Source organism: Cetorhinus maximus, unplaced genomic scaffold (assembly GCF_964194155.1).
Source record: "Cetorhinus maximus unplaced genomic scaffold, sCetMax3.hap1.1 HAP1_SCAFFOLD_908, whole genome shotgun sequence".
NCBI classification, from domain to species: Eukaryota; Metazoa; Chordata; class Chondrichthyes; order Lamniformes; family Cetorhinidae; genus Cetorhinus; species Cetorhinus maximus.
The window spans coordinates 5,187-77,275 of record NW_027596850.1 but is presented as its reverse complement, the minus strand read 5'-3'; the positions used below and the strand labels follow the sequence as shown (position 1 = coordinate 77,275).

General features: G+C 41.5%; 2 protein-coding genes across 3 annotated transcripts in view; one reads left to right on the top strand and one right to left on the bottom strand.

Annotated features, from left to right (window-relative positions):
• appbp2 (amyloid beta precursor protein (cytoplasmic tail) binding protein 2) overlaps positions 1-24,802 on the top strand; it is a 73,786-nt gene extending 48,984 nt beyond the window's left edge. Inside the window, exons 4-13 of the mRNA XM_078536112.1 lie at positions 527-650; positions 4,915-5,083; positions 7,684-7,773; positions 8,695-8,762; positions 9,285-9,390; positions 10,927-11,051; positions 11,700-11,785; positions 15,441-15,631; positions 17,072-17,237; positions 23,228-24,802. Of these exons, the coding sequence (XP_078392238.1) occupies positions 527-650; positions 4,915-5,083; positions 7,684-7,773; positions 8,695-8,762; positions 9,285-9,390; positions 10,927-11,051; positions 11,700-11,785; positions 15,441-15,631; positions 17,072-17,237; positions 23,228-23,481 (1,379 nt within the window). The 3' untranslated portion in view covers positions 23,482-24,802. The remainder of the gene's footprint in view (positions 1-526; positions 651-4,914; positions 5,084-7,683; positions 7,774-8,694; positions 8,763-9,284; positions 9,391-10,926; positions 11,052-11,699; positions 11,786-15,440; positions 15,632-17,071; positions 17,238-23,227) is intronic.
• Positions 24,803-32,469: 7,667 nt separating this feature from the next.
• Positions 32,470-66,010, bottom strand: LOC144675066 (uncharacterized). 2 transcript variants are annotated; one of them, XM_078536110.1, is made up of 6 exons: positions 65,805-66,010; positions 56,327-56,422; positions 52,547-52,659; positions 51,789-51,912; positions 34,943-35,115; positions 32,470-34,859 (listed from the first exon to the last, which is right to left on the bottom strand). In XM_078536110.1, the coding sequence occupies exons 1-6, from the start codon at positions 65,842-65,844 to the stop codon at positions 34,794-34,796; spliced, it is 612 nt and encodes a 203-aa protein (XP_078392236.1). In that variant the 5' UTR covers positions 65,845-66,010; the 3' UTR covers positions 32,470-34,793. The 2 variants fall into 2 exon arrangements, with proteins under 2 accessions (XP_078392236.1, XP_078392237.1); XM_078536111.1 differs by having other exon boundaries at positions 32,470-33,531.
• Positions 66,011-72,089: the final 6,079 nt, after the last annotated feature.

Sequence of the window (72,089 nt, the reverse complement as noted above, 5' to 3'; positions counted from 1 at the left end):
GCTGCTTTATTTGAGTCTCTTCAGCTGAGACTAATGGTTCATAGGCTTGTGTACCTGTATGATTTTTGTGCGTTTGTTCACCAGAAATTGGTTTCGCTGTACTTAAGTTCAATTTGGGCTTCTAATATCATGACCAACTCAAAGGAGTATTCCAGCACACTGAACCAACCAGTTCTTACTTTAAATCTGGTCCTGCTTCTTTTAAACCACCCATTTCCTAAGGTTGGTTTGTAGAATTAAAATGCAAAATAATTGGGTGGAATTTATACGCAAGTCATTTCAATTCTTTTTGAACAGGTTTCATGGCAGTGTTTCAGAAGTAACTCCTGTTAATCACAAGATATAAGGATGACTGGAAGTCAGCTGTGTATAAATTATTTGAATACTGCATGAAGATATGCCTGTTATTATGTATAAGATACAGTTGAAAGCTGTACAAAATATTCATTCATGAGCCAAAGAGGGATAGTGTATTGGAAAATAAAATCATTGTTAACAATTTCCTGTTCTCTGTCCTCTTGTGCAGGAGGGTTTCTTTCTGATGCGGGCTGGTATAGTGATGCTGAGAAGGTATTCCTTTCTTGTCTGCAGCTATGTTCGTTACATGATGAGGTGCTTCACTGGTTTCGTGCAGTTGAATGCTGTGTCAGGTGTGTAGTAACTAAAATTAAGGAAAGAACTTGCATTTATATATCACCTTTCACAACTTCAGACCATTTCAAACATTGCACTGCTAAATCGGTGCTTTTGAAGTGTAGTCATTATTGTAATGTAGCAAAACATAGCATTTTGCACAGAGCAGCCTCGCAAATAACGGCAAGTGATCAGATAAGTGCTTCAATGTTGTTGGTTGACTGATAAATATTGGCCAGGATACCCAGGATGCTTTTCTTTTCTTATATAAATAGCCTTGAGGTCCTCAGTTTAATGTACCATGGCACTTCCAGCAGTGCAGCACTTCTTCAGTACTGCACTGAAATGTCAGCCTCAATATTTCTGTTGGCGTGCGGGGGCGGGTCCGACACACCAGTGCGTAAAAGTGACGCGGGGTGTGCTTCCCGACATCATCATGCTGTCTCTTGATGTTTCGTTCAGCGGGTGCGCGCCCGCCAATAACTGGTAGGCCTATTAAGGCCATTAACAAATTAATTAATGTAATTGTTTACGTTGCCCGTCCAACCTTAAGGTTATCGGGCAGGCGAAAAGGCCAAGCGGCCTTCACGTTTTTTAGGAAACCTCATCCACATGCGGGAGGAAGTTTCCTAAAGCTTTTACTGCTTAAATAAAAAAACATTTCTGAAATATAAAAACATGTCCCATCTCATGTGACACAGTAACGCGAGGGGACATGTTTAATTAAACTTTCAAACCATTTATTTATTTATTTCAAAAGCGTTTCAATCTCCCTGAGGCAGCTCTGTGCCTCCAGGAGATTGAAGCACTCTTTCGTGCAAGAACACTGGCCCCGGCTCTCCTTCCACCCGCCCACATAAAATGGCGACACAGAGCCGATCGCAAGCGGCAGTCAGCTCCGCGATCACCCGCTCCTGCTGGGCCTGCCCGCCGACTGAAAAATTCAGGCCTATGTGCCCAGGCCTGTGGAGTGGGGTTTGAATATATAACCTTCTGACTCAAGAAAGTGCTATCTCAGATAAGGTTAACACTGTGAAATCTAAAACTCTAGTTTGCATGCATAAGGTGAAGGTCATCCAGTGGGCTACTTATTTTGTGTTCTTGTGAAGGATCCGCTGTTTGATTCTCTTCCTGGTCCTTTAAGCCTGGGTACAAGGCTTCCTTGCAGACTTCTTTCAGTACATGCCCCTCACTAGCATGGTTAACCTGACCAGATTTGACCCACCTAGTTTTCTGACACTTCTCCCTACTCCTTACAAAGTGAACCTTGGGTCAGAAAGTGACTATTGTGAGTTGAAAGTGTAATCTCCCAACCTGTGTCTGAATGTTAGTTCCTGTGTCACTCTGCACCCCAGTATTCTGGGCAATGAAATTTAAACCATTTTGTTTTGAAGTGTTGGACTAATTTGAGAGGAGAAAAACAGTATTTCTGCTTGAAAATTTAGACCTTTGCCTCTAATTAAGATTGTTCTAACTTTTAATAGTATGGTAGGATTACAGAAGCATCACACTATAACTAACTTGACATTTGTAAATAACCTGACCTGCTACATCTTCCTATCCATGAAGCAATTAGTCAAATGCCCAGAACTTGCAGACGATGGCTCAGATTTTATGGTAAAAATAATAGTGATGCCATCAACACTCACTGATAGTGAGGAGTAAATCAGACAGCAACTCCTAGTGAAAGCACGTTATATATTTAAACATGGAAATCGGGAAGTCGCTGTCCAGGTTTCCCTGTCCCTCTATAGACTTTGATAACAGTATCTCGCTGAAAGACCAGGCTTTTAAATATATGGGTGTGAAGTTGGGATACTGACATGATAGATACCCAGTAAAGACACCAGAAAATAGTCATTTGGTAGTACACTAGAGTATTGCTGAAAAAAGAGACATGTCGAAGCTTTTCGTCTTGAACACATCAGGACACTTTGCAAGAATAAGGGGAAAACAACCATTTATACTGTATGCGCAGAGACTGCTGATTGGTAGAGGCGTTGCAATGGAGAATGCAACAGTGATGCTGGCTGACAGTTAACTATCAAACATTGTTTGTTTGAAATTTAAACCAGGCAGCTTGACCTTGATTGGTCAAGACATTGCCCTGAGGAATGAGTCAGCAAATGGCTGCCACTTGTTTAGCTGAAACAGGCACAATGTGTGTACATGTTCTGTCTGTAAAGAACAGCTGTGTATTAAAATATGTGGTCTCCAGTACATGCAAATGCGCCACACCGCAAGCCCAACTGACAATCTTAAATTGGTTGCCAGTGCAATTTTTAACACAGGATTATTTAGTAAATGTTGCCCATTCGCAGAATCACATCTAATGTTGGACACTGTGCCTTCAGTTTTGCAAGCACGGGCTGGTTGGGTACAGTCTGTACCTTGCCCATTGAGAACAGCAGCTGGGACATGCTGTTTGATACGATCCACCAATCTTTGGGATGTACGGTCTAGCATCACACTGACATTGAAATGAGATTCATATACCACATTACTCATTTGTCTGATAGGCAGAGCAAATATCAATTTTAACAATTAAAAATTATTTTTTAATCTCATGTGCACAATGATTTTTAAATATTTTAAGTACTATTAAATATTTAAGTACTATTATCTTGATCCTTAGTTTTAATTGTAGTAGATATAATAGTAGCCCTTTGCAGTGGAAGAGATCTCTTGGTCTCTGGTGCATACTCTAGTTGAGGAGTAATTGTTCCCATGGCACAAGAAAAGTGTAGATTTCAATTCATTAGAGATTGAGTCTGCTTGTAGAAATTGCTTATTGCTGTGATTTATAAGTGTTGGAGGAAAACCAAAACCACAGTCACTACATTATTGCAGGTAACTGTCGAGGTTGAAATCTCTTGCCAATATATATTTCAGTATTTGTGTGGGCTGTTCAATATACTATTTTTGAAAGGACATTTGCAATATAGTATCTAATTATAGTATAAAAGGTAATGCAACCTTGAATGTGAACTCTCTTTTGCAGCCTCACTTCTTATTTTATAAATTTGCATTGACTTGTTTTTACTAAATATGATTAGTAATCTATATATTGTTGACATGGTTTATCTTTTAAACGCTCTAACCTTAATTTTAAAGTTTGTTTCTGGGAAAGCTGGTCCAGGTCAGAAACTTCTTAGGCTTCTGGTTGCAAAAGCTTGTGAACTAGAAGTAGCGAAATATGGAACATTCTAGGCTTACAGCAAAGAGTTTCATGTCTTTTCAAAGTGGATAGATGTGTCCCCACCCGCCTTACCACACCACCTCCCTTGCTTAATTGGAAAATGAAAAGCATGTGGAATCCCCATGGTTCTACGGGTGCTGCAATTTGGAACCATCTGTGACAGATGCCTAGCACATGACCACATAGACTTAGGAGACCAGAGGTATATTTGTTCTCTTTTTAATCATTCTTTTATTTTTTTTTTCTCTTCTCCCTCCTTCCACCACTATGGTAGAGTGAGGGTGAGCAGCCTGTTATGGGGCACAAAAAAGCCAGCTAACTTTAAAATGAGCTTTCACACTGAGAGTCAGTAGTTTTAACAACTTCTTCCCTGGATGAGAAACAGTAGAATGAAATTTATGTACTGTTTATTCATGAAAAATGAACCGGTTTGTAATGTGGCTCAGTTGGCTAAAGTGCTTTTCAGTCTGTTTTCTGAAAAGGCTGGAGAACACCCTGCAAAGTTACAGTAGATGATAAATGCAGCATGGGTTCTGTATTCATGCAACTAGGAACAGATCTCTAGGGATGCAGGTAACAAAGGGCGCTGAACCCAAGCTCATACCTTGTCCAAAATCCCAAATTTTACAACAGTAATACTAAACCAGAGTTTCATTAATTCTTCTTGGGTTGGTTTTTATACTGAGCATGCTAATGGCAGCCGACACTGAGAATTTCTTCAGAATCTCATTAGATTTTACTGGAATGTAAAAAAAAAACTGGCCTGGAATCAGCATAAACAACTGGGGACCAAGGGGAGTGTGAATCATGCCATCTGCTTTCTTTAAGTTGTGATTAAAGAATCCTGAGCTTACCAAAGTTCTATTGTAAGTTACATACATCCAAATTTCCTTGTAATTTTCACAACACAGCTCTTGCATCATTGTTGCATGAAAATTACAAGGAAATTCCAGGCCATAATCTTCAAAAAGTAACCTTGGTTGAAAAGTGTTAAAAATGGATGGTGTGGGAAATACATCTTGGTTTTGGATTATGTCATTCAGGCAGTCACACTTTCTGATATCAATTTATTTGTTTTCAAGGTTACTCCATGTGCGCAATGGCAATTGTAAGTACCACTTGGGGGAAGAGACCTACAAACTGGCTCAAACCTACATTGATAAACTGGCAAAACATGGTCACCAGGCAAATAGAGCAGCACTCTTTGGAGAGCTCTGTGCATTACTCTTTGCCAAAAGTCATTATGATGAGGTAAGCGTTAGTGGCAAATATGTGACTGTTCCTAACCCATGCTATATGATACTACATTAATTTAAGTCTGCAGTAGCTGATCTCGACCTATACAGTAAAATTCACCCCATTATCTTGGAATAGTAAGAGAAAAATTAACAGAAATTTCATGATATTTCTTTCAGGTGACCCCTAAAACGTTTGCTTCTGTTACACTGTATTAGGACAGCGTCAGGTTTAGTTGCGCTGTTTCTCTTTGAAAATCTCACTGTTCAGGTCACACATGAAAAAGCCTCTTGGGCACGTCATCTGAGAATTCCAGGTTCCGGTGACACAACAATATGGGTCACTATCTTCAGCAGAGAAGAGAAAATGAATGCAAGTAAGATGTCCATTGTATTACGATCCTGGACCAGACCCCCAAGTTTTTGGTATGATCTGGTTGGGGATCAGTAACTTAGTTGACAACTTTTAAAATTCAAGGCACCTGCTCAGTGAATAAAGCCACAAGATTCCACAGCTTTTGAACAAACAAAATAAACTTTACTATACAAGGTCAAAAAGATAAAACAACTTACAATATCTATCTTGTACTCTTAACATTCGGGATTAACGTGAGGTACATGTTAATTAACAGGCAAATGCACCACATCACACTTCACTGTAACTGGCAGATGTGACCAAGACAGACTCCACAGATTTCTCAGCAACCCACCCAGACGTCAGTAGACACTCTGGCTGAATCAATTTCGTTGAAACTCTGCCCCTCTCATGAGGGATTCCAGTCTTCACCTTCGAACATCTAGCTTTGGAGTTGACTTCAAAAATCACTTCAACTCAGACTGCCTCAATGACTGTGCACCTTGCAGGGTTTCAGTTTCATCTTGCAAGACTCCGTTCCCCTGGACTCCCGAGTCTGCACTCCAGCACCAACTCACAAGCTCAACTTCAGCTCTTCAGCCACGCTGAGTTGAACACTAATGTTCCAAAGGGTTACCTTTACCCCAACAGCCCACAGCACAGAATCACCAACCTTCTGCCCCCTCAAATCTCCATGGCTTCTCCCCAGCTTTCATTACTTAAAGCCCCGTCAACTGCATCATTTCTACTACTTGGAGCCTCCTTCCATGCTCCACTTCCCAGTGGTTCCTCCTGGTGATGGTCTCCCAGTGGCTCCTTTTACAGTTCTTTCTCTTTAACTGGGACCTCTCCCTGTCCCCTGTCTAGGACTCTTTGATTATGGTGCTCTGCTCCTGGGTCACATGATCAGTGTTTTCGAGCCTTTGTTTCTCAGTCATTGAGCAGACGCACTGGGCGCTTGTCCTTGGCCTGAAGAATGACAAAAGCTGAACTATGCAAACTCCCAAGGTATGCTGGGACTTGTAGTTGTCCTACCTCCCTTCCTGAATCGGGTAAGTCTGAATTCATAATGATTGGTGCTTACTTTCAGCTTTCTGGTCAAACCTATATAGTCACTATAGCACAATTGAAGTATCTTTCACTATAGTGCCATGGGTAACAGCACCAAGATGCAGATTTTCACATTTTGTTTGAAGGTTGTAGAAAGCTCTAAGGACAACGTGAATTTTCAAAGTTCTTGAAAGAACAAGCTTGCTATCATGTCCCTCAGTGCTTCACAGCCAACACGTTTTGAAATGTAGTCACTGTTGTAATGTGGGGAAGCATAACCACAAGCAGCAATGACAGAAATAATCAAATAATCACTGTGATATTGGCTGAGGAATAGATGTTATCTGGGCACCTATTATTTGAATATTGCCATGGTATTTTTTAAGTCTACTTGAATGGAGTGAGATTTTAACGCCTCATTAGAAGGACAGAAACTCCAAAAATGCAGCACTCCCTCTGTACGGCACTGAAATGGTAGTATAGATTATTTGCTGAAGTCCTATTCCAGGGGTTTAAACCTAAAACCTTCTAAGAGTGCAAGTTATCAAGGTACAAGTATGCATATACAAGAAAGAAAGAGAATGACTTAAATTTATGTAGTATGTTTCATGTCTTCTGGACATCCCATAATTAGTGTGTTTGAAACGTGGGTTACAAGTTCATGCATTTCCTGAAGTTGAGATTTTTGTCTCCCTCTCACCACAGTGTTCATTGCCTTTGATCCAAGTTTATTTTTGCAGAAAATTTCTTTTTGGACTGGTTTTAAATTATGCATGAGCAGGCAACTGAGGACAGTATCTTCTAGCTGATGTAGATTTTTTGTTTTTGGTGAGTACTGTGCCAACTTTCTGGACGATCAAAGAATTGATTCCATATGCTTAAAGGTTAAGGTAAAGACCAACATCACCTCTTTGTCAAGACTTGGTATACTTTTTGACCAGTATTGTAACCACTTGGATTTGGCTAGAGTGCTGGAAATGATAATCGGGCTGAGAGATTTAAATACTTTGGGGTAGCCATTCAGTGGCTTAATTTTGGGAAATGTTCTACAGGGCAAAAAATCCACCAAATATAATTGGAATGATTATTTCACCATAACCTTAATTATGTGTAACTTCCTACATTATTGCAGTCAGTATTTATTATACTGCAGTATAATAGAAACTAATAAGTTGCATACCCTATTTAAATGTATGTAATTGTTTTTATAGGCTTATAAGTGGTGTGTAGAAGCCATGAAGGAAATCACAGTTGGCTTGCCAGTGAAAGTAGCAGTTGATGTTTTGAGACAAGCTTCAAAAGTGAGTAATTTGCTCTGTTATGAGGTAGTTATGGTTAATGCATTTTGAAGTTATGTAGAAAAAAATTAATGAAAAATATTGTGGTTGTTGAAAATTAATTGTAAATTGTTTGCTGAGCCATCATATTTTTAAAAATATATTGTACGTACATCCCTCATCGGTCTCACATGTTAACAGTGTGGTATACCATTAATTGGTTTAATATTACCCAGATCAATTAGAGTTGGATGTGGTTAGTTTACTGTACCTGTCCATTTGCCATATATTTCATGAGGTGCAGTAGATTCCCAGCAGAAGCAATTGCTGTTGATGTGTTTTATTTTTAATCTTTCATGAACAAATTCCACGTGTAACTGACAGTAATGGGAATAAGCATGGATAGAAACAATCAGCCATGGAACATGCAGATCCATGAGCTGCTTGGGACCAAATGAATGTCAACAATGTCATGAAAATTGCCATGAAAGGTTGAGTAGTGAAATATAATACATAAAGTTTCTGTATCAATGGACAGTCTATAGTTATTAGTTATCTTCGGTTTGGGAAGAAATTTCATTGACAAATTATGTAGATGTTATAGTATCTACAGTGAAGTAGGATATATCGACCATATCCAGATATCGTGTTTTTATGACTTTTCTCCCACTCATTTTACCTGAGTTACAAATAGTTTTCCCGACAAAATTTAGTATTTAATCCTGACCTTGTATGTGCCATATGTAACATTTCCACCACAAAATTGACTCAAAAAGCTCTCCTGCAGGGAAAGAATTTTAAAAATACAATGAAAATTAATTCCCGATGATAATCTAGCAGGGGAATTTTTTTTATTTTGAATTGCATTAACAAATCATTCGTAACATTTACATTTGGGCTATTAGGATTAAGTTATTTGGAACTGAATTTTTTTTTGTTTTATAGGCTTGTGTAGTGAAGCGAGAATTCAAGAAGGCAGAGCAGTTAATAAAACATGCAGTGTATTTAGCACGGTAAGTTCCCATGTAAAGGTAATTCTCACAGAATTTAATGTCTTAAATTATAGGGCTTCCATTAAGTTCACTATTTGTTGAAGTACAGATTTATCTTGTATATTATGGGCAGGCTGTATATGTTTTCACTTAGTTGCGTTTGCTTCTGTCAGTTCCTGAGTTACAGTTCTTTTCTGTCACACTCATTTTGATAGTACACAGTAACAACTAGGCCAATATTCAGACACTACATTACTATTCCATTCTTTACTTTGGCACAGATGTTTTGCTGTGATAATGAGGAACAAAATAAGCCCAACAGAAAGGAAGAGACATGAGTGAAAGATTAACTTTTTCTGCACAGTATGTCATTTTTTTCTATGGGGTGGGGGAAAAGACAGTTTTAACAAGGTATTGTTGACAACATTCACCCTTTATTTAAGGAGAGGACTTAAAATTTTACAGTGTAATGGAAAAAGTGTCTTAAATACTATAGTGCATGATTTGAATATTTACTACAGAAATTTCATGTTATTTTTTCAGGGAACATTTTGGGCCTAAACATCCCAAATACTCTGATACCCTCTTAGATTATGGATTTTACTTGTTGAACGTAGATAATATTTGTCAATCAGTGGCTATTTATCAGGTATGTTGGAAAATTGTTTTGGTTTAGCATTTAAGGTGTACTTTAAATTATTCTCTCAAGCATGTTCTTAAGTTTGAAAATGGGAAGCATATTATTAGACTGTCCTGTGTGCAATCTTGAATGAACTGTACTTTTCTCTAAACTGTAGGAAAGCCAAAGCTAACATCTTTGTCCCTACCTTAAACATCATACCTTGGCTATTGATGCAATGTCCCTAATTCAGACTAAACTACTGTTTGTAACTTTGGCATCCTCTTCAACCATGAGCTAAGTTTGCAACCCCATATTGTTTTCATTCATAAATTTCAAACTCAGTAATCATCTATGTCAGATCAACAGCCCTGAAACCTTTTATATATGCTTTTATCACCCCCACACTCAATTGTTCCTATGCACTTGTGGCTAACCTGCTATCCTTCAGTCTCGATAATAAGTCGGGGCATTCAACACTCTGTTGCCCATTTTTAACTCCAGACTAAGTTCTCTTTGCTCATCACCCCTGTCTTTGCAGACAGACTTGACTCTAGCCATTCATGCCTCAAATGGTTACTATTTGGTCTAATTTTAAATGGGCATTCTTATGCTTAATTCCCTTCACAGCCTCACTCTGGCCATATAGCTGCCCCACTTCTCCCCCTCCTCAACCCATTGTGTCTGACTTCTGACGTCCATTTTCTATAGGTAGTTACACCTTCACCTGCCTAGGTTCCATGCTCTGGAATTCCCTTCCAAAAATTCCTTCTGTCTTGGCACATACTTTTTTCATTCAAAACACACCTCTTGGGTGGGGTTTTTGGTCACCCCTCTAAATCTTTCCTCGTCCGATTCAGCACCTTTTATTTTCTCAAGCCAATGTGAAGTGTCTTCTGTGTCTTCTAGGTCGTATAAACGCAAACTAATTGCTGCTATCATCATGGTGCTCCTACTGATAGTATTACTACCTTCCTGGAAAGTGAGGCCACAGCCTAAGGAAGAATGCCAATGAATACTTTGTCCCTTTTCCTGTCAACAATCCTTCTCCACCCCCACCACCCCCAAACATGCCTCCTGTAATAGGACTAGAATATTCCAATTGCACACATTTTTTGGTGATCAGAGAGGAAAAGGTAGTTGGCCACTTTAGCGGCATTTTTTTTCCTTTCAGAAAGGCTTTGAATTTTTTTCTTTATTGCATATGATTCATTTTGTCTTGTTGCAGCAGGTGACCTGATCTGGCTGCAGGTGAATACTGGTGCTGTTTTTTAAAATTCTGCAGTCAAGGCACTTGTGAGCCACTGAAAAGTTAATATATTAGAGTGCTGGAATAATGCTGTTCTGACAAAGGAAAAAAAATGACGTCTTGATGATTCAGATTTGCTCAATAATGGTAGCTGTGAGACAGCTCCTACACAGGGTCAAATTATTCCACTTGTAGGCAGACGCAGACGGCAGATATTTGTTTACTTACATTTTTCATATTTATAACTAATCTTGTCTAAAGATTTTACAAGTAGGTGGTATTTGCAACTTAATTTTGAACAATGTTTTGTTTCTTAGACAGCACTCGATATCCGGCAGTCAGTATTTGGAGGCAAGAACATCCATGTAGCAACAGCTCATGAGGACCTGGCTTATTCTTCTTATGTGCACCAGTATAGTTCTGGAAAGTTTGACAATGCATTGTAAGTTAACCAATTAGTTGCATGTCAATAATGTTTTCTGTTCTTCATAGAAATTCAAAAATGCTTGTCAATCAAAATAGGGAACTATTCCTTTTGCATATTTTCAGTATATTGAAATAACTATAAGGTATATAAGAAAAGATGATGTCTTTCAAAATGTTTCTTCATTTTTCTTCAGATGTGAACAGCAGACATCTTAAACTGGATGTCTGTCTGTCACATAATATTTGTATCAGAATTTTTGACTAGAAATTATATATAGTTTGCACAGTGGGGCAGTATCTGTCATGAACTGGACTGAGACAACCTTTCCCTCCTCTTCCCTCCCCCCTGTCGAACACAGACTTCATCTCCCTTATCGTTACAAAATGAAATGGAACTTCCTCCCCCCTGTCGAACACAGACTTCATCTCCCTTATCATTGCAAAATGAAATGAAACTTCCTCCCCCCTGTCAAACACAGACTTCATCTCCCTTATCGTTGCAAAATGAAATGAAACTTCCTCCCCCCTGTCGAACACAGACTTCATCTCCCTTATCATTGCAAAATGAAATGAAACTTTGGAGTTACCTGATTGCTGGGTTTGTAGATCTCCTGTCCTGGTGGAAGCAACATTCTGCATTAGAAATGTACTTTTTTCCTTGCAGATTCCATGCTGAGCGTGCCATAGACATCATCACTCATATCCTCCCTGAAGACCACTTATTGCTGGCTTCTTCGAAAAGAGTTAAAGGTTTGTATATTTAATTCACTGTTTTGATACATTTGAGCTTTGAGTGTTGCATATCATCGACTTGTAGAAGTACAATTTAATCTACAGGAACATTATTTTAATTATCTTATAGCAATGTTTCGGTGTTTATCTTTTTAAGTTTGAAGAGTAGCCTGTTTTGGGTACAAAGAATATACATGCCCCGTGTGTGTTCTCAAATATCAAGACCATTTGTGTACATTTAAAAGAAAAGTTAATGGTGGCACAGACATTAAAATTAAAATACTTACTAATGTATCTCTTAAGGTATCACTCTCTTTCCTGTGTGCTTTGTGCCTGTATGTTCCCAGATTCACCAAGATGGGTTAGACAAGCTGCTCTTAAGGTCTCTGTTAAGACTGCTCCTATGGCAGCCACTTGGTGCAGAAGAGTAATTTAAATTTAAATTTTTATCCTCCTGGGCATACCTAGTCTCCACTCATCACTTGTGTACAGTACTGGAACTCAGTTCAGGTATTTCATAGGTGTGAGAGTCTTGGGTGTAAACTTATATCCACACTTTATGACATTAATGTATGATGGCATAATGCTATAACTCTTACTTGGTTTTTAATATTTTTAGTCCAGTGGGCCAAAATATTTTATCTTGGAATATGTGTTACAGCACCAATTCGTAATTGTGACTAAACTTGCAGACTCTTATTTGAGCTGACATATCTACTGCTTTCAATTTGAGAATGATAGGCTGGAGACTGAGAGGTTGAAATTATGGAGGAAATTAATATGCGTGACTTGTTTAACTGATATGGCTCTGTACTGTCAAATTATTCTTGATGATTCTGGTGGTGACCAGAGCTGCTCTCAGTACTCTGTATGGTCAAACCAGGGCTTTGTATAGCAGAAACAAGGCTTCCACCCCTTGTATTCTAAGCCTTTAGATATAAAGGCCAAATTTCAATTTGCCTTTTTGATTATTTTCTGTACCTATTCATGACATTTTAATGTGTACCTGGAGCCCCAAGTCTCTTTGGAACACCACTTTTTTTCTTTTGCTTTTCGCCATAAGTACTTTACCGTTTTGCCCATTCACTTTTGTTTTAATTCATTCAAGGGATGTGGTCTTCACTGGCTAGGCCAGCATTTATTGTCCATCCCTAATTACCCGTGAGAAGGTGGTGGTGAGAAGGTGTCTTCTTGAACTGCTGCAGTCCATGTGGTGTAGGTACACCCACAGTGCTGTTAGGGAGGGAGTTCCCGGATTTTGACTGAGCGGCAATGAAGGAACGGCAGTATATTTCCAAGTCGGAATGGTGAGTGACTTGGAGGGGAACTTCCAGGTGGTGGTGTTCCCATCTATCTGCTGCCTTTGTCCTTCTAGATGGTAGTGGTCGTGGGTTTGGAATGTTGCTGTCGAAGAAGGCTTGGCGAGTTTCTGTAGTGCACCTTGTGGTTGGTACATGCTGCTGCTGCTGTGTGTCAGTGGTGGAGGGAGTGAATGTTTGTTTGTGGATGGGGTGCCAATCAAGCAGGCTGCTTTGTCCTGGATGATGTCGAGCTTCTTGGGTGTTGTTGGAGCTGCACTCATCCAAGCAAGTGGAGAGTATTCCATCACACTCCTGACTTGTTCCTTGTAGATGGTTGGCAGGCTTTGGGGGTCAGGAGATGAGTTAATTGCAGCAGGATTCCTAGCCTCTGACCTACTCTTGTAAACACAGTATTTATGTGGCTAGTCCAGTTCAGTTTCTGGTCAATGGTAACCCCCAGGATGTTGATAGTGGGGGGATTCAGCGATGGTAATGCCATTGAATGTCAAGGGGTGATGGTTAGATTCTCTCATTGGAGATAGTCATTGCCTGGCACTTGTGTGGCGCAAATGCTACTTGCCACTTGTCAGCCCAAGTCTGGATGTTGTCCAGGTCTTGCTGCATTTGGACATGGACTGCTTCAGTATCTGAGGAGTCGCGAATGGTGCTGAACATTGTGCAATCATCAGCGACCACCCCTACTTCTGACCTTATGATGGAAGGAAGGTCATTGATGAAGCAGCTGAAGATGGTTGGGCCCAGGACATTAGCCTGAGGAATTCCTGCAGTGATGTCCTGGAGCTGAGATGATTGACCTCCAACAACCACAACCATCTTCCTATGTATCAATACTCTTTGTAACTTTATGCTTTTACCTACACCATTTACAATGCCACCTATCTTTGGCAAAATTGGATATTTGGGTTTCTATTCCATCATCTAAGTCATCAATAAATATAATGAATAGTTGAAGTCCCAACTCAGATCCTTGAGGGACACCACTGGTCACATCCTGCCAATTAGAGCATTCCCCATTATTCCTACTCTGTTGCCTACCACTTAGCCGACTTCCTGACTAGTTCAATAACTTGCCCGCCTTTCACTGTCAAGAACTTTAGCTAACAGTCTTTTCTGAGGGACTTTTTTTTTAATCAAATATCTTCTGGGAGTCTATATAAAGAACTTCCATAGACATTCCCCTGTCCACTACCTTTCAACAAATTCACCTCTTCACAAAATTCCACTAGGTTCATCAGGCATGACTATTTTTACAAATCTACGTTGGCTTTTTCGATCAACTGAAAAATTTCAAGGTGTTCAGTCACTCTAATGTTAATTATAGACTCTACAATGGATGTTAGGCTAACTGTTCTATATTTCCTAGGTTTCCCCTCACCTAAAATTAGCAGAGTGGCACATGCAGTTTTGCAATCTAAAGCAACGATTCCTGATTCAAGTAAACTTCAGAAAATTAGAGCTAGGTCATCTGTAATGTTCTCACTTCCTTTAAAACTCCGGGATGGAAGCCATCTGACCCGGAAGATGTGTCACTCTTGGTGCCGTTCTTTTTATTTACTGTTGTTTTGCTTATGTTACTTTTGGTGAGTCCCCATCTTTGATTCAGTATTAGTTTCTTTGAGTTATTTGGCAAGCTACCCTCTTCTACTTTAAATACTGATGTAAAGTAACATGATATGTCTGTCATTTCCTTAGTTTGATCATCTATCTGTTTGACATTTTATTTGGAAGAAAGAGAAGTACCTAAGTATAAATGTGGTGACATTATGATTCTGGGAGATCATCTGAGCAAAGATCGAACTCTGTCTTTTCAAACTTTTTCTGATTGCTAAAATTAGTATAAAGTGACTAACAAAGCAAAACTAAACTTGTTTCTCTCCTTCAACTGGGTCAGTTGCATGTATTTCTGACATGTCTGAATATTTTACTGTATTGTTCACTGTGATATGGTTGGCATGCATTAAGTGTAAAAATTTGATCCTAAATTCAAAGCATTCTCTGCAGAATGGATGAGGGTTTCAGGGAGGGAGAATTAAATAGGTGTCACACAGGGAAGAGAAGCAGAATTTTTTTTAGCCTAAGTTCCACCTGAATATTGAAACCATGCTGTATACTTCATGTCTGACCCTGTTTCTTAAAATTCACTTCTGGGATATTGGCATTGCTGGCAAGGCTGACGTTTATTTTCCATCGCTATTTGCCCTTAAGTCACCTTCTTGAACTGAATGCAGTTGGTCTAGTAAATTTCTACTTTCAATCTTCTGGATTAATGAATTCTCAAGGTTACTTTGGCTAGTCCTGTCCTCTTTGAAATCTGTTTCCAGATTGATTTTTGTCGTTTGTTTGCTTTGCAGCACTTATACTGGAGGAGATTGCTATTGACTGTCACAACAAGGAAACCGAGCAACGGCTTCTTCAGGAGGCTCATGATTTACACCTTTCGTCGCTCCAGTTAGCCAAGAAAGCCTTTGGCGAGTTCAACGTGCAGACAGCAAAGCACTATGGAAACCTGGGCAGACTCTACCAATCTATGCGGAAGTTCAAGGTAATGTTTAATGTTAAATTCTTAGTCAACAATTCGAGTTTTCAGAATCCATTTTCTTCTTTGCTTTTCCCCTTTTATGTCGCTGTACGAGTATCTTGCACATTGTTGTTGTCCCGTTTCAGAGAGTCCCACACCCATTTGGTGTTTCTTTCTGCCTTCTTTCTAGCCATATATGAAACCCAGTCATTAGGTCTAACATGAGAAAAATGGAAATTTGCTTTGGCAATAGATGCTGCGGGTTCTATTCTTGGATTAGAAAATTCTCCGACTGGTGTTCAGATTTGTCCCACATATCAATCTTATCTGTCACTCTGATTAATTTAGCAAAGTTGCTGATGTCTCTTGACAAGTTTGCAGCTCTTCTGTGGCTTTGAATGCCTTGTACCAACTGCCCTATACTCTGAATCTCTCACAGAATAACAGAGAATACAATCTGCCACAGTAAAACAGGTGCTCTTCCTTCCATTCTGACCCAGCTAACTGTGATATGTTTTGCAGTCGCTGCTATCTAATTTTAGTTCAGTTGTGTAACCATATCCAGCAGGGGCCTGAATGTGGCTCAAACAATAAACTGGTCAAAGCCCTTCCAAGGAACAAACAGGTGCACTGTAACTCCCACCATAAACACAGAGCTTCGTCGAATTACAAACTTCTTAGAGTTCTGACGCCTCAATATTACAAGACAAAGAACTGCCATAGGGGATATGGAATAGGAGGAGGGGTAAAGGTGTGAATGAAGATAGAAGAGCATACCCAGATTTCATCTAGAGACAAATATATGTCATCACATTGAGCTAGATTTCTTGTATGAAATACCTGTAGTTACAGTTAGAATACTGGTACACTATATTTAAAACGTGACAGCTTTGTTGGTATCCATTTTCTTTCCTAATACTTGAGCTTTGATTGATTGCCCACACTTGATTGATCAATAAATCATTAGAGCACAAAGGTGGAGCCATTATGTTAACTTATTTAAAACTAAAGAGGAAATGTATTTTGCTGCTACAGAATTCAAGAACAGATGTAGAGCCAACAGCAAACATAAATAGAGCAGAAGCTGCTTGTCCCATTTGCTTATGTAGGTTAAGACCAGGAAGTTTTGCAGCTGTCTGCTGGCTGTTTGCTCTGGTGGATAAATGAATGTGTCCAAGTCATCCTTATTGACTGTAAAGTGGTATTCCTAATGCCAAACCAGTGAATGCCGGCATCAAATCTTCGTGCTGCTTGGCAACATTTAAAACTGATGGCTTATAGTAGCATATTGATGTTAAACTATGGTAGACCTATTAGAATCACTTTTGCTTGCAGGGTGTAAAGAAATAGCTCTTTGTGCAGGTTATTTTGGAGTTAGTTATGGGCAGCGCTGAAAATTTACTTCAGACTATTCACATCTTTATAATTGGCATAGTTATCACATACTTTTTATTGCTTTCATAGGAAGCAGAAGAAATGCATGTAAAAGCAATTCAAATTAAGGAGCAACTCTTGGGCCAAGAAGATTATGAAGTGGCACTGTCAGTGGGACATCTTGCATCTCTCTATAACTATGATATGAATCAGTTTGAAGATGCTGAAAAACTTTATCTGAGGTCAATAGCAATAGGTATGTACCATCATCAGTTGAATTTGAGAATGCAATGCCAAAGCAATTAAACCTGTGTTCATTATGTGCTATTTTATTTGAATGGAGATTGTAATTATATCTTGACAAATGAGGGAAAAGCTTCATACACACAGCTTCCAAAATGCTTTGATCTCTTGCATTCTGCTTGGGAGTTCCTGTTCTTAATTAACTTCAGCAGTAGCCTGGTAGCTGCAAATATATTTTATATATATATATATTAGTGTCCTAGTGGTCTGATATTTGTATAGGTCTAGAACATATGGTATAGGAAAATTGTGTAAATTGTCAGCACATTAAATTACAGTAAAGTCATAATATATATCAAAGATATTAATTTGGTAAAACATCAATACATTGATATTCAATAAAGCCTTAATATTGAATCTTTACCTTGCTGAATGATTGCTAGTTTAAATAAAGACATGGCTATTAACATTTGCTCTCTATTCTTTTGGGGAACCGTTAACCCTTTTATCATTTTTTTTTCTTTTTCTCATCTAAATACTGCCCTTCAGCAACATCATCTGAAAATGCAATGTGGGGTTCCACCTGTTTGCTGACGACATCCAGCTCTACCTCACCACCACCTTTCTCAATCATGTCTCTGATTTGTCATACTGCTTGTCAGATATCCAGCAGTAGATGAGCATAAATTTCCTCCTAATAAATATTGGGATGACTGAAACCATTGTCATTAGTGCTCACCACAAACACTTCATCCCTTTCCCTCACAACTGTCTGAGGCTGAGCCACACTGTTTGCAAAGTAGGTGTTGTATTTGACCTAAGATGAGCTTCTGACCACATCTGCTCCATTACCAGGACTGTCCATTTCCAGATCCATAACATTGACCAACTCCACACCAGCCTCGGCTAATCTGCAGAAACCCTCATCCATGCTTTTGTTGCCTCTAGTCTTGACTTTTCTAATGCTGTCCGGGCTGGGCTCCCATCTTCCAATTTTGATCAACTTGAATTCATCCAAAATTTCACCCGTACCCTAATTTGTGCCAAGTCCTGTTCACCTATCACCCCTATGCTCATCAACCAACACTAACTCCAGGAACATTTCATTTTTAAAATTCCCGCCCTTGTTTTCAAATCCCTCCATGGCCTCACCCTTCCCTATCTATGCTTCTTATCTCTATAGCCTCTTCCAGCTGCTATGTCCCTCCAAGATATCTACACTTTTCCAATTCTGGCATTTTGCACGTATCCAATTTTAATCACTCCATCCTTGGTAGCTGTGTCTTCAGCTGCCAAGATCCTGACCTCTGGAATTCCTTCCCTAAACCTCTCTGCCTCTCTATTTAAGGTGATCCTTAAAACCAACCCCTTTGACCAAGCTCTTTACGTGGCTTGGTGTCCAATTTTGTTTGGTAATGTTCTTGTAAAGTGCCTTGGGACATCTTACTACGTTAAAGGTACTAAAGAAAAGCAAGTTACTGTTGTATGCAGGGCAGAAAGGCTGGTTTTCATAGGAACTGAAACCTGTACCTTTAAACAAGCGTGCCTGATATCATATTGCAAGGATTGACGATTATGTTTTTATTTATATCAGCTTTTGGAGATCACAGTGGGCTATCCACCATGTTCTCTGCCTTCTCCAGAAAATGGTAGATATCTCACACTCGTAGTACTGGGTATATAGTATAGGGTAAAACTAATTTATTTGCAATTGGAATTGTACACCGAAGCAGTACGCAGCAAGATACTAAAAGTATCCAGATTAGCCGATTTCATTGCTAATTATTTTTAATGGTAGCTGTGGAGTTTTTTTTTCTTGGCCATACATTCATTTAGTTGTTTTTGATATCTGATGGTAATTGAAACCTGAACTTCAGCTGATCGGCATGGACTAGATTTAACATATAAGAAACCCATTGTCTTTAAGAGGACCAGTACTTTGATTTGCTTGGGTTCAAAGGGTACAGGAAGGGAGAGCTTCATCCCTGACCTAACCTACCTCCACTTTGCAATCCTCCTTGTTAAGTTTTATTAGGGGCAGTTTAAAGGGTTCTTGGGGGCATTTAGGGATGGGTAATAATTGCTGGTCTTGTGATTGATTCCCACACCAGTGAGCACTGGCCACGGAGTCTGACCCCTTAGAGGTTTGTGCCCTCAAATTTGTTAATAAAGTGTTAAATGAAGAAAAAGGAAAAGAATTTCCATTTTAACTCTTGTGAAGATTTTCAGAATTTAAGAGAAGAGAATTTCTACTTTCATCGCTAATTATGAACTGCATTCTGAAATAAACATGGCTACAAAATAAATAGGTTTTTAAAATGTGCATGGCACTGTTTAGTAACTGGTTATAGCAGTGTGTAGCAGCTTGCAGTAAGATGGGTTTGCAAAATACTATATAGTAGGTAAATCAAAGGTGTAATTAAATTTTTTTGTGTGCCTGATGCTCCCTTTAGTCATTGCACAATCTCTGCACAAATCACAATTGTTTCAGTGCTGTAAGTCTGTCAAGTTTGTTCAACCATTGTCTATGCCTTGCATGAGTAGTTGGCTGCTTCATACATACTATCAGTATCTTCTCTTCATACTCACCTTTCTACAGTGGCAGCAGATGTAACTTCTGTGACTATAATCTGAGTACAGGTTTAACATGGTATTTGTGTGCATGTCAAAGTTGATTCCTACATATGGAACTTGTTTCTTTATTTACATTCTCAACAACTAGCTTCTTTAGGCCCTGAACCAGTAGATGACCCTTCTGCAGTTTCTTTCCTACAATGGCGACAAGAGATTTTGAGCTGCCTCATTTCTGTCCAGCCTGCAGAATGTTGTCATCATTGCTTTCACCTAGACATGGTAATAAGAGACACTCATGAAACTTTGGGACTCATCATGTATTTTTTTCCATTCGTCCTTGGGATGAGAGTGTTGCTGGCGAGACCACAAACATTGCCATCCTTAATTGTCCTTGAGAAGGTGGCCGTCTTGAGCTGCTGCAGTGCCGTTAGGAAGGAGTTCCAGGATTTTGACCCAGGATATTGCCATGAAGGAATGGCAATATAGCGTCAAGTTGAGATGGTGTGTGACTTGGAAAGGGAGATTATAGGTGGTGGTTTTCCCTTTTGTCTGCAATCATCTTCAGACTCCAGTCAGTGGAGAGTTTTCCCCTGATTCCCACAATTTTGCGACAGCTCCTTGATGCCATACTTGATCAAATGCTGCTTTGATGTCAAGGGCAGTCACTCACACTTTTAAGCATGTAATTCAGCTCTCTCTTGTCCATGTTTGGACTAAGGCTGTAATGAGGTCCGGAGCTGAGTGGCCCTTTCAGAACCCAAACTGAGCACTGGTGAGTAGGTTATTGCTGAGTATGTGCCACTTGGCAACAGTGTTGATGACACATTCTAGCACTTTGATAATTGAGAGTAGACTGATGTGGCAGTAATTGGCTAGATTGGATTTGTCCTACTTTTTGTGGACAAGACATATCTGGGCAATTTTCCACATTGTCGGCTAGATGCTAGTCTTGTAGCTGTAGTGGAACAGCTTGCTTAAGGGTGCAGCTAGTTCTGGAGTGTGTCTTCAGTGCCACAACTGCGTTGTTGTCAACATCGGGCCCATAGACTTGGCTGTTTCTGGTGCCTTCAGCCGCTTTTTTTGTTATCACATGGAGTGAATCAAATTACCTGGAGACTGGCATCTATCTTGGTGGGAACCTAGGGAGGAGGCCAAAATAGATCATCCATTCAGCATTTCTGGCTGAAGATTGTTGCAAATACTTCAGCAAAACTTTGATCTGAACTTTGGTTGAGGGATCGCTTAGCTCGTCTACAGCTTGGTGGCAGGTTAATATTGATAGTAACTTTTTTTAAATGAGTGAGGAAATTATCCAAGATTAGGTATCCTCCCTTTTGACTTTAGCACATTCCCCGATCCACTGTGAAATTTTCTGATGATGTACAAAATCTTTTTAGATTTGCTGATGCATTTGGAGGACTCTTAATCACATTGCCTCATACGTACGCATTAGGAGCTTAGGCCCCTCGAGTCTGCCCCGCCATTCAATAAGATCATGGCTGATCTGAATGTAACCTCAACCCCACATTCCTACCTACTCCAGATAACCTTTCACCCCCTTGCTAATCGAGAATCTATCCCGCTCCACCTTAAAAATATTCAAAGACTCTTCTTCCACCGCCTTTGAGGAAGAGAGTTCCAAAGACACTCAACCCTCAGCGAAAAAAATTTCTCATCTCTGTCTTAAATGAGCGACCCCTTATTTTAACAGTGACCGACCTCTAGTTTTAGATTCTCCCACAAGAGGTGGGCAATACACTCTTTGCATCTCTGAACATGCCTGTTCTTTGAGCTATGTGTTCATTTGACAAAAATTGGTTAAGCATCTTGCATTTAACAAAAAAATAAGGTGAGAAAATATGCGACATCGTTGAGGAACCTGGTGTGGCACCAACTTCTAGTTATTTAAATTCAATTGAATTGGCCCCCTCTCTGTTCATTCAAAACACTATGCCATGCCACATCATGAAATTATAAAGCCAGCAAGTACAAGCTGTTTCGAGCAAAGCTTTGCTGAAGGTTTTTTAAAATTTTGGGTAAGCATGAAATTCTCCTTTCAATTATGGATATTGACTTCATATTCTGTGTAGCATATTGAGTTGCATGCTGTTTTTCGGCACCACCCCCCCACCGCCGGTGCCATTGAGCACCTTCATAGTAACTAGCTAACTTCACTATTTTCACTTTACCTTTTCTTCATTTGCACTGTTATTGAAGGTTCATTGATATCTATAGAAAATTAATGTGGTCCGGGCTATTTGACTCTGCTTCATGATTTTGGCTTTGGAAAGAATAGATGGTGTTACATGTTTTTTTAGCAACATCACAAGGTTATCTAACCAAAAGCCATCCTATTTCCAACCATGCCTTCATTTCTAAGGTTTTGGAATGTGTTCATACTACTCACCTCCGTACTTACTCTCCCACTCCCTGTTATTACCCCTTTGATCTGGCTTCCATCCCACATTTAGCACTGAAATCATCCTGGTAAAAGTTACTTATGGCATTCTGTATGACTGTCACCATGGTGCATTATCCCTCTTTGACTGTTTATGGTATTAGATATCAACCACATCATCTTCAACTTGCTTCTCTTCTGAAGTACAACATTCCTACTTATTACAGTGGAGCCAATACATCCCCTGTGATGGCTTCTCTTTCAGTGCCCTAAAATGGCCCTAATGCTATCAAAGCATGTCTTGGTTCCTCTTATTTTTCAACTACAGGCTCTTGATATTTTGCATAATGTAGGTTGAACTTTCATCTGTGCGGTTTTCAGTTACTATCTTGATTACAGTGCTTGTTACTGTGTTTAAATGTCATTCTTATCAAATTGTGGGTGTGTGTAAACACTCTGAAGCTCAGTTTAGTTCCTAGTTTCCTTCCAAGCTGCGCTCAAAACCCACCTCCTTGGCTCCCCATCCCCGTGCATCACATTCAAATTCCTCTTATGATCTCTCCACATTTCCACTTGTTTCCAACCTCATATATTCAGCGGGTCAGAGTTGCAAGAAAGGGAATGTTTCCACATCCTCAACCTTTACCATCGGTGGCGAAGCACTCAATGACCTCTCCTTCATTCTCTGGAATTATTTCCCTAAACTCCACTGCCTTTTTCCCTGTCAGAAGTTTCATTGTAAACTCTACCTGTTAAACCAAATAGTCAACCACCTCTCCTAATATCCCCCCTCCCCCATCCTCGGGTTCGGGTCCATTATCAAGCTATGGTCCAAAACTTTGCTACTGAGATTTTCAATGACGTTCAGTATATGTATGAAGGTCAGTTACCTTGGTTTAAAGGTAAATTAACCATAATTTTCATGTCTTAAATTTATCAAAAAAGCTTGGTCGTGATTGTGTTCCAGTTAAAAGAATTAGTCTTGTTCATTCAGCAAATAATAAAGTTCTGTATGATGTGTTTGCATGCAGGAAAGAAATTATTTGGAGAAGGTTACAGTGGACTGGAGTATGATTACAGGGGTCTCATCAAACTGTACAACTCTATTGGCAATTTTGAGAAAGTATTTGAATACCATAATATTCTGTCCAACTGGAACCGCCTGCGGGATCGACAGTTTGCCATCAGTGATGCCCTTGAGGATGTAAATGGCAGCACACAATCGACAGAGGAAGTGGTCAGATCGTTCCTTTTAGCTCAGCCTGCAATTGGACAAGGTTGCTGAGGATCAAACAGGATTAAATTGTCACATACAGTCTTTATTCCCTGGACTAGAAGGGAGAAGCAATACTGGGAAACAATCCAGTAACTACACTTCATACCATTAGGGTAATTACTTTCATTTAGGTGTTAAGCTCAGAGGTAAAGGTAATGGAAAAAAAATTCATGTAATAGATACAAGACTAGGAAAGAACTGACCGGAAACAGTCGCCGTGGCATGTCATTGTCTAATAACGTTTGCAAATGCTGATGACATGGAGGATGTGTCTCGGCACCTAAATGCCATAAACATTGGTTAAAGTGAAGTTATTTTGCAGCTGCAGCCTTTTACTATTTTATTTTAATTATATTTCCAGCCATTTGCTGCTGACCACATAAATAACTTTTGAATAGTAATCCAACCATTCCTTAATGCATAATCAAATCATTTCAGGATGTGGAAGTGAATTTCAAACATTCACGCCTTGCTGACTATTGGCTGAATTTTTTTTCATCTTGAAAGATATAGCAGCTCCCTGTGAAGTTTGCTAACAGGTGCCATTGCACTGCCTGCCTCCACAGAGTCACAGTTAGTCCTGATTATTTTGCTATGTCACCAATTGCAAAATGACATCCTTAAGGGCACTGTGATAGGTTTGCTGTACATTACAGTATGTCATTATATTCCTAGGTATCTATAGCATGAGTGGCCTTAGTGAGTTTGTTGAAGTGCACATTTTTTTAAACTGAAATATTAAAGGATATATCTAGAAGTTGGTTTGTGGTGCACAAGTTCAGTTGTCACTAACTGATGTTTTTAGGTACCATTTGTGTCATCCTTTTTTTTAATTCAACTTATATTCCTCTTTGGGAATAATGTTGCCATGTTCTGCATTAAGTGAATAATAAAGTTTTGATAACATTTGAGGATATGGAAATGAAAAAAAGGTCAACGATGTTCATTTTATTGCACATTTAATTAAACAGTACTATTTTTGTACTTTCCTGAATTGCTTTGACAGCAATGGCTTAACACTATTACCATATTCAGCCACCGCTGTTCTAAAGCAAAATGACAAGCAGACACTCAAAGATACTTGAGCAGGAATCCATGTTATAGTGCCATGCTGAATTTATACAATGACATCACAATTTTGTGTTTCATTTTAGTAATTCCATTATTTGTGTACAGAGACTTTTAGTGTAATGACATACAGGCTGCAGCGCCCAACATTATGTGCAACCATCAAACCATTATTGCTTATGTTTGTAACAAACATTGTGATATTCTGTAACTGTACTACTATAAACATTATTGATCTGCTAAATATAGTGTTCATGCACAATTTCAGTCTTTGCTTCTTAGTTGATTGTTGAATTCATTTGTATTTTTAAATGTGGGTGCCTTTTCTACGAATGTTTCAATGCATTTAATTATGTGCAGGGAGGGGTGTAACTAGCTGTAAAAGGTTGTTTTACCTGCATTTTGCTTACGAAAATTTTGAATGCAAAATGTTCACAAACTATTTAAAGAGCCCAATTAAGGGGCAGGGTGGGGTGGTGGGAGAAGGGGGATGTAGGGGAATAAAACTGTCCATCATCAAACTGCTGTCATGAAAGCCGTACTGCCATAGACATGCTTGCAAGGAGTCATCAGTACTTTTTAGTTGCTATCGTAGCATATAGTAGGAAGCTACCCGGAACAGTTACTCATGGTTTTGCCACAAGAGTAATATATTTTCAGAATGGTGAAGGACACTGTAGGACAAGGTAGTGTGGTCATAAAGTATGAAACTGTATGGGGCTGTTAATTAGCATCAAGTGCATATGGATATTCCAGGCCATTTTGACATACAGCAACCAACTCTTCAGTTGCTAATACCACCAAATGTGTATACTCTATTGATTCATTTTTAGCTAAAATTTTCAAATTATCCAGTAATTTTCTTGAGCAACTGGAATAGAGCAGTAGTGGAGGTTTTATTTGCTGCAGTTTGGTTTGTATAAAAGTACCCTTTTTCACTAACTAAAAACATTGTATAGGAAACTATATTTTACATTTGTAAAAATAGCATGAAATGGTTTGGTTTACAACAGATGCATATTGTTAGTAAACCAACATTTCTGCAATCTTTTCTATTTGTATCAACAGATTTTTAAAAACTTGCCTTTTAGAATTTGTAGCACAATAACTGTACACTTAGATAAAAGCAACTTAAATAGTCGCATTGATAATAGACCTCAAGTTGTGGCTAATAGCTCTTTTTTTGATACACTTCTGATGAGTTAATACAACAGAGAGGAACAGTGAAATATCTGTTCGTTGTAACATTACATCTGCCGTGTGCTGTTGACTCTGCCTGGCATAGAAAGATATACTGCGCATCCCAGGTAACTTCTATATTTGATTCATATAACATTGTGCAGTAAATTTAAAGTGGAAGCAGAGACCAGAAATGTAAATTGAAGATGACTTTAATTACTTTCATCATCAAAAAAAAGCAGGAGAGAGGAGGACCTGGAGACAGACAGCAGCACTTAAAATAGCTATCCAATCTATGGCTCCAGAGCAGACTGACCGCATACTGTAAAAAAAACATCAAAGTGTGACGTCACAGGAAAACAAGTAGTTGATTGGTTGGTGAATATTTTCCTCATTTATTTTTCAAAACTTGTGTAATTTTAATAATTGTAAGGTTCTCTTAGTAGTAAAGCTATTAGTAAAGCTTAATAGATTGGCTGGTAAGTGTTTCCTATTTATCTAAACTAGGAAATTTCAATCGGGGTAAGTAGAATATTTATTGAAATAATAAGAATATAAGCAGAGGCAAGACTAGAGACAATAAAATTTAGTCAGTAAAATAATTAAGTAAATGTTATAAACATGTCAGGGCAGGTGATTTGTGGCAATAGCAGAATGTGGAAGCTCATGGACTACTGTGTGATCCAAGGTAAACACATCTGCAGTAAGTGTCTGCGGCTGGAGGAACTTCGAGTCAGAGTCATTGAGCTGGAAGCTGAGCTGCAGGCACAGCAACACATCAGGGAAGGGGAAAGTTAGCTGGACACTTTGTGCCAGAAGGCAGCTGTGGGGATCGAGAAGGTAGAAGTGGAGGAGCCTCAGCCCTTGCAATTGTCCAACAGATTCAAGGTTCTTGAAGCCATGGGTGAAAGCAGGATATACAGGGTTGATAGTGAACTGACCATGGCACCATGGTACACAGTCATTCATGTGGGCAGGAGTTGGTAGGAATGTAGTGGTAGTAGGGGACAGTATAGTCAGGGGATAGACACAGTTCTCTGCAGCCGAGCATGAATCAAGATGACTATTGTCTTTACTGTGCCAGGGTACAGGACATCCGCTCTGGGCAGGACAGGAACTTGCAGTGGGAGGGGGAATAATCCAGTTGTTATGGTCTATGCAGATGGCAACAATATAGGTAGGACTAGGAAAGAGGTTCTGTTTAGAGAGCATGGGCAGCTAGGGGCTAAATTAAAAAGCAGAACCTCAAAGGTGGCAATCTCTGAATTATTACCTAAGCCTTGAACAAATTGGCATAGCGTAAATAAGAGAGTTAAATGCGTGGCTGAAAGATTGGTGAGGGAGAAATGGGTTTCGATTAATGGGGCACTGGCACTAGGCAAAGTGGAAGCTGTCCTGTTGGGACAGTGCTGGGGACCAGTGTTCTAGTGAGTTGTATAACTAAGGGTGGAAGAGAGGGCTTAAAACTAAATAGTGGGAAGTGAGGGATCAGGTTAGGGAAGATTTAGTAAATTGAAGCGAGAGGACAAGGCAAGACAGCAATAAAGGAATTGAAAATCTGAGTGTGGTAGGAAGGGACACAGCATGCAAACTTAAGAGTGTGCCAGCAGAATAAGACCAGCAGTTGCGAAAATAATGAAAAGACAGAATTAAAGGCACTCTTATCTGAATGCACACAGTATTTGTAACGAGGTGGAAGAAGTGACGACACAAATGGAAGTAAACAGGTATGATCTAATTGCCATTATGGAGATGTGGCTACAGGGTGATGGACTGGGAAGTGAATGTTCAAGAGTAGTCGACATTTATGAAGGAGAGGGAAAAGGAGGTAGGGTAGCGCTGTTGTTAAAGAATGAGATCAGTATGTTAATGGGATTCTTGGATCAGAAGATGAAGATTATAGAATTAGTTTGGTTGAGCTAAGAATCGGCATGGGGTAGTGAACATCGGTAGTTGTTTATAGGCCGCCAACCAGTACTGGTAACGTAGGGCACAGTATAAATCAGGAAATTAGAGGCCCATGTGACGAGGAGAATTTAGTAATCACGGGGAACTTCAATCTACATAGACTGGGTAAACCAAATTAGCACTCGTTTTGAATTCCTGGAATGTACACAAGATGGTTGTCTAGAACAATATGTTGAAGAATCAACTAGAGAACAGGCTATTTTAGCTCTATATTGTGCAATGAGAACAGGCTAATAATCTCGTTGTAAAGAAGCCTCTAGGGGAATGACCATAATATTGTAGAACTTTACATTAAGTTTTATGTAGTTCTACCTGAAACTACAGAAATCTAAACAAATGAAACTACTAAGGTGCGAGGGGAAAATTGGCTGTGGTACATTGGCCATTGGCTCTCTTCTGTCATACCTTTTTAATGTAGTTTCCCGGTGTTTAAACAATTAATACACTGCTTGCAACAAATTTACATTTCTTTGAGGCACAGAAATCCAACAGGAAAAGTGATCCAACCATGGCAAACGAGAGAAGTTAAAGATGGTGTTAAATCAAATGAAGAGGCTTATAAAGTTGCCAAAAAAGTAGTAAGCCTGAGGATTGGGAGCATTTTAGAATTCAGCAAAGGAGGACCAAGAAACTGAAAGAGAGAATAGAGTATTAAAATAAACTAACGAGAAACATAAAAATGGGCTGTAAAAGCTTCTATTGGTATGTAACAAGGAAAAGATTTGCCTGTAGTGGGTCCATATTTGTCTTGGCTAAGGTTAGCAAAGACTAATATGGGCCCACTACAGGCAGAGACAGGAGAATTTATAGCAGAGAATGGGGAAGTGGCAGAGAAGCTAAACAAATACTTTGTGTTTGTCTTCACTGAGAAAGGTACAAAAAAATCGCCCAGGAATACTCAAGAACCAAGGGACTCGTGAGAACAAAGAACCGAGAGAAAATTAGTTTTAAAAAAAAAGGTAGGACTGGAGAAATTAATGGGACTGAAAGTTGATTAATCCCTGGACCTGGTAATCTACATCCAAGAGTGGTGAAAGAGGTGGTTGTAGAGATAATGGATGCGTAGCTGCTCATCTTCCAGAATTCTATAGATTGATTCCTGCAGATTTTTAGATAGCAAGTGTAATCCCACTATATAAGAAAGGAGGGAGAGAGAAAACTGGGAACTACAGACCTGTTAACCTGACATCAGTAGTAGGCAAAATGTTAGAATCTATTCTAAAGGACGTAAGAACTGGACACTGAGAAAAGAATGGTAGGATTGGGCAGAGTCAACATGAGTTTTGAAAGGGAAGTCATGTTTGACAAACCTGTTGGAGGTTTTTGAGGCTGTGATAGCAGTGGATGTAGTTTATTTGGATTTTCAGAAGGCTTTCTATAAGGTCCCACACAGGTTAATAAACAAAATTAGAGCACATGGGATTGGCATAAACTGGCATTGATTGAAAATTGGTTAACAGACAGAAATCAGAGTTGGAATAAAAGGGTCATTCTCAGGTTGGTAGGCTGTGGCTAGTGGGGTACTGCAAGGATCGATGATTGGGTCCCAGCTCTTCAGTCTATATCAATGATTTGGATGTGGGGACCAAATGTAATATTTCCAAGTTTGCTGATGTAGCAAAACTAGGTAGAAAATAAATTGTGAGGAGGATGTAAAGAGGCTTCGAGGGGATTTAGACAGGCTAAATGGGCGGGCAAGAACATGGCAGATCAAACTTAATATGGAAAAATGTGAAGTTATCCACTTTAGTAGGAAAAACAAAATGCAGTGGATTTCTTAAATGGAAAGAGATTGGAAAATATTGATGCCCAAAGGGACCTGGATGTCCATGTTTATGAGTCACTGAAAGCTAACATGCAATTGCAGCAAGCAACTAGGGAGGCAAGTGGTATGTTGGCCTTTATTGCAAGAGGATTTGAGTACAGGAGTAAAAATGTTTTGCTGCAATTGTATAGAGTCTTGGTAAAACTGCTGGAGTATACAGTTTTGGTTTCCTTACCCAAGAAAGGATATACTTGCCATTGAGGGAGTGTGACAAGGTTCACCAAACTGATTCCTGGGATGGTGGGATTGGCCTACAAAGAGAGATTGAGAAGACTGGGCCTGTATTCTCTACAGTTTAGATGAAGTGATCTCTTTGAAACATACAAAATTCTTACAGAGCTTGACAAAATAGATGCAGGAAGAATGTTCCCTCTGGTTTGGAAGGGGGCATAAATGGTGGGGTGGGGGGGGGTCTAGATGTCTAAAATCAGGGGACATAGTCACAGAATAAGAGGTAGGCTATTTAAGACTGAGATGAGGAATTCCATCACTCAAAAGGGTGGTGAATCTCTGGAAATCCGTCATTGCGTATACTCAACCAAGATCAATAGATGTCTAGATATTAACGATATCAAGGAATATGGGGATAGTGCGGAAAAATGGTGTTGAAGCAGAAGATCGGCCATGATCTAGCTGAATGCTGGAGCAATTGTTTGTGTAGCTGTGTTTCCTACATTACAACAGTGACCACACTTATGGTACTTCATTGGCCATTAAGTGCTTTGTGATCGTGAGGGACCAAATAGTCTACTACTCCTATTTCCCATGTTCCTATCCATCGGAATTGTGATCCTCTTTCAGGGCCTGAGATGATCTTACTACACCGTATGCCAAAGGCTTACACTAAATAGTGGTAATCACTGTGCTTTATCAAAAATGAGTACCTGAAAATATTTTGGTAATGTAAATCAGAGTTTCAATTTTATGAAAGTGCAGTCCTAGTCTCTCATGCTTGCTTTTCTTGCTGCTGCCGATTAATTGGCCCAAGTGTCAATCATGGTTATAAGCGCTGATATTCTATTTTCTTTGTGTTTGTGTGACCCAACAATTATCTTGTGTTTTGCAGTTTAGGAGAGTTTATGCAAGCAATTTATTGCAAGCCAATAATGCTGAATGATTAAACCTTATGCTGTTCAATCATATCTTCTGTGATAAGCCTATCTATTGTACACTTAGGAGTTTGGACCATTGGATTATTTTAGTATTAAAGGGTTCCAATGAGCAGGAATACTTTCAAATGACAATTGACAAATTATAGTAAGGTACATCACCTTGTAGTTTTTGCATTTTTCTTCCTGTCTTTTTATCAAAACTGTGATGAGGACATGTGGTTTGGAAGAATCATTGTACAAACTAGCTTAATTAGCATTTAGCAGAACTCCAGACCAATCTCAAGGGGTTGACAGTGCATTTCTTAATTCAGCACTTGTACTCCTAGCCAATCAGCATTCACTGTTTAAACAAATATTGGGATGAATGAGAACGATGTTAATTAATCATTTGTAATTAATTATTCAAGAACAAATCCTGCGCTTTGGTATCCCTCCAAGACCTGAGATCAAAACGTTGAGTCTTGAATAAATAATCGCTGCATCACTGTAAAGTGCATTAAAAGCTGGCAATCTGAGGCATATGTATTGTCAGAGGTGTTTCACATTGGTTATTTGAACTTTCAGATTTAATAGCATTTATGGCAGCAGACTCCTTATTAAGTGTTCTTACATAATACTTAAAATTCACAACTGCCAACTTTGAAATAGATGATTGCAGGTATAGAGAATTGTGACCCAGTTACTTCTAAAACTTTTTTCCAACAAGATGTTTTAAAGCAACATACATTGGAGAGAATGTAAAACGTGGTGTAAGAATTGTTAGAGTTGGTTTAATAAGTTAGCTTTGCATTGATACGAGACCACCTCCTATAAGTGCTCAAACAGACAGGTTCTTGGCAGTGATTTTGTACTAAAGGCTATCATCTGGGAGGGGGAAGCCAACTTTCCTTAGCTATAGTTTATAAAAATAGGATATTCAACACTCTGTCAATGGTGGCTCAGGTTGTAGCACTCTCACTTATATAAGTGCCACTCTAGGATTTGAGCACAAAAATGAAGTCTGACACTGTTGTGCAGTACTGACGGAGTACTGTACTGTCGTAGTTGCCATCATTTCGATGAAACATTGAAGCAAGGCCACATCTGCCTCCTCAGGTGGATGTAAAAGATTCCATTGCACTATTTTGAGGAGCAGCAAGAGAGTTATCCCTATTACCCTGATCACTATTTAACCCTCAATCAACATCACAAAAACTGATTACTTGGTCATCACATTGTTTGTGTAGCTGTGTTTCCTACATTACAAAAGTGACAACGCTTATGGTACTTCATTGGCTGTTAAGTGCTTTGCGATCGTGAAAGATGGTATATAAATGCTTTTTACACATTGGTTAGAAAGTTTTCTTTAGGGATTAAAACTGACTGCATTTATCTAAAGCAAAAATATTTATCAGCCTGCATACGCAATGGTTTAAATTGAGATTATTTGAAAACACAATTTTTAAATAGAAAAAAATATTCATCCTTAAATCAAGGGCGTGAATTCTCTCTTCCTCCCCTCCGCTCACTTCCACCGCCCCACTACCTCCCTGTTCCCCAAACATTTCAGAACACAGCCTGTTCTAGAATAGCACAAATTGAAACTTCTACCAGCTTGGATGAGGATCTGGAGAAGTTTTTTTGATTAGCCTTCCTTTTGAAGGAAGATACCTCATTGAGTTATCTCTGAGCAGCACAGCTCAAACAGAATGGAGTGAGAAATCCAACCTGTAAACTCAGTGCTTTATGATAATCATTACAAATAAATGCTGCATTTTAAGTGGAAGAGATCTTTTCTTTAATAAAGAACAGGACTAGAGACGCAACTACTTCAAGGTGAATCACAAATAAGTGAAAGGAAACCTGTTGAAATTAACAATTTAATTTGCCTAATCACAAAAGCATGTAGCAAATAACATCACTCTAATTCATAACTTCAAATTCGGAAGTCATCGCAACCATTGAGGTTTCTCTTGTGGAAATCTATAATGGTTATCCTTCCTGAATGTAGAAGTTAGTCGAAGCACAGTGCACAGTAGCCTCAATTCCAGTTTGCAGCATTTCGCAGTTTAGCCTTCAATGTGTAAAATTCTAAAGTTTTAGTTTCTATATAACTATTTGAACATTGCAATGTTAACATTTGTGCCGTAGCCTAGAAGGTTCTGTACTAATTATTTCTCCTTCTGAGGGTGTTGAGGCAAATTTCTCCCTTCACTATATTTTGATCAAATGACTATTGCATAAGATCTTGCAGTGGTGCAGCAGAGCGATCCCAGTTTAGCCATTTCAAGTATAGTTGCTGGCTAACAACTGGGAATGCTGTCCGACTCTGCTGCTCAAGCTAGGGGCTGTTGCTATAAATTGCTTTTTTTTGAAATGCAAAAATGTTAGCTACTTCACGAAAAACTGGGGCTTTGTGCATTGCAGATTGTATCCTACTGTTTGTTTCATAAGATTCAATTCAGGTGCCTACTAGTCTGAGAAAATTGGATCAACCTTTCTTAAAAATGAACACAATCAACAAATGGACATATCTAAAGCATGTTTCTGTTTCCATTTTAAAGACAAAGGAAAAGTTCATTTTCGGGTAATTTTTTTTTTCAATTTTAACTTCTGCCTTGTAGGATATTTGCAATTTCTCTCCTGTTTCTGGTCTCCAAACTCAACAGGAAAAAAACTGTTAGCAATGAGAACAAAGTTGTGTTTTCCTACATATAGTTTAATTCCTTCTGACAACTTCAAAGTTGCTGCAATCACTACTAAATGGCAAGATGTTTAGCTGACAGTCTAACTCCAAATAATACAAACCACCATGTATTAATTTTTCCCAGTCGGATTGTGGTCAAGCAGGGTAATTCAAGCACCAGTCAATTGTGTTGTAATATTAAGCAAATCCTAGCTCAGAAATGTCCCACTTGTCACCCAGTGCTGGAAAAGATACAAATCAAGATTATTCCTCATTGTGTCATTCATTAGCATCAGCTGTGACCTCAGAAGCTAAACCATTTTGGTTTACCATGGAGACTTGGAAGCAGAAACGAATTTTACTAAGAGTACACTGCAGCTATTAGTTGGAAATTACTACTTGTACAGTGCTCAGCAGAGCCCAGTTCTGCTGACTGAGTTCACTTCATCCCTTCAGCCATGCTTCAGCACAGGAGCAGAACACTGCTCCCTGATGACTGTTGTTTTAATTTTGGGAGCCATTAAGCTACATCAACTATTTTCTAGTAACAATCAAAAAATGAAAAGTTTTTTAAATAAAGGCCCCAGATGGCTCTGTGGACAGTTTAGACACTCTTCGCCTGCTTACTGTCATTATGAAGCCATCTGTACTACCTTTTTTGCGCCACGTTGTTACAGGCAGATTGGACCCGGCCTCTGAACTTACAGCACAACTTCAGTGTCAGTTCAAAGCAAAACTGCGACTGAGATTGCTGCAGTTGTAGTGTAAATCTAGTTTTAAAATATCCTTTTGCACCAATCCAGGGTTGCACTCTATCCATTGTGAAGTAACAGTCTATAACTAGGTACTTGAGGTGATCTTACTGGTCTGGAGTGTTCAGGAGTTGCCACTTTGCTCAGCTATGAACACCTAAAACCATTTTGCACCAAAAAGTGAAAATGGGAGCATATCTTCACCCTAAATTATCTTCCGATATGGTTTTAATTATTAGGTTATTTAAATGGAAGAAAGGGTGTTTGCATTGTCAAGAATTTACTATTTTGATTAAACTGAAAGTACAATTGATTTCAACAGTTTGATCCTTGAGTATCAACTAACCCATAACTAAGGCTTTTAAAACCTTCAACAAAAAGGCAAATACCCTCTGAATGTTTTAATTGAAAACACAGAAAATCCATTTATTTTTTTAAAAAAAACTTCCACAAATGTAATTTGTTGGTTGTCATAAGAAAACGATTCAAGACAGAGAAAAATAATTTTAATGACACCTTTTCTTCTGCCTTCCTATAACCCCTGCAAAAAGGGGAGGGAGGGAATCCTCCCAAAGGTCCAAATTGCAAACAGTACACAACCCACTTCCAGTGAGAACTTAGATCTAGATTATACTTAATTGTTACAGGATCCAGTTACCTTAACCAGGAAATTTGCCTTTTGTAAATGTTGAATTAACAAATCATGTTCCTGAACAACCCAAATTGCCTTCAGTGCATTTACATTCAGTCCATTACTTTCCTTGGGTTTCCTTCTCATTTCGTATGAGGTACATAATATGAATCCAAAGACACCAGAACTAAAATGAAAACAGAAGTCTTTGAATTAACTGCTCTGGAAAAGTCCTTTTTTTTAAAAAAAAAAAAGCCTTTTTGCCCTTACCTCCACAGCCATACATAGAAGTCTTCCAGCAACAAGAAATGCAGTTACAAGCCATTGCATTGTAGAAGGCATCAGAAATGCTGCCGATAGAACTCGATTGTAGTAACCGTACAGCCAAATAGGAAGAACGTGTAATCCAAAGATAGCAAATGCTCCTACAGGAGTCTTAAAACCTGTAGGCAGGATATTACACATTTAACGGTGACATCATTTCACCAAAATGCAAACAATATTTTGTAAATTGACTTTGAATTTGCATTCAAATATTTGACCTGACCTAAATTCAGAAGTCATTAAAGATCCAGTATAGTTTTTATTAAACAAATGTAATATTTTTGATCCCATAATTAGAATAAGTGTTGATCGTCTGAAAAATTGGTAAAAGTCAATCCAGACCAATCAGCATTTATAAATCCTCATCTGGTAAAATGGGAGAGGAGGTAAAATAGTGAGGGAGGGAGGGAGAGAGAGAGAGGGATGCAGCTGGGGGCATATTAGATTAGACAAAGAATTTGAGTGAAAGTTTCCTGAAAATCAGAAATAGTGGTCTTGAACATATTGAATGTTTTGTCACCATAATGCAACCTTTTGATTAGAATTATCAAAGGGGAAGGCCATGCAAGTTCAACTTCTTGATTTACTGACATGCACTCAGATCTTTTTTATTCTTTCATGGGATATGGGTATTGCTGGTAAGGCCAAGGTTTGTTGCCCATCCTTGATTGCCCTTGAACTGAGCTAGGTTGCTAGGCCATTTCAGAGAGCGGTTAAGAGCCAAATACGTTGCTATGGGTCTGGAGTCGCATGTAGGCCAGATTGGGTAAGGACAACAGATTTCCTTCCCAAAAGGAGGTTGATGAACCAGAAGGGCTTTTACGACAATCGACAATGGTTTCATGGTCACTATTCAATGAAGTGAAACAGTGCAAATTAACTTTGGGTTAAACTCTGTATTTACCCACCTTGTATCGTAATAATACAAAATTATTTTGTAATAATCATAGCCTAATGGTTCTATTTTGTAGCATCAGTCATAATTTTACAGAATACTTTTGATTTGCAGATGGTTATTGTATATTGTTGCAAATCTGATTTCATAATTCATATGTTTTAGAAAATAACAGGTTCAGGAATGTGTTAAATTTGGATAAATGGAAACATCTGATTGAGGAACTGATAAAATCCCTGGAGTAAGTGCAATTCAAACAGACCTGGGGTAAATACAGTTTCAAAGGGTAACCTCTTTATTTAATACGGTGAGGGTTAGAAGTGAGAAAACTTAATTTAAACAACAGATGACCCATCTTTGATAGTTTGGTAGAGACAGGAATTTTACAGTTATTGAAATAAGGGATTTGGATTATTCATGTATTTCCCAGATCAAAGAAGCTAAAAGCACCTTTGTAAACAAGAGGGTTTCTTGGTAGAATGTGCAAGTCTGGGAAAAGGGTTGTTAACTCCATTAAATGTATAAATTCAAGATGGTTTTCTGGAACAATATGTTGAGGAACTAACTAGAAAACCGGCTATTTTGTACCTAGTATTGTGCAATGAGAAAGAGCTAATTAATAGTCTCATTCTAAAGAAGCCTCTGGGGAAGAGTGACCATAATATGATGGAATTTTACATTAAGTTTGAAAGTGATGTAGTTCTATCCAAAACTACTTTTAAATCTAAACAAAATAAACAATGCAAGTATGAGGGGCAAATTGGTAGATTGGGAATCTACATTGAAAAGGTATGACAGAAGAGAAATTATGGTTAGGATTTAAAGAATTAATATGTCGCTTACAACAAATTTACATTTCTTTGAGGCACAGAAACCCAGCAGGAAAGGTGATCCCTCCATGGCTAACTGAAGAAGTTTTTTTTTCTTTCAAGGGATGTGGGAATTGCTGGTCAGAATTTATTGCCCATCCCTAATTGCCCTTGGAGATGATGGTGAGCTGCCTTCTTGAACTGCTGCAGTCCATTGTGGTGTGGGTATGCCCACAGTGCTGTTAGGGAGGGCATTCGAGGATTTTGACCCAGAGATATAGTTCCAAGTCAGGATGGCATGTAGCTTGGAGGGGAACTTGTAGATGGTGGTGGTGGTGGTGTCCCCATGCATCCGCTGCCTTGTCCTTTTGGTGGTAGAGTTTGCGGGTTTGGAAGGTGCTGTTGAAGGAGCCTTGATGAGTTGCTGCAGTGCATCTTGTAGATGGTACGCTGTGCTACCACTGTGTGTTGATGGTGGAGGGAGTGAATGCTTAAGATGGTAGATGGGGTGCCAATCAAGCAGGCTGCTTTGTCTTGGATGGCGTCAAGCTTGGAGTGTTGTTGGAGATGCACTTATCCAGGCAAGTGGAGAGGATTCCATCACACTCCTGACTTGTACACAGGCTTTGGGGAGTCAGGAGGTGAGTAACTCTCCACAGAATTCCCAGCCTCTGACCTGCTCTTGTAGTGCTGCTTTGGGCTGCAGTAGAGTGCTTAAGTTGGAGTTTGGTGACTGAGGGAATTTAAGGGTTAATTTCTATCTGAATTCTTGTCTTTCTTTAATTTAGTAATTAACTAAAAGTTGCTGTTTGGGTTGGAAGAAGGTGAGTTTTAGGCCAGCTTTAAAACAGGGTTTATACAGGTTCTGTTTGCAGCTACAACTAGTTAATTAGATAACTGGCTTAAACAGGTTTTCAGAGGTTAGATTCAGAGTATAAAATGGCCATCTTATAGTGCTGACTTTGTCTGCACTGCAGTGCTGCTTTGGGCTGCAGTAGGGTGCTTAAGTTGGAGTTTACTGAAGAGGGAACGAGGTGATCCTTTGAGTACCATGAGTACGGTCGGGTAAATATTTACTACTTGTATCGTTTATAGTTTTTAAGGTCTTATTTTGTGGTTCATCGTTTGTAAGGGCTATATTCTGTAACAACAAGGAGCAGGGCAAAAGGGCCCTAGAGTCATTGATATTATTTGATATTAAGTATCTTCCAGAAGGTTTAATTTAATTTAAAGGGGTAAGTCATGGCAGGAGAGCTCAGCTGTGGTATGCTCCTCCTGCTCTATGTGGGAAGCCGGGAACATTTCCAGTGCCCGGGGCTAGCACATGTATGGGAAGCGTCTCCAGCTGCAGCTCCTGGGAGCCCGGGTTTCGGAGCTGCAGCAGTGGCTGGGGACACTTTGGAGCATCTGCAAGGTGAAGAGTATCGTGGATAGCACGTATAAAGAGTTGGGAGGAAGGGAATGGGTGACCACCAGGCAAAGCAAGAGGAATAGGCAGGCAGTGCAGGAAACTCCTGTGGCTATTCCCGTGCAAAACTGATATACCGCTTTGGATACTGTTGAGGAAAATGACCTCTCAGGGGAAAGCAGCAACAGCCAAATTCGTTGCACCACGGTTGGCTCTGCTGCACAGGGGAGGAGTAAAAAGTGTGGGAATGCAATAGTTATTGGGGATTCAATTGTAAGGGGAATAGATAGGTGTTTCTGTGGCCGCAAACGAGACTCCAGGATGGTATGCTGCCTCCCAGGTGCTAGGGTCAAGGATGTCTCAGAGAGGCAACAGGACATTCTGAAGGGGAGGGTGAACAGCCAGTGGTCATGGTGCACATTGGTACAAATGACATTGGTTTAAAAAAAGGGATGAGGTCCTAAAAGCAAAATATAGGGAGTTAGGAAGTAAGTTGAAAAGTAGGATCTCAAAGGTGGTGATCTCAGGATTACTACCAGTGCCACGTGCTAGTCAGAGTAGAAATAGCAGGATATATCAGATGAATACATGACTGAAAAGATGGTGTGAAGGGGAGGGTTTCAGATTCCTGGGACATTGGGACCGGTTCTGGGGTAGGTGGGACCGGTACAAACTGGACGGGTTACACCTGGGCAGGACCGGGACTGATGTCCTCGGGGGAATATTTGCTAGAGTGGTTGGGGAGGGTTTAACCTAAAATGGCAGGGAGATGGGAACCTATGCAAGGAGTCAGAGGAGGGGGAATCAAGGACAAGAACAAAAGACAGAAAGGGGAATAAGAAAAGTGATAGGCAGAGAAATCAAGGGCAAGAATCAAACAGGGCCTCAGTGAAAAATAGTGGGAACGGGACAAGTAATGTTAAAAAGACAAGCCTTAAGGCTTTGTGCCTTAACGCGAGGAGCATTCACAATAAAATGGATGAATTAACCACGCAAATAGATGTAAACAGGTATGATATAGTCGGGATTACGGAGACATGGCGGCAGGGTGACCAGGGATGGGAACTGAACATCCAGGGGTATTCAGTATTTAGGAAGGACAGGCAAAAAGGAAAAGGTGGTGGAGTTGCATTGCTGGTTAAAGAGGAAATTAATGCAATACCGAGGAAAGATATTAGCCCCGATGATGTGGTATCTGTATGGGTAGAGCTGAGAAAGACTAAGGGGCAAAAAGCGTTAGTGGGGGTTGTATATAGACCCCCAAACTGTAGTGGTGATGTTGGAAATGGCATTAAAGAGGAAATTAGAGACACATGTAATAAGGGAACATCTGTAATTATGGGTGTCTTTAATCTGCATATAGATTGGGCAAATCAAATTAGTAACAATACTGTAGAGGAGGAATTCCTGGAGCATATACGGGATGGTTTTCTGGACTAATACGTTGAGGAACCAATGAGAGAACAGGCCATCCTCGACTGGGTATTGTGTAATGAGAAAGGAAAAATTGTCAATCTAGTTGTGCGAGGCCCCTTGGGGATGAGCGACCATAATATGATAGAATTCTTCATCAAGATGGAGAGTGACGTAGTTGATTCTGAGACTAGGGTTCTGAATCTTAATAAAGGAAACTACGATGGTATGAAGTGCAAGTTGGCTATGATAGATTGGGAAACATTACTTAAAGGGATGATAGGCAATGGCAAACATTCAAAGAACACATGGGTGAACTGCAACAATTGTTTATTCCTGTCTGGCGCAAAAGTAAAACAGGAAAGGTGGCTAAACCATGGCTTACAAGGGAAATTAGAGATAGTATTAGATCCAAGGAAGAGTCATACAAATTAGCCAGAAAAAACAACAGACCTGAGGATCGGGAGTAGTTTAGAATTCAGCAAAGGGGGACCAAGGGATTGATTAAGAAGGGGAAATAGAGTACGAGAGTAAGCTTGCGGGGAACATAAAAACTGACTGTAAAAGTTTCTATAGGTATGTGAAGAGAAAAAGATTGGTGAAGACAAATGTAGGTCCCTTACAGTCAGAAACAGGGGAATTTATAATGGGGAAGAAATAAATGGCTGACCAACTCAATACATACTTTGGTTCTGTCTTGACAAAGGAGGACACTAATAACATACCAGAAATGTTGGGGAACACAGGGTTTAGTGAGAGGGAGGAACTGAAAGAAATCAGTATTAGTAGGGAAATGGTGTTGGGGAAATTGATGGGATTGAAGGCTGATAAATCCCCAGGGCCTGATAATCTACATCCCAGAGTACTTAAGGAAGTGGCCCTAGAAATACTGGATGCATTGATGGTCATTTTCCGAGATTCTATAGACTCTGGAACAGTTCCTATAGATTTGAGGGTAGCTAATGTAACCCCACTATTTAAAAAGGGAGGTAGAGAGAAAACAGGGAATTATAGACCAGTCAGCCTGACGTCGGTAGTGGGGAAAATTCTAGAATCCATTATAAAAGATTTAATAGCTGAGCATGTGGAAAACAGTGGCAGAATTGGACAGAGTCAGCATGGATTTACGAAAGGGAAATCATGCTTGACAAATCTACTGGAATTCTTCGAGGATGTAACTAGTAGAGTTGATGAGGAGGAGCCAGTGGATGTGGTTTATTTGGACTTTCAGAAGGCTTTCGACAGTCCCACATAAGAGATTAGCGTGTGAAATTAAAGCGCATGGGATTGGGGGTAGTGTATTGAGATGGATAGAAACCTGGTTGGCAGACAGGAAACAAAGAGTAGGAGGAAACAAAGAGTAGAAATAAATGAGTCTTTTTCCGAATGGCAGGCAGTGACTAGTGGGGTACCACAGGGATTGGTGCTGGGACCCCAGCTATTCACAATATATATTAATGATTTAGATGAGGAAACTAAATGTAGTGTCTCCAAATTTGCAGATGACACAAAGCTGGGTGGGAGGGTGAGCTGTGAGGAGGATTTTGAGATGTTTCCGTGTGATTTGGACAAGCTGAGTGAGTGGGCAAATGCATGGCAGATGCAGTATAATGTGGATAAATGTGAGGTTATCCACTTTGGTAGCAAAAACAGGAAGGCAGATTATTATCTGAATGGCTATAAATTGAGAGAGGGGAATGTGCAATGAGACCTGGGTGTCCTCATACACCAGTCGCTGAAGGTAAGCATGCAGGTGCAGCAGGCGGTAAAGAAGGCAAATGGTATGTTGGCCTTCATATCGAGAGGATTCGAGTACAGGAACAGGGATGTCTTGCTGCAATTGTACAGGGCCTTGGTAAGACCACACCTGGAATATTATGTGCAGTTTTGGTCTCCTTATCTGAGGAAGGATGTTCATGCTATAGAGGGAGTGCAGTGCAGGTTTACCAGACTGATTCCTGGGATGGCAGGACTGACATATGAGGAGAGATTGAGTCGGTTAGGATTATATTCGCTGGAGTTCAGAAGAATGAGGGGGGATCTCATGAAAACCTATACAATTCTAAGAGGACTAAACAGGGTAGATGCAGGAAGGATGTTCCTGATGGTGGGGGAGTCCAGAACCAGGGGTCACAGTCTGAGGATATGGGATAGACCATTTAGGACTGAGATGAGGAGAAATTTCTTCACCCAGAGAGTGGTAAGCCTGTGGAATTCGTTACCACAGAAAGTAGTTGAGGCCAAAACATTGTTTGTTTTCAAGAAGGAGTTAGATATAGCTCTTGGGGCGAAAGGGATCAAAGGATATGGGGAGAAAGCGGGAGCAGCCTATTGAGTTGGATGATCAGCCATGATCATAATGATTGGCGGAGCAGGCTCAAAGGGCCGAATGGCCTACTCCTGCTCTTAGTTTCTATGTTTCTATATGGCTGATCCAGTTCGGTTTCTGGTCAATGGTAACCCCCAGGATGTTGATACTGGGGGATTCAGCGATGGCAATGCCATTGAATGTCATGGGGAGATGGCTAGATTCTCTCTTATTAGAGAGAAGAGAAATTAAAGATTATATTAAATCAAATGAGGAGGCTTATAAAGTTGTCAAAAAAAAGCAGTCTGCCTTTACTGAATCCTAAAATGCTCTCAGGCAAGTTTACTGATAAAGAAAGAGACAATAGAATATGAGAGGTGGGTCCCAGAATCAAGTTTTGTTTTGAAGATAAAAGATAATTAATTTACATTTGTTTGAAACATCCTAAGTATGCCATATTGTCATGGAGATGAGATATAGGATTAGGGAGCTTCCTTTGTTTAATTCATGTGTGTGTGTTTGCTTACAGAAGCAGGCAGAGAGAGAGAAAGAAAGAAATCTGTAAAACAATCTGTGCCTGTCCAAAGCCAGGACAAGGAGCGTAGAGGACATTAGGAACCAGGGGTGTTCCTCATTTTTAAAATCACTAAGCACGAATGCAGTGAGGCCCAAGCTTGAGCTCAAAAGTCCACAGTTGTGGGGCTTCAAGAAAAGTTGGAGGATTGCTTAGCCAGAAACTAACAGAAGGGTCCCCATGAAATCTCAAACCTCAGAACAGTGGGTACGTGGAGAAATGAAAGTGAATTCTGGAGAGCCGTGGCATTCTTAGTTATTCTTAGAATTCCAAAAGAATTAGTGAATGAATCCTCAAGATCTTGTAACATATAAGAGAACTCTTGGGTGGAATTAGTAAGTAAAATGCGGAACTGAATTTATACTCAAGTCTCGACAAACTAAATTTAATATTCTGTGGAAGGGTCATGTGGACTCGAAACGTCGACTCTTTTCTTCTCCACCGATGCTGCCAGACCTGCTGAGTTTTTCCAGGTAATTCTGTTTTTGTTTTAAATTTAATAGCGCTTGTTTTGTTTAATTTTTTCTATACAGTAAAATTTGTTTTTATTTAAAAATGTGAAATATTGTGACGTTATTTTGCCTTATCACTGTGTTCAAATTTCTCTGTGGAGATGATAATATTTAGAATTGTTTAAGCATTATTTTCTTACATTTTATTCAGAACAGAAACCATTGGATCAGTGAGCCCAGGAAAAGTTTATGTAGCAGTGTTTATTTATACTGATTTGGGAAAGATTGTTTCTTTGAATTACTCAGCAAGTGTCTTGTTTTTGTTTAGATGGAGCCTGGGGTGGGGATGGCAGGGCTGAAAAAACCCCAGAAAATGCTGGAAATACCCCCTGTTTTTCTCTCTCCACAGATATTGCAGAGTGAAATTTAATGCTGGCCAAGGGAGCAGGGAAAAGGCAGGAGGCACCATTGTCAAGTCCCCTAGGGTTGAGGAGGAAGTGGGGCAGCATTGCTGATGGCACACAGGGAAAGTAATTTTAATGGTTTTGCATGCAATGAATATTCATTAAACCACAATCAAATGCTATCTTAGCAACTAAGTTGGTGATGCACAGGAATCACAGGCCTTCACTTTCACGACCGGTTAAAGCTGGTGGTGAGCAGGCGATTCAGTCCTCAAGGTGGAAGGTGAAAGACTTGGGGTTGCCTGAGGAGTGGATGCTGAGAAGCATCTTAGGGAAGGTCAAATCGGCCTGCAGGCAGGTCGGGGGTGACTCAGCAAGTCCAGGGTGAGCTGCACCTTGAGCCGTTTGACTACAGACACAAGGTCTTTGAAGGCCAGCTCTCCATTGCAACACACTCCGTTGCCAAGGTTCTGCCTTCTGTTGAAGTTCTGCAGGCAAAATGTTCCTGGAGCCTCAGGCAGAGGACTAATGGCACCGAAGGATAGAACTGGGCATTGTCAGCCAGAAGGAGGACAAAGGGCACCACCCAGGGCAGGGCCAGATGCTGAGGGCAGTCAGGTGGCAAGAAACCACGGGCCCAGTCCGACACAAAGCAATGGCATATCCAAGAGTCTACCACTCACACCTCAACTACCTGCAAATGGTAGAGAAGCAATGCCAAGGATGTCTACGCAGGATCTCACATATCTGACCTGTGTCCCATTGAACTGGGAGGGCTTTAAAATTCACTTCTATGCCAACGGTTCCTTTCAGGGCTCATGAGGGACATGTGTGCTTCTCGCAAGCAACGACAAATTGCAAAGAGTTGACGAATTCCCTGTTTGAGGGCCAGAGAGTTCATGTGCTTCAGAACAGATTTCGAGAGCTTGGCCAATAAAGCTGTGGGCTTTGAGGCCGTCAGGGCATCCCACGTGCGGGGTGTTAATGACTGCAGACTTGTGGTAATCAGCTCTTACTGGGACCAGACTGTGACCTTGATCAATAGGAAAGGCTTCCACTCCCCACATGTGCAATTGGCCTGCAACCACAGAAGCTATATCCTACAGGGGTGTGTCCACTTCCCAGGGAGTTCTCGCAATGCACACATTCTTTGCCACTCCCAGCTGCCACAGCTATTAGGGGGATGGGTTCTGGGCAACAGGGGCTCCACTGAAGCAGTCCAGGCTGCAGGACTTCATTTTCACCGATCCAATGGTCTGCTCTATAGTGGCCCTCGTGGAACCATGGGATTCATTGTAGTGCTCCTGGAGCTGGAGGGTTTCTGATGACGTCAGCAGACAGCTCCTGAGGGCCTGGAGGGAGGTCCAGGTACCTCAGTCCCCCCCTCTTACCTGGTCACCAGTGTATACAGCCCGTAGCCAGAGTGATAGCATGCAGGTCTGAGTGCAGTTACTGAGTGGTCTGCTCAATTTGGCTCATGATAGTCATCCACCTCTCCATGGAGGAAGCCAAGTGCTCGTCCACATGCCAGAATTCTGCCTGGATGGACTCAACACTTCCACTCGAACTATGATGGAAGTATGAACCTGCAACTTTCGGCCCAAATCCATCTAGGCCTCGTGATCCATCTGTTGCTGTACCATATACTTCATTCACCTGTCTGCCTGCTCCATCCCCTTGCTGAAACACGTTTCTTGCTGCCCTCACGAGAGCCACATTTATCCAACATGACCATTGTACTCACCCTGGCAGCGTGGAGTAGAACCTGCAGGACAGCATGACTGAACCATGGACCTACATGCTGCCTGAGTCTGGCATTCAAGCTGGTGATCCTGGGGTGCTATAGCAGGCTCTGCAAAATAGATACTGTTGGCTTGTAGGCTATGGATGTATGTCCGGGTGCCGCTTAAAATGGTGCCTAGACCTCCGACCCCATTAGCTGATAATGGGTTTGCTGACTTCCTGGCTGACCTCCACCACATTTAATTACTGGCTGTAACATAATCCCAGTCGGTCAGCTTCTCCCATTGCGAGCGGAAGCTCCATCCACTTGTGGATTCACAACTGGGACCCACACCAGGATGACTAACTTCCATGGAGTGTTAACATTTCAGGTCTGTGACCTTTCATCATGAGGGGCTGGTGTTGCTGGCTAATGATATGGCAGGTTTATCCTTTTTATGTCTGATAATCAGATGATGAGTAAAAGAGTATATTATAAAAGTCAAGTCTCTGTAGTCATATGATATGTCTCCTCAGAATGTCATGATACGCTGACACATCTGCCTCCACATCAGGCTGCTATCAAGTCCCACTTCAGTCTGTCCCCACTCACCTGTCAGCTCCACAGCCAAAATAGTCATTCCATGATTCTAATTTGAAAATAAAACTGAATACTTTATGTAGTTTAAAATAATACCTAAAAACCTGTTACAGTGGCATGACACAAACTTGGAATTCTGAAAACATTCAAAATTGGCTCATAAGGAAATCGGAGTGAGGAACGGCCAATCAACCCCTTGAATTTGTACAGTCATCCATTTGGATTATAGCTGATCTGTACCACAACTGGTATTATTATAGTGAGTATATGCTACCTTTATGCACATGTACACCCAAATCCTTCTGTTCCTGCACCCTCTTTAGAACTGTGCCCTTTATTTTGTGTTGCCTTTCCATGTTTTTCCAACCAAAATGAATTACTTCACATTTCTCCACGTTGTGCCCTGTACATCAAGGTCTAGGTCATTAATATACATCAGAAAAATCAAGAGTCCCAACAGTGATCCTTGGGGAACTCCACTAAATGCCTTCTTCCAGCCCGAAAAACATCCATTAACCACTACTGTTCCCTGTCACTTAGCCAATTTCATATCCATGTTGCTACTGTCCCTTTTATTCCATGAATAAGCATTTCCTCCTCTCTCCTGGGGCTCACGTGCCATGTTGAAGCTCCAAGGTCATGTGTAAGGCATGTGGACGATGTGGCCTCCCCAGCGGAGCTGATCGATTGTGGTCAATGCTGCGATGCTGGGGATGTTGGCCTGAGTGAGAACACTGACATTGGTGCACCTATCCTGCCAATGGATTTGCAGGATCTTGCAGAGACAGCGCTGGTGGTACTTCTCCAGCGTTTTCAGGTGCCTGCTGTACATAGTCCACGTCTCGGAGCCGTATAGGAGGCGGGTATCACTACTGCTCTGTAGACCACGAGCTTGGTGCTGGGTTTGAGGTCCTGGTCTTCAAACGCTCTCTTCCTCAGGCAGCCAAAGGCTGTGCTGGCCACACTGAAGGCAGTGTTAGACCTCTTTGTTGATGTCCTTGTTGACAGTACTCCAAAGATATTGAAAGTGATCCACGTTGTGCAAGGCCTCATTGTGAATTTTGATAACTGCGGGGTAGTGCTGTGTGGAGGGGAAAGGGTGGTAGAGGACCTTTGTCTTACGGACGCTTAGTGTACGGTCCATGCTCTTATATGCCTTGGTGAAGGTGTTGACAATGGCTTGGAACTCGGCCTCTGTCTGCAGACGCAAGCATCATCTGCATACTGTAGTTCAATGACAGAGGATGGGGCAACCTTGGATCTGGCCTGCAGGCAGCAGAAGTTGAACAGGTTCCCGCTTGTTCTGCAGTTTAGCTCCACTCCAGCGGGATGCTGCTGAAGGTGAGATGGAGCATTGCAGTAAGGAAGATAGAGAAGAGCATCGGTACGATAACACAGCCTCCGAACGTGGATTGGATCTGTGCTGGATCGGTTGGCCAGGGTCACTGCTTGCGTGTCATCGTAGAGCAGGCGGCGGATGGTGACAAACTATTGGGGGCAGATGGAAAGGACGAGAATGCTCCATAATCCTTCTCAGTTGAGTGTCTAAGGCTTTTTCTTCTTAACAGACACCCTGTCTTCAACGTGAGTGTCCTCGACTCCATCCCGCAGCATGCTACCCAACACCATCTCAGCACAACTCCAACCTGGCACAAGGTAGAAAAGGCCATTCAGCAGCTAAAGAGCAACAAGGCATCAGGAGTAGATGGAATCCCCGCCAAAGATTGAAAGCATTGCGGAGAAGCACTATTGGCACAAATACATGGCCTCATCTCCCTTTCCTGGAAGGAGGAGAGCATGCCAGGAGACCTCAGATGCCATAATTGTTACCATCTTCAAGAAAGGTGACGAGTCCAACTGCGGTAACTATAGAGGAATCTCCCTGCTGTCGGTCACAGGGAAGGTCATCACAGGCATCCTCCTTGATCGCTTCCCCCTTGTGGCTGAACAGCTCCTCCCAGAGTCGCAATGCGGATTCTGCTCACTAAGGGACACGATCTTCACCGTGCGGTAACTGCAAGAGAAATGCAGGGGACAGCACCAACCCTTGACACCCGGCCCTGCCCTACTTTGAGCCAGGTCTCTGTTATAGCCACAATGGCCATCTGCGCCTGTAACTCACCAATATTATTTACCACACTCCGTGCATTTCGCTGGATTAGGCTATTACTTTCTCCCTTACTCTGACCCCACCTATTAAATTACTATTCCTTATTCTAGTGCTATCTATCTCTTGCAGTATTCTATGCACCTCGGTATTCCTCTCTGCTTTTATCTCCTGGTCCCAACATCCTTGCCAAGCTAGTTTAAACCCTCCCCAATAGCATTAGCAAAATGCCTCGCATTTTGGCCCTATTCATCTATCTGGTCTGTATAAGTCTCCTCTCATCCAGAGCCAGTCCTAATGTTCCAAGAATCTAAATCCCTCCTTCCTGCACCATATTTCTGGCCACCCATTCTCCTCCTATTTCTATACTCACTTGCCCATGGTACTGCAGAGATTACTACTTTTGAGGCCCTGCTTGCTAATTTCCTACTTATTTCCTTACATTCTGACTGTAGAACCACATCCCTCTTTCTCCCTATGTCATTCGTATCAACATGGACCGTGACTGCTGGCTGTTCACCCTCCCCTCTCAGGATGCTCTGCAGACAGTGACATCCTTGACACTGGCACCAGGGAGGCAATACACCATCCTGGGTTCATATCTGTGGGCTGCAGAACTGCTTATCTATTCCCCTAACTATCAAATCACTTATCACTATTGCTCTTCCTGCCATCCTTGTGAGCTCCTGTTCAGCTGAGTCACCCATGGTGCCATGGGCTTGGCCCTGCACTCCCCTCTGATTCTCATCAGTGTTCAGAATTCAATACAGGTTTGTGAGTGAGATGCATTCAGGGGATTCCTGCACTACCTGCCCGTTTCTTTTTGACTGCCTGGTGGTCACCCATTCCCTCTCTCCTGACATACTCTTAAGCTGTGGGATGATCACGTCAATAAATGTGCGAAGAAGCTCCCAACCTCACTGATGCCCCCCCCAGTGATGCCCCCCCCAGTGATGCCCCCCCCAGTGATGCCCCCCCAGTGATGCCCCCCCAGTGATGCCCCCCCAGTGATGCCCCCCCAGTGATGCCCCCCCCAGTGATGCCCCCCCCAGTGATGCCCCCCCCAGTGATGCCCCCCCAGTGATGCCCCCCCAGTGATGCCAGCTGCTGCTCACGTTCCGAAAGCTGCTGCTCACACTGCTGTAACCAATGGCCCTTCCTGCACTGACAGGGACACAATGGAATTCCCAAAGAACACAGGATGGGCACTCTAGAGGTCGGAGCAGCCCTGTCATTTCTCTATTTATTAGTTAACCTTGCTACTGCTAATAAGCCTTACCAATACTAACAAACCTTACTGCTGTTAATAAACCTTATTAATAAACTTTATTAATAATGAATACTACAGTGCTTAACACACCTTGCGAGTAGTAATAAACCTTACTTAAAAATATAAGACTCAACAACTACTCACTTAAAAATATTAAGTATTAATAATTAACATCATTTTTAATCTGCCAGTTATTCAGACTGACTCACCAAACAACAATACTCACCAGACAATCAACTTAAAACATCCCCGTGATGTCACACCTCAATATTTGTTTCTGAATGTGGCTCTGAACCCTCAGGCTATGTGATAGCCAGCCCCGAACTCTTGCTCTCTCTCTCGCACAGCTTTTATGACCCCTATCTTTTATCATTAGTTTCCAGGTTATCATTAGTAAACCAGGTAATTACAGGCCAATGAGCCTGACGTCAGGAGAAGGTAAATTATTGGAAGGTGTTCTGAGAGATCGGATATATAATCATTTGGACAGCCAAGGGCTGATTAAGGATAGTCAGCATAGCTTTGTGCGTGGTAGGTCGTGTTTAACGAACCTTGTAGAGTTTATCGAGGAGGTTACCAAGAAAATAGATGAAGGAAAGGTTGTGGATGTTGTCTACATGGACTTTAGTAAGGCCTTTGACAAGGTCCCACATGGGAGGTTAGTTCAGAAGGTTCAGACACTTGGTATCCATGGAGAAGTTGTAAACTGGATTCAAAATTGGCTGTGTGGGAGAAGACAGAGAGTGGTAGTGGATGATTGCTGCTCAGACTGGAGGTCTGTGACTAATGGTGTGCCTCAGGGATCTGTGCTGGGACCATTGTTGTTTGTTGTCTATATCAATGATTTGGATGATAATGTGGTGAATTGGATCAGCAAGTTTGCTGATGACACTAAGATTGGAGGCGTTGTGGACAGCGAGGAAGGCTTTCAAAGCTTGCAGAGAGATCTGGACCAACTGGAAAAATGGGCCAGAAAATGGCAGATGGAATTTAATGCGGAAAAGTGTGAGGTGTTAGATTTTGGAAGGTCAAACCAAGGTAGGACATACACAGTAAATGGTAGGGCACTGAGGAGTGCAGAGGAACAAAGGGATCTGGGAGTTCAGATACATAATTCCCTGAAAGTGGTGTCACAGGTAGACAAGCTTGTAAAGAAAGCTTTTGGCATACTGGCCTTCATAAATCAAAGTATTGAGTATAGGAGTTGGGATGTTATGGTGAGATTGTATAAGACATTGGTGAGGCCAACTTTGGAGTATTGTGTGCAGTTCTGGTCGCCTAACCACAGGAAGGATATCAGTAAGATTGAGAGAGTGCAGAGAAGATTTACTAGGATGTTGCTGGGTCTTAAGGAGTTGAGTTACAGCGAAAGATTAAACAGGTTAGGACTTTATTCCTTGGAGCGTAGAAGAATGAGGGGAGATTTGATAGAAGTTTACAAAACTGTGAGGGGTATAGACAGAGTAAATGCGAGGAGGCTCTTTCCACTTAGATTAGGAGAAATAAACACGAGAGGACATGGCTTTTGGGTGAAAGGGGAAAGGTTTAGGGGGAACATTAGGGGGAACTTCTTCACTCAGAGAGTGGTGAGAGTGTGGAATGAGCTACCATCTGACGTGGTAAATGTGGGCTCACTCTTAAGTTTTAAGAATAAATTGGATAGATACATGGATGGGAGAGGTCTGGAGGGTTATGGACTAGGTACAGGTCAATGGGACTAGCGGAATAATATTTCGGCACAGACTAGAAGGGCCGAATGGCCTGTTTTCTGTGCTGTAGTGTTCTATGATTCTATGGTTCTCCGTTAGTTCCATATTTTTCATTAAATTCCATTAGAAACTTTCATATTGAGACTCAGCTTTGCTCACAGTCAACATTTGTTTTTAATGATGATTGAAAGACAACATAACTGTGCACACATTGACCTTCCAGCACACTGTTGTATGAAAGGGTCCCACACTTTTATGCCCCTCTCAGCCCTGCTTTAGTTGGGAAAAACTGAATGAAGGCCGGGCACTCTCTTTCAGAGCAGCAATTTCCACCTACACAGTGGCAGCTATCTGAAGAGCAGCAAATCCTCGCTGGCTGGGGATAGAAATCTGGTGGGAAAAGAAATCTGATGCTGGTTGACTTCAGGACAGTGCTAAAAGAAAACAATTAGAATTTTTGCCCTTTTAGGATTGGCCGATATTTTACATGAACTTTCAGTAGGTTTTGTTTAAACGTTGCTATAAATATATATTGAAATGGGATTTTATTGAAGTAACAAAGAGATTTTGACAAGAAAGAGCTTATGTTGCATTTCTGCATGCCAATGTTTATATTGTTCTGTGGTAAAACACAAAATACCCAAGTACAGTAATTTAATCTTTCAAAATACTTAAAAGCATTCACTTTAAAACAGTAGGGAAAGCAGCGGCACCTTGTCAAAGGCCTTCTGGAAGTCCAAGTAGATAACATCCACTGGCTCTCCTTTGTCTAACCTACTCGTTACCTCCTCACAGAATTCTGACAAATTTGTCAGGCATGATCTCCCCTTGATGAAACCATAAATAAAACAGCACAAAGAATACGCTGTCCTCTTTTACAAAATATATGAGCCTCTGTGTTTACAACAAATGGCTCAAATACTTGCAGTTCTTTTCAGTTAGGTTTCTACAAACAAGTCTTTCATATTGATCATTGGGGGAAGTCACTCCTGAAGTTCGGATTTAAAACATCTCTAATCAAATGTTTAACCTGCTTGAGAACCAATTGGAACTTGCAATTTTTCACCAGTATAATTTCTAATTTTATTTTTAAAAAGTTATTAAATCAAGATTGTCATACCATTTGCCATGGTTTTCTGAACCCACCAAGGAGCATCGCCGAACTTGTTCTTCCAGTCTGCTCCCATGGAATTGTGTGTACAGACAAAGACACACCACTCCAAGCTACTTATAAAATGTCCCCACTGGAAAAAAAATCATAAATTTACTTACAAGCTCCTTTCATTTGTACTATCGAAGTTTACATCACAGGAGGCCATTATATCTATACCAGTGCTTTCCTAGATCAGCTGAAAACTAATCCCATTGCCTTGCATCTCTCTCATAGCTCTGTATCTTCATTTGTTGCAACTGTTTTCCTACTTTTTCCTCCAAGGAAGCAAAGGTCTCGGCCTCAACTATTCTCTGTGGCAATCGTTAATCTACAATCAACTGCACACACAAATTGCTCCCTCTTGGTGAAGATATTCAATTGAAAATGCTTCAACAGTGCCAACCATAAGGAATAGTCTTTCTCAATTCATGCCAGAAAAACCCTTCATAATTTTGCAATCTCTATTAAATTTCCTCTTAGTTTCCTGTGCTGCAATGTAAATGGTCCTAGTATCTCAAGTCCCTCCTCATAATTATAATCTCCATTTCAGACACGACCCTGATGAAACTAATGCTGTGTGTTCCTTATGGTTTTACTCTGCACTTTTCTTCCCCTTTCTTTTAAACCCAGGCATTTGAAAGAAATGCCTATGGAAGTTAACTGAAAAAGTGCTTAAATGTGTACAGTAATCTAATTTTCACAGCTCAGGTCAGTTGTGCACTTACCTTAAAGAGTAAACTCCATAACATGGTACGCCCAAAATTGTCAATAGCAACATCAAACCAAGCTCCAAATTCCGAAACCTGATTTAACTTCCGAGCTGCAAACCCATCAAACCCTGGAACGGTTAAAACATTTTATTAAGGGACTACATTATAATTATGGAGAAAATACACCTCAGAATGGAAGAAACTTATTACAAATGCAGTTTAATAATTGTTATGTTAAATGGTTAACCATGTACACACTGGGTAGTCTAAGGTAATGTCAGTATTGGTCCGATTATACTTAGCTTATAGACTAACTTTTAATGCTTACGGGCTTACTGCTTTACATAATATTCAGCGTGAAAACTATTTATAAATATTTAAACTATATTTCTTACTATTATTACATGCATTTCCTCGGTTTTCTTTAAAATGCAGCTGTGTTTCTTGCAGCTTTTACCATTTGGAATCTATTTTGTCATTGAATATATCAACAAAGTCTCTACCAATAACTGACCTGTTCGTTAATTAGTGATGAAATAAAAATGTACCATCTGGCACAAAAAGTAAAATTAATGTACAGTCTGAACATTGAAGGAAACGTCTGAGGTGCTCAGCCTGAGTAAAAGCCTTCAACTCTCACAAAACTTAAATACTTAACCTCAGCATTTTCATCAGTCAGAGGGTCACAAAAATAGTGTTACCCTCATCACGGTCAGTCAAGCTAGGAAATTGTATGGAATCTCTTTCTACTTCAAAATAATCTACTCTTTGAGAAAGCAGCTGATCAATCTCACTATTCTTTATGCCATGCCACTCTAGGACAGAACAAAATGTATTTCCAGGAGAATGAAAGGTCATATTTTTAGAGAGAACATCTCACTGAGACAAAGATTAAGTTTTTACAGAAACCAATGAACCACCATTACATCAGTTCTCTTGCCTTTGATGATAATTCCAAGTTGTTTGTGCTGCAATTTGGCTGCTTCCATAGCAGCTCCTGCGCAGCCATTAACTGGAGCCTTCCTTCCAGCTTCTTTGGTTCTGAACCTTGTTTACGAGAGCCAGATGCTTCACAGATTTTGAGAAGGCTCGAGAACATATGCTTTCTAAATGTCTGCATATCATAAAATTATCAGGTTCCCACTTATATTCAAACCACTACAGGCCAATATGCTAAAGGAATAGAATCTATGCTGCATCAACATGAGCTTAAGTCACCAGCTTCATAGGGAAAGTTGTGTCTCAAAAGCTGCTGAAAAAGCAGAGTTCTGCACATCAAATTAAGTGCTTAATATTGTTCTATTTATTACCATCAGCTAATCTCTAGAGATTTGGGCACAGCGTCTTAAACCATCAATGAACTACATCACAGAATCACACTGTGCAGAAGAGGCCCTTCAGCCCATCAAGTCTGCTCCAACACGTAAGAAATACCTGACCTACCTACCTAATCCCATTTACCAGCACTTGGCCCATAGCCTTGAATGTTATGATGTGCCAAGTGCTCATCCAGGTACTTTTTAAAGGATGTGAGGCAACCCACCTCCACCACCCTCCCAGGCAGTGCATTCCAGACCGTCACCACCCTCTGGGTGAAAACGTTTTTCCTCACATCCCCCCCTAAAGCTCCTGCCCCTCACCTTGAACTTATGTACCCTTGTGACTGACCCTTCAACTAAGGGGAACAGCTGCTCCCTATCCACCCTGTCCATGCCCCTCATAATCTTGTACACCTCGGTCAGGTCGCCCCTCAGTCTTCTCTGCTCCGACGAAAACAACCCAAGTCTGTCCAACCTCTCTTCATAACTTAAATGTTTCATCCCAGGCAACATCCTGGTGAATCTCCTCTGCACCCCCTCCAGTGCAATCACATCCTTCCTATAATGTGGCGACCAGAACTGCACACAGTACTCCAGCTGTGGCCTCACTAAGGTTCTATACAACTCCAAAATGACCTCTCTACTTTTGTAATCTATGCCTCGATTGATAAAGGCAAGTGTCCCATATGCCTTTTTCACCACTCCACTAATATGCCCCTCCACCTTCAGAGATCTATGGACACACACGCCAAGGTCCCTTTGTTCCTCAGAACTTCCTAGTGTCATGCCGTTCATTGAATACTTCCTTGTCAAATTACTCCTTCCAAAGTGTATCACCTCACACATTTCATGGTTAAATTCCATCTGCCACTTATCTGCCCATTTGACCATCCCGTCTATATCTTCCTGTAGCCCAAGACACTCAACCTCACTGTTAACCACCCGGCCAATCTTTGTGTCAATTGTGACAATTGGTGACAAGTTGATTCACTTCAATGCTTTTATTTGAGTCAGAAAGCAGACATCAGGTGCTTCCCAACATCTGGCAAAGTGAAAATTTCAAAACCAAGATTAATAGATTTTTGATTAAAAAAATTAGAAGCTGGAAATACTCAGCACAGTCAAGCAGCATCTGTGGAGAAGGAAACAGTTGAAAGTTCAAGAGCAACAACGATGGTTCTGGATTTCTAGCTCCAAGTTACAAAATTACACACAATTTTGTTCTCCTTTATTCAATGCACTGGCTCAAACTTTTTTTAAAAATAAAAGATCAAGAAAAGACTCAATTCACCTTTGTGTAATATCAACAGATACCTGCATCTTAAATATTATTGTAGAATTAGAATACTTCATCTGGCATAAGAGATTATAAGATTCCCCTCAACTGGAAAGATGGAGAATATTTGAAACGGACTCCCAGTAAGCAATATTAAGTAATTACTTAAAAATCTAGGTCCACATTTATGCACACCCCATTGAACATTAAGAGCATACACGTGATCAAAATCGCTCTGTAATGCAATTGTTCCTGCTTTTCTAGGACCAATGCTGAGTTATTGGTAGAATGTAACTGGACAGAGTTATAGTTGGCACTGTCATTGCGATTAAGTTTCCTGGAGCTCAGCTCCAAGGACTTCAAGAGAGAAAAAGCCAATAATGTGCTTTAACCAATATCTAGCGTGCCTCTTGTGAATCAGGTTAAGTGAAGGAGGAGCTCTCATTGAGATGCTGGAAGGTGCTTTAACTTCAACCCACCCTCAAAGGTGTAGGTGATGGAACGGGAGTGAAAAGGGAAAGCGTAAATTGAAAAAGTGTGGACACACTGTCTTATATACATGCATTATACTTCTTCATAAAAATAAAATATATGAAATTCACAGGATTAACATGATAATTTTAGTAATAAAACAGATTTATTGGGTACAAAAGCAAAATACTGCGGATTCTGGAAATCTGAAATGAAAACTGAATATGCTCAAAAAATCATCCACCTGACAACACTAATTTTGCTCCTTTCTCCACAGATGCTGCCTGACTTGAGTATTTCCAGCATTTTCCGTTTTTATTTCAGATTTCTTGAGTGATGGATTTTACCTCAAAAGCCATAATTCCTCTGAAGCTTTTTGAATTAAAAAAGCAAGTTCCTTTAAAATGAAAAAACACAAAGGAAAGGTTATTTTTTCTCCTCCAAAATAAATATTTTGGGTGGTGGTTTCAGTGGTTTTGTCTGCTTATGATTTTTTTCAAGCGCATAAAGGGGAAATTTTATTTCACACAAACACAAAAAGGAAATTTATGCATTACGGATATGAAACCAACAGATATCACAGCAAAACGCAATAACTAGAAGAACTAGCAACACCTGTGAGCAGCAACCACCAAGATGGGAAACAGCCACAGCCATTCAGACATATTCAGGTTTTTAAAAAAACATTTTCTTCCTTTGCTAAGTCAACATTTCAAGATGCTCACTCACCATCAAGAATAATGGAAATCACATAACAGGGAAAAAACACAATAGGATAATTGAAAGTCCACCAGCAGACCAGGAGGAGGAGTATCCTTATATAACCTGAAAACAACATAGGTGGGATTTAGTTAAAATTTGCCTCAAATTCACACACACACACACAAACAGACTTTTTTCCCTACACTTACAGAAATTAGTTATAATTTACTCAGCTTTTAGAATAAGATAAAGCAAAATATATTTTACTTGAACAATTATTAAAGTTTGTTTCGGAAGAGGATAATTAAAATTTATCTCCTTCAAACGGAAGGTAATTTTCCATAAATTTTTTAAAATTATCTTTCCTTTTTTCATAGTTCTTTTCAAATCCCTTCATAGCCTCACCCTTCCCCATCTCTTCAACCTCTTCCAGCCTTACAATCTTTCAAGATCTTTGCATTCCTCCAAACCTGGCCTGTTGCACATCCCCAATTTTAACCGTTCTACCATTGCCTTTAGCTATTTTGTCCCCAAACTCTGGAATTTCCTCCCTGAACTTCTCCACCTCTCCGAGTTGCTATCCTGTAAGAAGCTCCTTAATACCTACGTCTTTGATCAAGCTGATGGTCATCTGTTCTAATATCTCATATAGTTCAGTGTCAAATTTTGTTTGTTAATACTCTTGTGAAATGCCTTGCGGGGGGGCGGGGGGGGGGGGTTTACTATGTTAAAGGTGGCATATAAATGCAAGCTTTTGTTGCTAAGTGTACTTGTTTTATTTTGTCAGTTATGGAGTTAATGATTAAATCAAAATTCTAATTGTGGAGCTGCAGAAGTTTCAACCAAAAGAAGGAAATGATACTGAAAGCTTGAACCATTTTTCTGTAAGTTCCTACACCAACTGCCCACTTAACATTCTCCTTAACAGTCTCTTTCCTACTTAAACTATCTAAAACTGCTAAAAGGGAAAAGAGAAGTGAAACAAAAAGAAAAGATTAAACAAGAACTTACCTGTTCGATGTTTGATCCGAATTTTATGAGGTAGTGGAGCAAGCCAGTCTTAAAAGTGAGGGCAAAGCTTATGAACTCTGTGTCAACTACTGAAATTCCCTTTTGTACTTAGCCATGAAGAGTGGCATATATAATCAGTAACAGAAAATATGTGAAAACATATAACCTGTTATGTTGCTCAATACAATTCTATGTCAACTTAAAGTTGTATGAAAAAGTCATGGGATGAGGTGGAGGACGCAGGGTTGGGTTGACAAGGGACAAGTCATATTTTGGTCATCACCAAGCACCAATTAATGACCAGTTCCAACATATGAAATCCCAACCATCTTGCCCAACCTTTGACAGCATTACCACAGCAAGTAGCTCACCATCAATATCCTGATGGTAACTATTGACCAGAGGCTAAATGGATCAGTCATATCGATGTAGTTGCAACAACAAAATGAAGCTGGATATTCTGCAAAAAAACTCTCAATTCCTGCCCCTTCAAAACCTCTCCATCATTCAAAATACTTGAATCGGAAGTGTGATGGAGTACTCACCACTCACTTGAATGTGTGGAACCACAACAAAACACACAAAAACTCAGCGCCATCCAGAACAAAGTTCTTCACTGGACCAGAATTCTTCACTGGATCAGTACCCCAGCCACTGAACGTAGACTTGATTTCTATCCCTAGAATCGTAGAATGATACAGCACAGGAGACCAATTGGCTCATCATATTTGTGTCGTTTGAGGAAGTTATTCAATTAGTAAAAAAGCAAGACCTCTCGGGTTGTAATCTCTGGATTACTCCCAGTGCCACGTGCTAGCGATCTCAGAAATAGGAGAATAGCGCAGATGAATACGTGGCTTAAGAGTTGGTGCAGGAGGGAGGGTTTTAGATTCCTGGATCACTGGGACCGTTTCTGGGGAAGGTGGGACCTGTACAAGCGGGACGGTCTACATCTGAACCAGAGCGGGACTAACATCCTTGCAGGCAGGTTTGCTAGTGCTGTTGGGATGAGTTTAAACTAATTCGGCAGAGGGAGGGGACACAGAATGTTAGCCGAAGAGGGAAACATCATAATGCAGTAAAACAATCAAGTCAGAGGGAGTACAGCTGCAATAAGCTTCAAGGGAGTAAGGCAAGGCTGGATGGCCTCTACTTTAATGCCAGGAATATGACAGGTAAAACAGATGAGTTAAGGGTGAGGATTGACATGTGGAATTGTGATATAGTAGTCATCACTGAGACGTGGTTGAGGGAAGGGCAGGATTGGCAGCTCAACATTCCGGGACATAGAATCTTCAAGCGAGATGGGAGGGGGTAAAAGAGGAGGAGGTGTTGCATTATTAGTTAAGGAGTCCATTACTGCAATAAGGAGAGATGATATCTTGGAGGGGGCATCAAATGAAGCTTTGTGGGTAGAGTTTAGGAATAAAAAAGGGGCAACCACATTATTAGGTGTTTATTATAGATCCCCAGATAATCAGTGGGAAATTGAGGAGCAAATATGTGCACAATTTGTGGAGATGTGTAAAAAAAAGGTAGTTATATTAGGTGATTTCAACTTTCCCAACATTAAATGGGATAGACATAGTGTTAAGGGCTTGGATGGAGTGGATTTCTTGAAATGTGTACAGGAGAACCTTTTAGGTCAATATGTAGAGGGTCCAACAAGGGATGGCGCAGTGCTGGACCTAATTCTGGGGAATGAAGCCGGACAGGTGGCTGAGGTGGTGGTGGGTGAGCATTTTAGTGATAGCGACCACAACATGTTATAGTTTAAGTTTGTTATGGACAAAGAAATCGACAAGTTGCAAAAAAATGTTTTGGATTTCTGGGAGAGTGGATTTTAGTAAAATAAGGCAGGATCTGGCCAAGGTAGACTGGGAACAGCTACTTGTGGGGAAATCTACAGAGGAGCAGTGGAGGGTGTTCAAAAAGGAAATGGGGAGGGTACGGGCTCAACATGTTCCCTCTAGGGTGATAGGAAGGAGTAACAAGCCCAGAGAACCATGGATGACCAGAGATATTCAGGTTACGATGAGAAGGAAAAGAGAGGCTTTTAGCAGGTACAAGAGAAGCAAATCAGCAGAGGCATTAGTGGAGTACAGAAAGTGCAGGGTGGAGCTTAAGAAAGTAATTAGGAGAGCAAAGAGGGGATATGAGAAAGCTCTGGCTGGTAAAAGTAGGGAAAATCCCAAGATATTCTATAAGTATATCAATGGGAAGAGGATAACCAGGGAAAGAATAGGGCCCATAAGGGAACAACGAGGCAATCTATGGGTGGAGCCAGAGGACATCGCTAGAGTGTTGAACGAATACTTCACATCCGTCTTCACCCAAGAGAATGAGGATGAAGGTATCGATCTCGGGGAGAGAGACTGCAAGGTTCTTGAGCAAATTGATATAGGGAGTGACAAGGTATTGGAGGTGTTGGCAGACTTAAAAGTGGACAAATCTCCAGGTCTGGATGATTTGTGTCCCAGACTGCTGAGGGAGGCAAGGGAGGAGATCGCAGGGGCTCTGACCCAAATTTTTAATTCCTCTCTGGCCATGGGGAAGGTGACAGAGGAGTTGAGAACAGCTAATGTGGTTCTGCTATTTAAGAAGGGTTGTAGAGATAAGCCAGGGAACTACAGGCCAGTGAGTCTCACGCCAGTGGTAGGGAAACTATTGGAGAAATTTCTGAAGGAGAGAATCCATCTCCACTTGGAGAAGCAAGGTTTGATCAGGAATAGTCAGCATGGCTTTGTCAGAGGGAGGTCATGCCTAACAAATTTGACTGAATTTTTTGAGGAGGTGACCAGGTGTGTAGATGAGGATGGTGCTGTTGATGTAGTTTACATGGATTTCAGCAAAGCCTTTGACAAGGTCCCACATGGGAGACCTATAAAGAAGGCAAATGCACATGGGATACAGGGTAATTTAATAAGGTGGATTCAAAATTGGCTTAGTTGTAGGAGGCAGAGAATGATGACAGAAGGATGCTTTAGTGACTGGAAGCCAGTGTCCAGTGGTGTACCACAGGGATCTGTGCTGGGTCCCCTATTATTTGTCATTTATATAAACGACATAGATGACTATATGGAGGGTAGGATTAGTAAGTTTGCGGATGACACAAAGATTGGCCGGGTGGTTAACAGTGAGGTTGAGTGTCTTGGGCTACAGGAAGATATAGACGGGATGGTCAAATGGACAGATAAGTGGCAGATGGAATTTAACCCTGAAAAGTGTGAGGTGACACACTTTGGAAGGAGTAATTTGACAAGGAAGTATTCAATGAACAGCATGACACTAGGAAGTTCTGAGGAACAAAGGGACCTTTGCGTGTGTGTCCATGGATCTCTGAAGGTGGAGGGTCATGTTAGTGGGGTGGTGAAAAAGACATTTGGGACACTTGCCTTTATCAATTGAGGCATAGATTACAAAATTAGGGAGGTCATGTTGGAGTTGTATAGAACCTTGGTGAGACCACAGCTGGAGTACCATGTGCAGTTCTGGTCGCCACGTTATAGGAAGGATGTGATTGCACTGGAGGGGGTGCAGAGGAGATTCACCAGGATGTTGCCTAGGATGAAACGTTTAAGTTATGAAGAGAGGTTGGGTAGACTTGGGTTGTTTTCGTTGGAGCAGAGAAGACTGAGGGGCGACCTGATTGAGGTGTACAAGATTATGAGGGGCATGGACAGGGTGGATAGGGAGCAGCTGTTCCCCTTAGTTGAAGGGTCAGTTACAAGGGGGCATAAGTTCAAGGTGAGGGGCAGGAGCTTTAGGGGGGGATGTGAGGAAAAACTTTTTTACCCAGAGGGTGGTGACGGTCTGGAATGCGCTGCCTGGGAGGGTGGTGGAGGTGGGTTGCCTCACATCCTTTAAAAAGTACCTAGATGAGCACTTGGTACGTCATAACATTCAAGGCTATGGGCCAAGTGCTGGTAAATGGGATTAGGTAGGTAGGTCAGGTATTTCTCACGTGTCGGTGCAGACTCGATGGGCCAAAGGGCCTCTTTTGCACTGTGATTCTGTGATAATACCATCCATAAAACCATAAGACATAGGAGCAGAAATTAGGCCATTCGGCCCATCGAGTCTGCTCCGCCATTCAATCATGGCAGATAAGTTTCTCAACCCCATTCTCCCGCCTTCTCCCCGTAATCTTTTATCCCCTTACCAATCAAGAACCTATCTATCTCGGTCTTAAATACACTCAATGACCTGGCCTCCACAGCCTTCTGTGGCAATGAATTCCATAGATTCACCACTCTCTGGCTAAAGAAGTTTCTCCTCATCTCCTGCTCTTTCCCCACAGCCCCGTAAATTTTCTCCCTTCATATGGCTATCTAAATTGAATCAACTTCCATCGCCCTTTTGTCAGTGTATTCCAAACCATAAAAGCTCATTCTGTAATTTTTTTTCCTTCATGTTATTTTTGGTTCTTTTGCCAATTACCTTAAATCTATGTCCTCTGGTTACTACCTCTTTATATCTTCAGAAAAAGCTTCTCCTTATTTACTCGATCAAAACTCTTCTTGGCTTTGAACACCTCTATCAAATTAACCTTCTCTGCTCTAAAGGAGAACAAACCCAGCTTCTCTACTTTCTTCACTGGTATCATTCTAGTAAATCTCCTCTGTACCCTTTCTAAAGTGTGATGCCCAGAATTGTCCACAATATTCCAGTTCTGGCTGAACCAGTGCTTATTTAACCTCAGCACACCTGCCTGCAGTAAATACTAACTACTGGCTGTACTGTAATAACACAATAAGATTGTTTCACTGCACTGACTAACCCTGTGATCTCCACCACTGAGCAGGCCAACAATGTCATGGGAATACCATTGCTTTCCAGTTGTCCTTTAAGTCACACATCATCCTGACTGGAACATATGTCACTTCACTGGGTAAAATTATTGGAATTGGACACCTAGCATCATTGGGGAAAACATCATCACCCCGACAATTGCAACTGTTCAAAAGGCTACCCCCGCCATCATATTCTCAGGACAATTCAGGATGGGCAATACTTTAAATGCAACTTTGTCAGCAATAGTCATATATCAGGACAGGTAAAAACAGAATGCTGTATGGAATATGGTGGTTCCCAAGTTGCTTGGACCATAGGCATAAAATGATATGAAAGGTTTAATAATGTAGTTTATAAAGTTACAGAAACACTGAAATTTGGCAAGGCGAAGACAGAACAAAGCGAAACATGACAGAATCTTTCTTTATGAAGTTAAATGGATGGAGGAGAGTCCAATAAATATCTTGCATTTATACAGTGCCAGTGTTTTTAATCACAGCACTGTTACAGTGCAGGAGGCCATTCGGCCCATCATGTCTGCACCGGCTCTGAATGAGCAATTCACTCAGTGCCTTTCTCCCATCTTCTCAGTGTAACCCCGCAAATTCCTCTTCCGGTAAATGTCTAATTCCATTTTGAATGCTTCGATTGAACCTGCCTCCACCACACTCTCAGGCTGTGCTTTCTAGGCCTTAACCAATCGTTGCATGAAAAAGTTTTTTTTCATATCGCTTTTGCTTCTTTTGCCAATTATTTTAAACCTGTGCCCTCATATTCTCAATCCTTTCACAAGTGGGAACAGTTTCTCACAGGCCCTTCATGATTTTCATTACCTCTATCAAGTAATAAAACATCATAAGACACTTACAGGAGTTTACATAACAAAATAAGACACAAAGCCACATAGGGAGATATTAGGCCAAGTCACCAACAATTTAGTCAAAGAGTTTTAGGGAGTGTCTTAAAAGGGGGAAGTGAGGTGGAGGGAGCTTATTCCAGACCTTGGAGCCTAGGCAACTTTTAAAAAAATTTGTTCATGGGATGTGGGCGTCACTGGCTAGGCCAACATTTATTACCCAGCTCTAATTGCCTTTATTCAGAGAGCATTTTTTTTCACAAGAGTCAACCACGTTGCTGTGGGTCTGGAGTCACGTGTAGGCCAGACAAGGAGACCAGGTTTCCTTCCCTAAAGGACATTAGTGAACCAGGTGGGTTTTTACAACAAGCACCAATGGTTTCATGGTCATCATTAGACTTTTAATTCCAGATATTTATTCAATTCAAATTCCACCATCTGCCATGGGGAGGATTTGAACCCAGGTTCCCAGAGCATTAACCTGAATCTCTGGATTACCAGTTCAGTGACAATATCACTACACCACCGCCTCCCCTAAAATCAGGTATGGCATCAGAAGCAGAATTAGAAGAGCACAGGTACCATAGAAGGTCATGGGGCTGGAGGAGATGAAATAGATAGGGAGGGTCGATGCCACAGAAGGATTTGAAAACAAGAATGAGAATTTTAAAGTCAAGATGCTGTTTGACTGGGAATCAATTAGGTTAGCGAGCACAGGGGAGATAGGGAACATGATTTTCTGCAAATTAAGGCACGGAGGGCAGAGTTTTGGATGATCTCAAGTTTACAGAGGGTAGAATGTGGGAAGCTAACCAGGAGTGTGTTGGAGTCTAGGCAAGAATTGTCAATGTCTTATTAATTACATTGTTAGGTTTAATGACAATTACATTGTTAAACAGGTGATGGGTATTCATACACCAATAAATGGGGATAGCCGGGACACTGGTGTGTTGGAGTAGCGTTGACTGTGAACTAAGTCAATAACTTCTCTCCAGCAAAAAAAGCGGATGTCTTAGTTTCAAGTTCACCAACTGGTGTGGATCCAGCTAACATGAATGAGGGTTTTAGCAGCAAATGAGCTGAGACAGGGATGAAGGCAGGCAATGTTATGGAGGTTAAATAGGCAGTCTTAGGTGATGGCACGAATATGAGGTCAGAAGATCACCTCAGGGTTGACTGTGACACCAAGGTTGAGAACAGACTGGTTGAATCTCAGACTGTTTTCAGGGAGAGGGATGGAATCATTAGCCAGGAAACAGAAGTTTGAAGTGGGGACCGAAATAGGAGGGGGGCAAAGTTGTATCCTTGGGGGACATCAGAGGTAATGGTGTGAGAGCAGCAAGAAAAGCCATTGTAAGTGATTCTCTGGATATGATTAGATAGATATGAAATAGCAGGTGAGAGTAGTCCCACCACTGGATGGCAGGAGGATGGGGTGGTCAATCATTTCAAACACTGCAGGCAGGTCGGGGAAGACAAGGAGTTTACATTTGCCACAGGACAACATATGTGGCTTTGATAAGAGCTGCTTCAGTACTGTGGCAGGGATGGAAATCTTATTGGAGGAATTCAAACAAGGAGTTCCAAAGATGGGAAAGGATTTAAGAGATGAAAACATATTTAAGGGCTTTGGAGAGAAAAGGGAGTTTTGAGTTGGGGTGGAAGTTTGCATAGACATGGAGGTCAAGTGGTTTTTTTTCAGGAGAGGGTGATAATAACAGGTTTAAAAGGAGAGAGAGGTAACACCTAAAGAGAGTGAACCTTTTATAATATTGCCTAACATGGCGACCAAGAGGGGAAGTTGGGCGATCAGCAGTTTAGTAGGAAACATACATTTTGCCTTCACCTCTTTTCTCCTAAACACACAATTGTAGAGCTCTAATGGTAGCTTTTCAGGTACAGCAACATCTGTTGTTAAATCGGCAACACAGGCCAGAAGGTCTCAGATTCAATCTCCAGTTATTTTTTCAGCCAGGGGACAAACTAAGGGGTTGGCAGAATTGTACTTATGCCCCTGGGAAAGTAGGAAGTGGAAATATGTCTGGGATCGCAGAGCAGAAAAGTGCATGTGTGTTAATGTTGAGCTCAGCTTTAATGCACAACAGTCCATCATCATTAACTGTCATCTCTGCCCGCAAATTTTAATTTCTACTTGCGTTTAATGTTTCCAAACTTGCTTTCCTTTTTATTCGATATCTTCTGTTAACAGGTAGTTCCTGCTTAACCAAATGCTACCTAATAATGACTAAGCAATTCTAAGGATGCTTTGAACAAAAGGGTGCTTTCAATCAAAGAGAATCCAATACATGCTGATGCATAGTTTATCATGGATTTGCTTGATATCAGGAATGTTGCACAAACTTTCAAACTGTTACCTTAATATTCTTCTCTTCATCCAATTTCCTGCATTTGCAAGCTTAAAAAACCTTTTGTTTTAAGCCCCAAGCTCATCTCCTGAACCTTAACTCTGCAAGCAACAGCAACACATTAATATATCGCCGAGGCAAGTCATTCCTCAGAGTGGAAATATACGCCAAGAAAAAGATGTTATTCCAAGTATGTTGGCGTTTTCCGATATAACGTCTATTTGTTAAGTAGCACATTAGTAAAGCACATGCCCGCACTTCTAAGGGCATTTCAGGACGGAGTGAAAGATTTCAAAATCCAAGCAACAAATCTGCAAAAAGGTGCAGGTGGCATATATGATTACACAACATATGAATAACCTCTCCTGCCCCGGAAAGGGTGCATCAATCACATGCTTCAAACCAGATTTAGAACTCACCGTGCATCACCTTCACACATAAGTCAAAATCTCTTATAAAATCCGGAAAAGCCACTTACCGATAATGTTAGGCACATAAAGTAAGATTTGCAAACCCATCTTGTGGATGTGTGCACCACGAAAGGGAACATGAACATGTATTGTTTCGGATGGTAATCTCCAGCGGCTTTAATCATCTGACCATTTATTCATTAAACTGCAATTCACTTGTATCTGCCGCTAATCGTCAGCAGTTCCTTCCTAAACAGAAATGCATTTGAGTGTCACTGTCCGTCGCAACCTCTGGGCACCACGCTTCACCGCAATATTGTAACAACAAATAACCATGCAGCGTGTTGGCAGGAGCAAAAAAAAACAGCCCAAGTGAATTCACAACAGCCCAGTCCATCTTTATTTATTGTGACCGCAATTTGTTAATTTAATTGCCAGGAGGAGGAGCCGTGATCTCAAATTTCTTCCTGGCTGTTACTGGACAGGACCGTCACTTCCTCTGGGACATTCACTGGTACCTGGGCACTGACACTATGTGTGTCCATAAAGTAACAACTTTCTTGTCGTTTCAACACAATATAGTCGTTTCCTGTGGTTTCTTTGAAGATTTTTGATTTGCTGTTCCTTTGCTCTTCAGTTATAAATATTAACCGGAGAATTAAAATACTCGTAAGAACAAAATAAAAAAAACCTGGAAATACTCAGCAGGCCTGGCAGCATCGGCGGAGAAGAACAAAGTTAACGTTTCGAGTCCTCGTGACCCTTCAACAGAACTAAGTAAAAATAGGAGAGGGGTGAAATATAAGCTGGTTTAAGGGTGGGGGGGGGTAGAGAGAAGTGGGCGGGGGTGGGGGGGAGGTTGTAGGGATAAGCAAGCAGTGATAGGTGGAGATAACCAAAAGATGTCACAGACAAATGAACAAAGAGGTGTTGAAGGTGGTGATATCTAAAAGAATGTGCTAATTAAGAATGGATGGCAGGACAAGCAAGGTAGAGATAGCTCTAGTGGGGGTGGGGTGAAATAAGACTAAAAGGGCATAAAAGGTATAGATAAATGATCGGTGGAATACATTAAAAATAATGGAAATAGGTGGGAAAAGAAAAATCTATATAAATTATTGGAAAAAACAAGGAGGGGGAAGAAACGGAAAGGGGGTGGGGATGGAGGAGGGAGTTCAAGATCTAAAGTTGTTGAACTCAATATTCAGCCCGGAAGGCTGTAAAGTGCCTCGTCGGAAGATGAGGTGCTGTTCCTCCAGTTTGCGTTGAGCTTCACTGGAACAATGCAGCAAGCCAAGGACAGACATGTGGGCATGAGAGCAGGGTGGAGTGTTAAAATGGCAAGCGACAGGGAGGTCTGGGTTATGCTTGCAGACAGACCAAAGGTGTTCTGCAAAGCGGTCACCCAGTCTGCGTTTGGTCTCTCCAATGTAGAGGAAACAGCATTGGGAGCACCGAATGCAGTAGACTAAGTTGAAGGAAATGCAAGTGAAATGCTGCTTCACTTGAAAGGAGTGTTTGGGCCCATGGACGGTGAGGGGAGAGGAAGTAAAGGGGCAGGTGTTGCATATCTTGCGTTCGCAGGGGGAGGTGCCGTAGGAGGAGGTTTGTGGATTGGGGGGTGATGGAGGAGTGGACCAGGGTGTCACAGAGGGAACGATCCCTACGGAATGTCGCCAGGGGGGGTGAAGGGAAGATGTGTTTGGTGGTGGCATCATGCTGGAGTTGGCGGAAATGGCGGAAGATGATCCTTTGAATGCGGAGGCTGGTGGGGTGATAAGTGAGGACAAGGGGGGCCTTATCATGTTTCTGGGAGGGAGGAGAAGGCGTGAGGGTGGATGTGCGCGAGATGGGCTGGACACAGTTGAGGGCCCTGTCAACTACCGTGGGTGAAAAACCTCGGTTAAGGCAGAAGGAGGACATGTCAGAGGAACTGTTTTTGAAGGTAGCATCATCAGAACAGATGCGACGGAGACGAAGGAACTGAGAGAATGGGATGGAGCCCTTACAGGAAGCGGGGTGTGAGGAGCTGTAGTCGAGGTAGCTGTGGGAGTCGGTAGGCTTGTAATCGATATTGGTGGACAGTCTATCACCAGAAATTGAGACAGAGAGGTCAAGGAAGGGAAGAGAAGTGTCAGAGATGGACCATGTGAAAATGATGGAGGGGTGGAGATTGGAAGCAAAATTAATAAACTTTTCCAGGTCCCGACGAGAGCATGAAGCAGCACCGAAGTAATCATCGATGTACCGGAGAAAGAGTTGTGGGCGGGTTAGTGTTTAATTGACTGCCACTTCTCTTGAAGAAATGCCTACCTTGAAGAAGTTTTGTCCTACTTTCCGTCAGGATTTTTGTATCTCTCTTCTGCCTCGTTCACCTTCATTGCTTTCTATTTCTCTCCTGGTGTTTGACAAGGTGTTTACTAAAACCCGCTTTCACAGCCATATTTCCTTTCTCAGTGACTGTCTCCGTCTCCGACTCACCCCACGTGGATTTCAACTGAAATTCCATCCCTCATGTTTCGAACCCACCCAGGATTACAGGTATCTCCGAGACATAAAACGTTTCTCGGACTGCTGTTCCCGTCGCATTCTGAGATCCACACTCAGTGCCATGCGCCCCCATATGAACACACTCGACCTCTCCCTCCAGCAGCACCGACTCAGCCTTTTTCAAAGCTGCACGTGCCCCCAGTTTCATTTTATTCTTCGTCTCATCCGACGCCTCAACAAGAAACTTTTTCTCTTTCTCTCAAGTGCTAAGTAACGCAAGCTCCAACAACTCATCGACACCAACACCCATCTGGGACCCTCCACCCCTGCTTGTCCCTCCGTCTCCACCCCATCTTCCAATCCCAGCCCCGGCCACATATTCACTATACCCCCTGACCTTCCCCTCTCCGATGCTGAACATTCAGTGCTCAGCAAAGGACTTAGTTTCATACCTTTATGCCCTCATCTCAATGAATTTCGGGCTCGGCACGATGCTGTACTCTTCTTCCGCCGTCTTCGTCTCCGTGCTCACTTCTTTGGGCAGGAGTCCTCTCCCCGTTCAACGGATCCTTTTACCCACCTCCAATATTCTCCCTCCACCTGGACCCCTCCCTCTGGATTCTTAGCTTCTCTTGATCTTTTCATTGAGAACTGTCAGTGTGACATCAGTCGTCTCAATTTCTCTGCTCCTCTCACCCATTCTAATCTGTCTCTCTCTGAACTTACTGCACTCCGTTCTCTCAGGTCCAACCCCAACATTGTCATCAAACCCGCTGACAAGGGTGGTGCTGTTGTTATCTGGCCCACTGACCTCTACCTCGTGGAGGCTGAGCGTCAACTCACAGACACTTCCTCCTACCTCTCCCTGGACCATGACCCCACCAGTGAACATCAAGCCATTGTTTCCAGGACTGTTACTGACCTCATCTCCTCTGGAGATCTTCCTCCCACAGCTTCCAACCTGATAGTCGCCCAACCTCGGACGGCCCTCTTCTACCTCCTACCCAAAATCCACAAACAGGACTGTCCCGGCAGACCGATCGTGTCAAACTGTTTGTGCTCCACGGAACTCATTTCCTGCTATCTTGACTCCCTTCTCTCTCCCCTTGTCCAGTCCCTTCCCACCTACATCCGTGATTCCTCTGACACCTTACGTCACATCAACAATTTCCAGTTCCCTGGCCCCAACCGCTTCCTCTTCACCATGGACGTCCAATCCCTCTGCACCTCCATCCCCCACCGGATGGTCTGAGGGCTCTCAGCTTCTTCCTCGAACAGAGACCCGAGCAATCCTCATCCACCACTACACTCCTCCGTCTGGCTGAACTTGTTCTCACACTGAACAATTTCTCCTTTAACTCATCTCACTTCCTCCAAATAAAAGGTGTGGCTATGGGTACCCGCATGGGCCCCAGCTATGCCTGTCCCTTTATGGGGTATGTGGAACATTCCTTGTTCCAGTCCTACTCCGGCCCCCTCCCACAACTCTTTCTCCGGTACATTGATGATTACTTCGGTGCTGCTTCATGCTCTCGTCGGGACCTGGAAAAATTTATTAATTTTGCTTCCAATCTCCATCCCTCCATCATTTTCACATGGTCCATCTCTGACACTTCCCTTCCCTTCCTTGTCTCAATTTCTGATGATAGACTGTCCACCAATATCCATTACAAGCCCACCGACTCCCACAGGTACCTCAACTACAGCTCCTCACACCCCGCTTCCTGTAAGGACTCCATCCCATTCTCTCAGTTCCTTCGCCTCCGTCGCATCTGTTCTGATGATGCTACCTTCAAAAACAGTTCCTCTGACATGTCCTCCTTCTTCCTTTACCGAGGTTTTCCACCCATGGTGGTTGACAGGGCCCTCAACTGTGTCCGGCCCATCTCCTGCGCATCCACCCTCACGCCTTCTCCTCCATTCCAGAAATATGATAGGGTCCCCCTTGTCCTCACTTATCACCCCACCAGCCTCCGCATTCAAAGGATCATCCTCCACCATTTCCGCCAACTCCAGCATGATGCCACCACCAAACACATCTTCCCTTCAGCCCCCCTGGCGGCATTCTGCAGGGATCGTTCCCTCCTTGACACCCTGGTCCACTCCTCCATCACCCCCCAATCCACAAACCCCCTCCTACGGCACCTCCCCATGCGAACGCAAGATATGCAACACCTGCCCCTTTACTTCCCCCCTCCTCACCGTCCATGGGCCCAAACACTTCTTTCAAGTGAAGCAGCATTTCACTTGCATTTCGTTCAACTTAGTCTACTACATTCGGTGCTCCCAATGCTGTTTCCTCTACATTGGAGAGAACAAACGCAGACTGGGTGACCGCTTTGCAGAACACCTTCGGTCTATCCGCAACCATAACCCAAACCTCCCTGTCGCTTGCCATTTTAACACTCCACCCTGCTCTCATGCCCACATGTCTGTCCTTGGCTTGCTGCATTGTTCCAGTGAAGCTCAACGCAAACTGGAGGAACAGCACCTCATCTTCCGACTAGGTACTTTACAGCCTTCCGGACTGAATATTGAGTTCAACAATTTTAGATCTTGAACTCCCTCCTCCATCCCCACCCCCTTTCCATTTCCTCCCCCTCCTCCTTGTTTTTTTCCAATACTTTATACAGATTTTTCTTTTCTTACCTATTTCCATTATTTTTAATGTATTCCACCGATCATTTATCTATACCTTTTATGCCCTTTTAGTCTTATTTCACCCCAACACCCACTAGAGCTACCTTGCTTGTCCTGCCATCCATTCTTAATTAGCACATACTTTTAGATAATATCACCACCTTCAACACCTCTTTGTTCATTTGTCTGTGACATCTTTTGGTTATCTCCTTCTATCACTGCTTAATTGTCCCTACAACCACCCCCCCCCATCCCCCTCCCGCCCCAGTTCTCTTCCCCCCCCACAGCTTAAACAAGCTTATATTTCACCCCTCTCCTATTTTTACTTAGTTCTGTTGAAGGGTCATGAGGAACCCAAAACATCAACTTTGTTCTTCTCCGCCGATCCTGCCAGACCTGCTGAGTTTTTCCAGGTATTTTTTATTTTGGATTTCCAACATCCGCAGTTTTTTTTTGTTTTTATACTCGTAAGAACAAATAATTGGATGAATTGCACTCTTTGCCTCGTGTTTCTAATTTGGCAAAGGGGCAAACAGAGTAAAACAGAGCCAGACAGAGCAAAACAGAGGCTAGCAGAGCCAAATAGGGCAAAAGAGAGCCAAACAGAGCCAAACAGAGCAAAGCAGAGCCAAACAGAGCCAAAGAGAGCAAAGCAGAGCAGAACAGAGGCAAACAGAGCAAAGAAAAACGAAACTGTGACAAACAGAGCCAATGAGTGCCAAACAGAGCCAAACAGCACCAAAAAGAGCAAAGCAGAGCAGAACAGAGCCAAACAGAGCAAAACAAAACCAAACAGAATCAATGAGTGCCAAATGGAGCATGGCACAGCCATGCTGTGCTGAACAGAGCCAAACAAAGCCCAACAGATCCAAACAGATCCAAACTGAGCAAAACAGAGCCAAACAGAGCAAAACAGAGGGAAGCAGAGGCAAACAGAGCAGAACAGAGCCAGATAGAGCAAAATGGAGCAAGACAGAACCAGACAGAGCCAAACAGAACCAAACAAGGCCTAACAGAGCAAAACAGAGACAAGTAGAGACCAACGGAGCCAAACAGAGCATAAAAGAGGTAAACAGAGCCAGACAGAGCAAAGCAGAGCAGAACAGAGGCAAACAGAGCAAAACAAAACCAAATTGTGACAGAGGAGCCAATGAGTGCCAAAAAGAGCATGGCACAGCCATGCTGTGCTGCACAGAGCCAAACAAAGCCCAACGGAGCCAAGG

What these genes read in the sequence shown, in the direction of transcription:
- LOC144675066 (XM_078536110.1), bottom strand. Translation starts at nt 65,844, where the DNA reads ATGGGTTTGCAAATCTTACTTTATGTGCCTAACATTATCG. An exon ending in TTATGTGCCTAACATTATCG is followed by an intron (nt 56,423 to 65,804) that starts GTAAGTGGCTTT and finishes TGTTGTTTTCAG; the next exon opens with GTTATATAAGGATACTCCTC. An exon ending in TATGGAGTTTACTCTTTAAG is followed by an intron (nt 51,913 to 52,546) that starts GTAAGTGCACAA and finishes TTTTTTTTCCAG; the next exon opens with TGGGGACATTTTATAAGTAG.